This window comes from Stylophora pistillata, chromosome 2 (genome assembly GCF_964205215.1).
Source record: "Stylophora pistillata chromosome 2, jaStyPist1.2, whole genome shotgun sequence".
In the NCBI taxonomy this organism is placed as follows: domain Eukaryota; kingdom Metazoa; phylum Cnidaria; class Anthozoa; order Scleractinia; family Pocilloporidae; genus Stylophora; species Stylophora pistillata.
This window is the reverse complement of record NC_142520.1, coordinates 19316565-19387905: the sequence shown is the minus strand read 5'-3', so window position 1 is coordinate 19387905 and position 71341 is coordinate 19316565. Positions and strand designations below refer to the sequence as shown.

General features: G+C 38.0%; 3 protein-coding genes, 2 long non-coding RNA genes and 3 pseudogenes across 8 annotated transcripts in view; 5 read left to right on the top strand and 3 right to left on the bottom strand.

The window, feature by feature from the left end:
• LOC148737607 (uncharacterized) overlaps positions 1 to 123 on the top strand; it is a 2028-nt gene extending 1905 nt beyond the window's left edge. Inside the window, exon 2 of the long non-coding RNA XR_015996081.1 lies at positions 1 to 123. This exon is cut by the window's left edge and continues 1377 nt beyond it. This is a non-coding gene — a long non-coding RNA (uncharacterized LOC148737607).
• A 12274-nt stretch (positions 124 to 12397) lies between these two features.
• Positions 12398 to 26706, bottom strand: LOC148737604 (putative pre-mRNA-splicing factor ATP-dependent RNA helicase PRP1; annotated as a pseudogene). The gene is made up of 8 exons (XR_015996174.1): positions 25996 to 26706; positions 24288 to 24541; positions 23389 to 23652; positions 23019 to 23217; positions 22797 to 22919; positions 21597 to 22059; positions 20883 to 21006; positions 12398 to 14600 (listed from the first exon to the last, which is right to left on the bottom strand). The product of XR_015996174.1 is annotated as a putative pre-mRNA-splicing factor ATP-dependent RNA helicase PRP1 (transcript).
• On the top strand, positions 16911 to 18735 carry LOC148737606 (uncharacterized). Its single transcript, XM_088747428.1, has one exon. The coding sequence runs from the start codon at positions 16919 to 16921 to the stop codon at positions 18293 to 18295; it is 1377 nt and encodes a 458-aa protein (XP_088603554.1). The 5' UTR covers positions 16911 to 16918; the 3' UTR covers positions 18296 to 18735.
• LOC148737605 (uncharacterized) lies at positions 18471 to 20824 on the bottom strand. The gene is made up of 2 exons (XM_088747379.1): positions 20444 to 20824; positions 18471 to 20106 (listed from the first exon to the last, which is right to left on the bottom strand). Exons 1-2 carry the CDS (start codon positions 20508 to 20510, stop codon positions 18899 to 18901), a joined length of 1275 nt encoding a protein of 424 aa, XP_088603505.1. The 5' UTR covers positions 20511 to 20824; the 3' UTR covers positions 18471 to 18898.
• Positions 26707 to 34775: 8069 nt separating the features above from the next.
• Positions 34776 to 51462, top strand: LOC148737603 (DNA-directed primase/polymerase protein-like; annotated as a pseudogene). Its single transcript, XR_015996185.1, has 17 exons — positions 34776 to 34950; positions 35032 to 35121; positions 39980 to 40058; positions 40730 to 40821; positions 41393 to 41439; positions 42174 to 42265; positions 43341 to 43414; positions 44070 to 44143; positions 44451 to 44654; positions 45424 to 45495; positions 45609 to 45703; positions 45804 to 45886; positions 46012 to 46106; positions 46613 to 46735; positions 49777 to 49908; positions 50356 to 50435; positions 50570 to 51462. The product of XR_015996185.1 is annotated as a DNA-directed primase/polymerase protein-like (transcript).
• A 3646-nt stretch (positions 51463 to 55108) lies between these two features.
• Positions 55109 to 56959, top strand: LOC148737602 (uncharacterized). The gene is made up of 3 exons (XR_015996203.1): positions 55109 to 55403; positions 55782 to 55891; positions 56531 to 56959. It is a non-coding gene; the product is annotated as an uncharacterized LOC148737602 (long non-coding RNA).
• Positions 56960 to 58618: 1659 nt separating this feature from the next.
• Positions 58619 to 62180, top strand: LOC111345432 (leucine-rich repeat-containing protein 17). The gene is made up of 4 exons (XM_088747425.1): positions 58619 to 58901; positions 59209 to 59332; positions 59472 to 59543; positions 60896 to 62180. The coding sequence occupies exons 2-4, from the start codon at positions 59250 to 59252 to the stop codon at positions 60969 to 60971; spliced, it is 231 nt and encodes a 76-aa protein (XP_088603551.1). The 5' UTR covers positions 58619 to 58901; positions 59209 to 59249; the 3' UTR covers positions 60972 to 62180.
• A 6009-nt stretch (positions 62181 to 68189) lies between these two features.
• LOC148737600 (tetratricopeptide repeat protein 38-like) overlaps positions 68190 to 71341 on the bottom strand; it is a 15982-nt pseudogene continuing 12830 nt past the window's right edge. Inside the window, exons 11-15 of the transcript XR_015996188.1 lie at positions 71042 to 71124; positions 70261 to 70339; positions 70065 to 70143; positions 69909 to 69981; positions 68190 to 68734 (exon numbers count right to left, since the gene is read on the bottom strand). The product of XR_015996188.1 is annotated as a tetratricopeptide repeat protein 38-like (transcript). The remainder of the gene's footprint in view (positions 68735 to 69908; positions 69982 to 70064; positions 70144 to 70260; positions 70340 to 71041; positions 71125 to 71341) is intronic.

The following is a 71341-nucleotide window of genomic DNA, read 5'->3' as shown; positions in this document are numbered from 1 at the left end:
TGACGTAATACAGAAAGACAGGAAGACGAACATCAACTGAGTGATATATATCAGTCAAATCTGTGTTGGTAAACTGTCAACTATCCAGTGAAGTCACTGTATATTGTCAAGCATGTCTGCCTAAATAAAAAAAATTTTAAAAAAAATCGTGGTTTGTTCTAGATAACTATCCATTAACCCATAAACCCATTGACCCCTAAGAGTTACTAGCATCTAGTTTCTCCTTACCCCCTCCCCCCATGTTCCTCAACTCTTTGACCCCTAAGAGTTACTAGCATCTAATTTCTCCTTACCCCCTCCCCCCATGTTCCTCAACTCTTTGACCCCTAAGAGTTACTAGCATCTAGTTTCTCCTTACCCCCTTCCCCCATGTTCCTCAACTCTTTGACCCCTAAGAGTTCCTAGCATCTAATTTCTCCTTACCATATCACCCCTGTATCTAACAGTAAGGTCACCAGAATAAAGGAAATAATCGTCATATTCAGAAGCCCTCAATTGTTAAACAAATTCTTCTCAAGACAGTTTCGAGAATATGCATATTGATGTTAGATGTACCTCTATCAGCTTAGAGGCCATGAGGGAATTTTTTTTAATGAAAATTTCCAGTGCCTCAACAAACTGCCATAATAATCCTAAATTTTCTTATTTGCTCTAATCACCTGCCCCGAATTCAGGATATAAATGTAGTCACGACGAAGTAGTATTCTGGCGGATTGTACGGAGCTGATGGTGGATGTAGAAGTGTTACAGTCTGATAAAGTTCTATTCATCCGACAGTGAATTCGCGTGTGGGAGGATAGAAGGAAACGTTTGACTTGATTTGAAGCGGATCACCAAAACCCACATCCACAAGTTACTAATGAAAAGCGTCCTGATATGCCACAATGAAGAGATTATAAACTCTTTTATAATCACTTGGCCATGATAACATGCATGCTGGCAAACACTAAGTCTCTGTTAAATTTCCTCGTTTGCTGCGCTCACTCGTGAGATATTGAGTTGAACACAAGGAGAGAAATTAACAGACCACATCTACAAACAACCATGTATTATTTTGTTTATTACATAAACGCCATAGGCTTTTACTGACAAGGAAATACTGCGAATGACCTTTGATTGAGAATGGTGAATGCATTTCCTTTCGTTCATCATCCTGACAGATTGGTGTGAAAGGCGAGTGACATGTCAGCAGCTAATTGGAGGTATCAAACACATGTAAAAATTGTCATAGTTTTAGGAATATTATAAGGGCTTGAAATCCTTGCAAAACAATGCACTTTTGATAATGAATAATGTTACCGTAAGATGAATTGGAAATAGGTTTTCTGACTGAAAGACCAAGCATCAAACTTATTATTGGAGTGTAACTAGCGTTAACCGGTTGCTATGTAGTTGCTTTACCCTTTACGCCCTGACCTGACATCAGAATGCATGTTCTCCTTACTATTCTCTATACATTTCCTATGTTGCCGATAGGGAGAATTTGTGTAACAATCAAGAGCTTCTTGAGTTGGTGATCATTTCCTTCATTCTCCTGAACTTGAGGTGTGATTTAGGGGTGATATTGTAGGGAGAAATTAGATACTGGTCACTCTTAGAGTTTAAAGGGTTAATGTTTGCCGAAGAGTCTGCAAACATTCACACTGAAACAATACTAATGCTGGATTGTAAAGGGTTCATTGACAGTGACACTTCTCATAGTTAGTAGAGGGGGACTGGTTAGGAGACCCAGCGAACTTCCGAGGACCGGCCTTTTGTTTAGATTTTGATGTTGAAAGTTCACGCCTCGCTGAATGTGCACAACAAACTTTTTAATATAGCGTACAGTGACGAAGAAATATGCTTGTTTGGAGACGATTTTCTTGCAGTTTTAGTATAACTAGAAGACTTTCAAGACATTGGAGGAAGAATTTGCACCTAATAAAACTTATGTGAGTGATAAAATGTCGCATTTGGCTTGTTTTTGTAGTTTATTTAGTAAGATGTGCCTGAATCTCGCGTTAATCGTATCGTTAATCAATCTTATCGTTGGTTTCCAGTTCTTTTTATTGACTGTTTTTGTATATATATTCATTCCTTTGGTTCTATTCTCGTTATAATTGTTTTTAATCTGATTTGGCCGACCACTTTGATAAAATTGAGTAGAAACAAAGGCTTTGAGTACGGCAAACAGTCCAAAAAGATAAAATTATCATTTCAAATAGAGTTCTTGTTCTCGTTGAAATATAGTAGAGAAAATGAAGGAGGCTTTAAAGGAAAACAATTTTTATTCACCTAAGTGAATGTCGTGAAAAGTTTGCACGTGCTCATAATAAAGTTTTCCTGTTTCGGTATAATTAGTAGTTGATTAAGTGAGTTATTATTTCTTGTCGCCAACATTGATTGGTGGAATGTCAAAGGAAGTATTAACCGGCGTCGTATAATCGAGCCTTCAAAGCCAAAGATGTATTTAATCAAATAGTCGCTAGTAAAACTGCATGCATAGATTAACACTATGATTGTCGAGCAAGCCGATGTAACAGGAAATTAGTGGCCACGAATCCTTGAAGAATGTGTAAAACAAAACTGGAACTTTGTCAATTTAGCTTAAATTATCTTACCACTCCGGACTTACGTATCTGGGTGTGCATATCCGTAGCTTATAAAACAGCATTTTTGTAACTCAAGGAAGATGGGATTGAGATAGCTCGTAGAAAAGAACGTGTAATGTTGGATTGGGAAGAATAAAGTCAAGTTAACCGAAAAGATACAGTCCAAGTCTGTAGAACCAGCGTGCGCAGAGTTTCCTTCTAACGTAAGTGAGAATTTCTGCGAATGTGAAATACAAATATAAAATGATCTTTATAAGTTACACAAAACATATCAAAATTTGTGGAAATAGGTTTTATGAATTTTGATTAGATTATCAATATTATACTCAGAGTGCAAAGTAGTTGTGTGCTTCACTTGATGTGAGAAACACCATGTTATTTCAAACAACAAAAATGTGCAAACATTTAAATATATCATTGAGAAAACTATTTTTCAAATTGCATTTTCTTCAGTTTTAGAATCAACTTACAAGCCTATTGCTATTAGGTAGTCTAAACAAATTTTATTACAAACAAAAATTATTTTAAAATTTGATTTACTTGACAGCATATTAAAAAATTTGTCTTATCAAGAAATATTCATTACATGATACTGCTATACAATACTATATTTCTACACAGTCCTTCTTTTCTTTTGGCATGCCAATTTAGTATCTACAACCTCCACCCATGCTCCGGTTTCTTGTCCTTTCTACCCCTTGTGTTGCCACTCTGGCAAGAAACTGACCTCTGGATTCTGATTGTGTTGTTGTTGTACCCAAACATGCGGATGTCTGGGTTATCACTGCGTCGGCCAATTTTGCGTTGCTTGCCAAACTATTCCTCAACAGGGTCTTGGAAAAAACGCTCCGTAGCAACAAACTGCATCCCCTCTTGTTTCCAGCACACACACTGCTTCCCAGAACAGTGACATTAGTTGAACAGATGTGACACCAGAGGTAGCATAATATGAAAAACAAAACTTAAGTTCTGTGCGCATTCCTCTGGTGAAGAAAGCTAGAACATGTAGCAATCATGTTGGGTTTCTTTAGTGTGGCAAAGTTCAGTTCAGGATCTCCAAGGTCTACAAACCCAATGAGTTCTCCAGTGGTGTTATCAAAAACAAGGTTTGCCGTCACCTTCATTCGTCAAAGAGGAGAACTATGTATCGTTGAAAATCAATGTAATTATTTGTTTCACCTTCAGTTCCTCGATCACCTCCTTCTGGATGCCCCTTTTTGGCTTTATGGCATTGCGATAGCCTCTTTAGCGTCTTTGACTAGGAAGAACCAATACTCTACTGTTTCTCAATTCTTCGTAGCAAGAAGGGGACTTGGCTGCTAATGAAAAGCAAAATTTTATCATCATCGGGTGATATCGTACTCCTGTTGGTGTCTTAGAAAACAGTTTCTGCTGTTCTTGCCAAAATAAGTTCATAAAAAAAATAAAATTTTTTTTGAATCGTTTTCGGGATTTTCCGCGGTTAAAATATCTTTAAAACCGACGTTTCGATCAGTTTTAGTGGTCTTCTTCAGGTTGTTTAATGTTGTCAATATGGCGGTTTGTTTAGCCTTTTAGCTTGGTGACCGCACATGATGTTCTGTAATAATTACACGACTTTTAAACGATGTGAAATTGCGCGGGAAATGTGATCTGAGGTCTATCAAGTACTTCTACTTTTGCGATAATTCACTCACTACCTATTACAGTCTTTTTTCATGATCAAAGAATGAATTTAGGACTGGTTTCCATGCTTCAACGTGGTCAAAATTGTTATAAGGACTCTCATTCCGCGATGTTTTTCTCGCATGTAGCGACTCAATATATTCCTTCTAGGACTTTCCTTTGCTTTAATACCCTCTTTCTGGGTGATTGGACCTTCTCTTCACATTTATGTTTGTGTGAGTCTTCTTGTTATAGACGGAGTACATTATCTTCTTGATCACCCAGAAAGTATGAAAAGAGCCATTATAAAAGGTTTTTCTGACAGAGCGAGGGCTTTATGTGATGAAGAACACCGAGAAGACGAACTACACAACTTCGAAGACGTGTTTGTAGCCAGTGCATACCCCAGAGAAACAGTGAGAAGATTTATGGAACAAAAACTTCAACAGGTAGACAAAAGAGAAAAGGAAGAACAAGAAAATCGTGGAGTCGTGACCATACCATATTTAAAAGCGTTATCTGAGCAGTTCAGAAGAACTGCTTACCGACACTCTTTTCGAGTTGCTTTCAAGCCTGGAAGAAAAGTAAAAGAGTTTAAACGCACATGTCGAGAGCCGCTTGGTGAAAAGCAGAAATGCTTTGTATATAGGATCCCTTGCTGTAACCTTGAGAGGTTACCCTTGTGGAAAGCTCGACTGGTGTAACGTAAATAGAGTCGGAGCTGAATTCGAACGCACGTATAATGCCAAAGTCCAAGTTTAATCCAGCAGACGTAAATACAATCAACGTATGACTACTATGCCGATAGCTTGAAATTATGATGGTAAAGCTTTGTGACTGCGTGATTTGAACTGTAAACGAAATAGGACAACTACCGAAGTCTAATGAGCTACAAGAACGTAACGCTAAGAACAAAGAAACGACTATGTAGAAAACTAAAAGCCCAAAATAAAATGGACTGTGTGACGAAACTAAGATAAAACAAACCTAAAATAAATGTACAGGAACTTACTTTGGTCTAGCTCCTAGAGGAGACAACAGCGTGCACGATAGCAAGAAAACCTTTGGTAGATAGCCGTTAAGCTCGTAGCCAATCGCAAGAAAATCACTGAATACACTCGCGAATGAAAACCTCAAACCTCAAACCTAACACGTGTCGGAAAAAGGAAAGAGTCCTTACGTAGCGAGCTAAATTACGTAATGTATTGACCAGCGAACGAAACGTCCTATAAAACTTTTAGCAGGTACCATTAACACTAACGTAAACGAAATATACAAAAACCCGTTTGAACCTAACACTTGCAACTGCCAGAATACTGTGTATGTAGAAAAAACATGGCGCCGTTTCCAAACAAGAAAGAAAGAAAGAACGCATGGACAAAGTGAGACTAACAAATGAGGACCTTTATAAAGGAAACACTCTATCGGCCGAAAAATGGATGGGCAAAGAAGATGGAGGCCTAGCACGACACACCGTGGAGTGCCAAAGTGCGTGGTGTTGAGTGGGGAAACGCAGAGATCGTAGCAACAGAGAGAGGATTACGGTAAAGAAAAGTTCTTGAAGGAATGGAGTCACTACAACAAAAACATCGCGGAATGAGAGTCTTTAACAATTTTGACCCCGTTGTTTCGACGAGAGGAAATTGTGTTTTAAACGAAAAAAAGCGAGTCCACAACGAGAGAAAAACTCATAAGTCCGACATCTGCGAGCGCTTAACAAAAAAATAAAAATGACCCTATTTCTATCACGACCTATCTGAATATATTAGTAAAATCAAAAAATAAAAAGCGTGCGGCATTGTTCGGCCTTTCCAATGGACAGCGCCACGCCAATCAACAGGCGTTCTTCGGAACATCCGTTGAAGCATGGAAACCAGTCCTAAACTCATTCCTTGATCATGAAAAAAGACTGTACTAGGCAATGAATTATCGAAAGAGTAGAAATACTTGAGAGACCTCAGACTACATTTCCCGCGCAATTTGACATCGTTTAAACGTCGTATAATGATCAAGAAACATCATGTGCGGTCACCAAGCTAAAAGACTAAACAATCCGCTATAATGACAACCTTTGAAAGAACCTGAAGAAGACCCTTAAAACTGGTCGAAACGTTGGCTTTAAAGATATTTTAACCTCGGAAAATCCCGAAAACGATTCAAAAAAAATTTTAGTTTTTACAAAGATGAGAGGTGAAAGTTTCAGGAATACGATAAGTTCATAAAAGGTGTAATTTTGGCTCTTGAAGATTCCATGATTTTAATCAAGTCGTCATTTAATTTGCCATCAACCTCAATGTTTGATTTCAGTAGTTCTGTCCTCATTTCTTTAAGCTCATTTTCAAGCTGCGCACATTTTAATCTCTGGTTTTGCAATGTCAATTTTACTCTTTCAGGGTCTGTTTTGGATACAGGTTCTTTGACATGTGCAGGTGTCGCCTATTGTGTTTGGCCTTTATGGAATTATTTGCTGAAGTCTGGTATTTAGAGCAAGCAGTACTAACAGAGTCATCTATGTCGCATATTAAAAACGAACATCCATGGGATCTCCAACTTCCCTTCTGTGGAAACTGCTGTCCTCCCTCATCTTCCTTTGAAGAATCTATAGGTATAAATGGTGGTACAGTTTGATCGTAATTTCAGAAGCATGAACACCTTTACAGAAAGTGCAGTCGTTTAACTCTTTGACCAGGACTGACAAAGTTACGTTTCGTACGGTGCGACGAAATCTGAGGTACAGTGGATGGTCTTCAACCAAGTAACATCCCAACACTTTCACGGTGAAAACAAGGCTATCGTCCACAATGACTTCGAACTCAGGCGGAAGATAGGGCTCAATTTTGTTCTTGAATACCGCTTTATCGGGAAACATCTTAGAGGTCCACTCATTTAAAGATTTCAGACACGTATCCCGCTTACAAAATTCGGAAAATGTTTCATAGCAACTTGTGTTGATGTGTGCGTCTAGGTCTCTCATGATCGTTCTTGCTGGTCGCGGTGTCGGTGTCAACAATTTGTGACTTCTTTGAGGCATATTAAGAACAGGCAATGCACCAAATCTAGGCTTCTTTCTTGTCACTTTCGCCGATTGAACTATAAAAGAAGCAAAGATTATTATCAAAGACTCGAACATGAACGAATAAGACGCAGGACGCACGCGATCGAGCTCAACTTTTCGAATGTAGACAAACATTACTTAATTCAGCTGTTACTAAGGTAGATAACGCTTATACTCACATACTTGCACATCCTCGGGTTTGAAATGCTTCTCGCATGTATAAATCCTGTCGTACTTTGATTGTGCTCTGAAGGCTCTGATCCATTTCTCTCGCTTTAGTTATTTCGTAAAGCCAGGCTTCCCGCCATTTTCTGGACTCTTCGTCCTTTGCTGTAGGCAACTTCCATATGCTGATTCCTCTCGATCGTCTGGATAAACCGCATCCAAACACCGCACAGTTATCCCCTGGCATCACATGAAGTAAGCTGTCCTCAAAAATGACTTTTACGCCTTAAAAACTATAGAAACTTGCAAAGTATTCTGCAATGCTTCGAGTTTTTCAGTGAACGCTCTGTAGATGTTTCGATTCTGTGCACGTTCATCAGAGCGCGTGACTCGAATAAACTCTAACAAAGACATGCCCCTTTGAAGTTCGCTGGGTCTTCTACCCAGTCCCCTCTAATAACTATGAGCTTCTTGAATAATCACTTCAGATTCATCCAGAGCCCTGGGGTCACTTGTAAAGTTTATGGTTTTGTAAGTGACAACAGTTTGTTTGGTTTCTTTTAATTTCGCATCGAGGTCATGTGAACTTAATTATATATCGATTTTTGGGCGGTGGTTTGTTTTCATACTGGTAAGGCTATATTATTTATTTAACTTGCCTTTTTGTTTTGTTTTGCTTGTTTTGTTTGTTTGTTTGTTGGTTTTTTTTTGTCAAAAAAAGCGCTCTTGTTATTGTTTTTTGTCCAAAAAAAGCGCTCGTGTTCTTTTTTCAAGTTATTGCTCGTGTTCGTTGACAATTAAGAAGTTATGGAACATGACTTTAAAGGCGAACCGCCACTTTGCAAATCATAGTACACTCGCTACTCGCGAGTAAAAATTATTCCCTGCAAGCTAGTGTAATGCAGTGCTACAATTATTTACGATAACCTGATTACGCAGTTTATTTCATTTGAAACCGAAAACACTGTATCTTACAGTGTATCTTTCTTATCCCCTACAGTTGGACTCAATGCTTGTAGAATGGATGCAAGCTGTTGTGGATACTTAAAAACAGCTGAGACGGCTCTAGCCTGCGAACAGGCTCCCGGCTTGGAGGTGCACAACGGCGCGAAGCAGGGGAAGGGAAGCCTGCACGCGTCTTGCTAAATCGCGTTTGCCTCCTACAAGAACCCCGCAGAGAACTCATCTTGTTAACTGTCAAATGTCAACCAATCAGCGCGCGCCGGAAGTCAAAATCCAAAACAGAAAACAAACAAACCAACAGGCTCCCGGCGAGCGAGCGCCATGTCTCACGGAGGCATTTTTAACAGTAACTGTTTAATAATGACATTTTAAGTTTTTTCATCTGCAGTCGCCGTGATTGCAAGTATTGGCGTCCCTTAAAAAGATAAAACGAATAAGTTAAACGTAATCAAAGTAAAGAATGACTTCAGCGCCTTGGTCAGGAAATCAATTAATGCAATCGAAAGACTCCAAAAATAAGTAAACAGGCACGGCAACACAGACTTAAGCTTTTCGGTGAATGACTATAGAACTTGACTCTCCTTGTTTACAATAGGATCGGATCTGCGACAATTTCCCAAACGGCTCACGGAAAGCAACATTTGCACCGAGTTTTGCCTCAGACCTGTGAACGATCATTGAACAAGTGAGAAACAATTTAGTTAGAAGTATCCCCAATAGGATTTGTTAGAAACATAATACCTTTTTCCAGTCCACATCTCAACAGTATGGGACTCATCCACCACAACTGCGGCCAACTTTCTGTCAAGAGAAGAGCAGTTATCTTTCATAATGTCGAGGAATCGTTTCTCCATAACTGTCACAGCCGAACCGAAGATTAGCTGAAATTTTGCGGCACGCAACTCGTCTTCCGAGACATCCTCTGTGGAAGCCGCCGGGATACCCATACTCCCAGCCTCAGCAACTTGGTCTTGTATGATGCTTTTCAAAGGACAAATAATCAACACATTTGCCGCTCTTCCCTTTCAATCGATGCAGCAACAGCAAAGAGTTGGAAAATAAGACTTTTGCCGTATCCTGTCGGAAGAACCGCGAGCACATCTTATTTCTTAAGTAAATAGTCCACAGTATTACGCTGTTCGGGCTTCAATTGCAGCGTAAACTTCAAATTATTTGATAAACGGTCACAAGCCTCGCGAAGAACAGCATCGCTTCTTTCCGCCATTTTAATTTTTGTCTCTACCGGAACTGAAAACTAAGACTTACGTCATGAAAAATTAAAATCAACCAATCAGTGCTTTGCGTCCAAATTTTGGACGCAGACATTCGATATTCGGAGACTTGCGTGCAGGCTCCCCTTCCTGTGTCCCCACGTCTGATTGAACGGGGAGCCTGTGCGCAGGCTAAGACGGCTCGTGTGAGGGTAACTTGCCTCTATATGTCCATTCAAGGGAGAATTGACTGTAAAACTGATTCAAACCAACTTCCTAAACGTTCCAGATCTTTGCTTCTTGCAGAAGACACAGTTGTTAATTACTGACGTAGGAGTTTCACTTGCTCATTGATTTATGAAGAATAAATTCCTCTCATATTACAGGTGCACTAGAAAAGTACAGGGAAAATTTCTCTATGAGGCTAATCTCAGAGTTTAGGAAACGTTTACATTATCGTTTACGTACACGATGACAGAGGCTTGAAAACGAGAAAGACAGTCATCAGTTAATTTAATGTACAAAGTGTGATCACTTTTACTCCATCAAACTATGTTCTTTTAAATAGTTGCAATAATCAAAGAGGTTTACACCAGGCAATATACGATTCGAGACTTTGATAGAACTCGGCTCCTTCAAGGGGAGTACGGACAATATGTGAAAATAAGAATTAGCATCTATAAGTCCTTTTTTTCGCCTGGAGCACCTTGTGCTGATGAGGAGTATCTTGAGATCCGTGATGGTTATAATCAGTCTGCCAATCTACTGGGTGTATTTTGTGGAAGGGACACTCCTTATTTTACTCGGTGATCCAGTGGACATAACAAGTGGTTAAGATTTTCACCTCAGCATAGATACTGGTTTAAATGGGACTTAGATATGAGCGAAAAGTAAGGAATGAAACAGGTAAGAATTTTCAAGTTTAATTTTTTTCGTTTTCTTATTTGTATAATTAATTACAGGAGGAGTAGTTTATAATTTGTATATTTGTTGATACATATCCTGTATAAATGTTGTTGTTATTACATGTAAATCACTTTTTTCTGTGTTTTAGATTTTCTATGTGGTAATAAATTTCGCGCGATTAAATTCTGCGAGGATTTTCTATGCGCAGGTTTTTAACTCCTCAAATTTGAAAACTTTAATCCAACTTCTAGATAAAAAATGATGTTTGGGTGCTTATTCTCCTTCGTACAGAATAAGATATGTTACCCTAGTAACGATTTTGCGTAGATGTACTTAACTTTAGACACCGAGTCTTATACTCGATTTTCGTTGTAGGAAGATGAAGATATATAATTTTCGGTGTACAGATTTCGATGTCTCATTAGTTTTGTGTTTGTGCTTAGTTCCTACAAGCCTAAAAGAAGTCGCAAAGACTCAGTTTGTCCTGCTCAACCATTCTTCATCTTTATGGTGGCCAGCGGAAGGTGGACCGGCTCCTCGTATTGTCTGGAGAATGAATGGTACTGTTGTACAAAACAGCACTAGTGTGCGACTCCGAATCAAAGTTACTGAACAAAAAATAATACAAACTACAGTTGCGAGGTGAACGAACATGGTCAGTTGAAGAGGATTAACATCATTCATGTTGTCGAGAGTAAGTTTCATGTTAGATATTTACTTTAAGAGGAGCTCAGCTGTTGTTTATACTTATGGCAACCTTACGATATGTCTTGCGACTATTTTGGGTCTAATTTTGTTTTTGAGTGAAATTGTCTATGATTCCATGTGAGGGTAATCTCATAAATGATATTCATGAAGTAAGTCAATTTTAATTGCAGCAAAGTTTCATATCTCGAAAAAAGAGTAACTTGCTAGAATATTTTTGATGATTTTGCGTTTAATTACTGCCCAGTTTATAGGTTGCAGGTTGCTCAGAGCGTCGTTTATTCCTATCATTAACGAAAGAGAAGTAAATGTAAAATAAAACTATGTCCATAAGAGGCTTAGTGTGAAAAATGTGAAAAATTGTATTCCCTGTCGGCGCCCCAAAAGCGCTACTTTGTACTTCCGGCGGATGTTTTTCGCTTATTTAATGTGTTCTTCCGCTTCCGGGGCCCAAGCGCTAAAAAACCGTGTCTGCAATTTGCCACATTTAATTTCAGTGAAAAGTTACGGAACATTTTTGAAATAGGATTTAAAAAATGTGGAGTGATCTTACAAAAATCGCTCTTGAAGAAAAAAGTATTTAGAAATAAAATATTCAGAGACACGTTTTGTTGTTTATATGTAAAACTAGCTCCTGTCAAAATTTGAGAGCAATGAAACAAATTCCCTTTGACTTGTAGCTCTTAAAAAGTGATTCGGGCGCTCGCATTTAGAAGTCGTGAAAAATTCGACAATTCATTTTTTTTCAAAATTTTTGGTACAGTCTGATAGCCAGTCCTATAAGCTTTAATTTAATGTGGGGTTTAGATATCTGCAGTTTAAACCGGACGCGCTACATGCATCGCTTGCACGAGAGACACCCCTGAAGGTGCACGGTAACCTCAAGTGAAAAAATTCATAGTTGAGGGGGTTGGAAGATAGACTTTTTCTGTTTGCTTTTCCAGAACATTCTGAAACTTGCAACTATTTCATTTCAGGGTGTTCTATCGCGTGCCGTATTTTTCAGTCCATCAGGAGTAAACTTCACTTAAGATAATCTTTCTGGCATTAAAGGAGGGGATACAGTGAGAGTAAATAATTATTTTTTCATTTATAGCTATTCACATTCTCTCCTGCCCCCCAGTAACGAAATGGTGTCAACAAGGAACTTTCAACTATTAACCTTGTAGTGGTTTTATTTTACAGCTCATTGCTATTGATAAAACGACAGCAGATGCAATGAAGAATAGAACTTGGAAAGTGTACGCAGTTTTTGAAGAACCCAATGTTCAACGTCAGGCAAAATGTGTGGCGCAAAGCATTGATGATCAATAACCGTGAGCTGCTTAAATTACTTCAAGATATCTGCAGTTTTCCCAAAGTTAATCCTTTTAATAACAACACAATGAAAGTGTGTTCCTTGGATTTTATTAAGCAATTTTTCAATTGTTTCATCTAACAAGGAGTGGGAAAGGTTCCGTTCAAGATCCCTGACCAGCAAATCAAGCCTGTAGAAGCAAATCAAGTTTGTAGAACTGAGATGCAGCTGATTACTTCACCCATGAATGCCCAGAGGTAATGAACATGCAACTTTTTCTTGCCACATTACCTCCGCTACTATCAGAAAACAGGTAAAGGGAATAATTTAATTTAATTTAATAATAAGTTCTTATATAGCGCATTAAAATTGAACTCTATGCGCTTTACAATTACAAATTAATAAAATTTCAATAAAAATCCTATACATGCAATTCGCTACTCTATCTAAACTAATGAATTATTACGTGTTATACATATGTTTGACAACGTACGATATCGAAAAATCTGGTGGCTTAATTTTTGAAAAGATAAGTTTTCAATAAGCGTTTAAAGGAGTCAACAGATTCGGCGTTTTTTATGCATTCAGGTAATTGATTCCACAAATACGGTGCGGCGTAGGAGAATGCTCTTTGCCCATACGTTTTAGTTCGAATTGTTGGGACCTCAAGTAGATTCATATTTGATGAACGGAGGTTTCGTGCTGGAATATATCGACTAAGAAGTTCAACAAGATAGGTTGGAGCCATGTCATTTAGTGCTTTGAATGTTAACAACAGTATCTTGAATTGAATTCGTTTTGTGACCGGGAGCCAATGAAGTTTCATAAGTATAGGTGTTATACTGTCTCTTGATTTAGCACCGACTAACAAGCGGGCAGCTGTGTTTTGGATCCGTTGGAATTTTTCGATGTCACAAATCGGTAGACCGTACAATAGGCTATTACAGTAATCAAGTCTCGATGAGATGAAGGCATGTATCAATCTTTCATTTTGCTGCGTCGAGAGGTATTTACGAACGCGACCAATATTTCTGATTGCTAGAGACGACGATTTCCAGATGGAATTTATATGCGACCGTAAGTTCATCACAGAATCAAGCATGACGCCTAGGTCTCGGACAGTATTAGATAAATTAATGATATCATCTCCAATATTGATATTACAGAAAGGAGGATTTTTTGAGAAGCGTGAGAGGAAATGAATGATTTCTGTTTTTGAAGGGTTGCACTGCAATCTGTTTTTCTTGGCCCACTCCATGATTGCATTAACACATGATTTCAATCTTTCCATGCCTAGCATTCTGTCAGAGGAGTTAATCTTTATGTAAAGTTGCGAATCATCAGCATATATCATACAGTTTAGGCCATGTTCAGCAACGATGTCTTCTGTAGGCGAGGTATACATTAGAAACTGAGTAGTGGACCAAGTACTGATCCCTGGGGTACGCCGTAGGAGATATGTCGAGGCTTAGAGATGGAGTGTTTGATCTTCACTGACTTAACTAATGGATGAAAACACTTTACTGATTTACAAGAATATTTAAAGCAGCTGAAGGGGAGAAGTTAAATCAGTCTCTGGAGTTTCAAAGTTAACATAGCAAAGACATTGAAAGCGATTGAAAGCTATGTACAGCAACAAGTTACAAATCAGCAACTAAAGGATTCAAGGAGCAGCTTTTACTTGGAGCTGCAAACTGTTTAACACGCTTGGATGGCCTGAATCTTTGCCTGAATGTTACTGTTTCTATGTCGTTAGCTGAAAAAACTTCTGAGGAAAGATCTCAGGAAGCAAACAGAGGAAAAACAGAAGCATAATTATCTAGTTTTACTTTCAAGTTACATGTAGAAAGAACCAAATGCAGATGATGGCATGATTTTCTTAGCAATAAGGTTTTTTACAAGTTCTTTCTTTCACAAGTTTTATTATTATTTTTTTTTTTTACTGAGGTTGTCCACAGTTCATTTGAAGTTTTATCTGTTCTTCTGTAACCTCTCTATAATCCTTTCCATGACACGCTTGGCTTCACACACGGTCATAGTACTGGGGTGTAATTTTCACCAACCTGTACAAAAATCAAGCAGGAAGCTTTCTTAAAATGTCTTACAATAGTCATTCAAGAGGTTCAGAGGTTCTCCTGAGGTTTCCAAAAGGTCTCTTATGCATTCTAGGCTTAATTGATTCTATCCACTGTTCTAATGCACTCCTGTGTCAAGCCTACTGCAATAATGCTACATCTTGTTGTTCATGTAGTAAGCTGAACTATGATTGGTCTATTGGAGGGCAGACACATTCACTACAGCATAATTGAAAGTTTTTTACTTCATTACTATACAAAACAGACAGAATCCATGTTGCAGTGTGACTTTTCAATCATAGATCACAGAAGATGTAAAATTGTGGTAAGAACATTCAGTTACACTCAGCAGTGCCAAGTGCTCCTCTCTTTGCTGCTACCATTATTTTGACTTCATCTGTCACCTATAACAGAACAGATGCATGGCGATATGGAATCTAATTGTTAAACAGACTGACACCAAAGCAGAAGGTCTTCTTCATGGTGCAATAAGTGAGCCACCACAAAAAAAAGCTTGATGCGTGATTAATAAAGTCATCTTGCTTGATACTGTTGTAACACGTCTTGTACCTTATACAAAAATGACACCTGACCTAAAAAATGGGCAAAAAAGAAACTAGATCCTCCTAGTGGGTCTTGATGAAAACAAAGATAACATCATCAATTGCCGCAGATCACAGTTGACCAAGATTCAGTTGAATTTGTTTTTGTTGCACTCGTGACAACATTTCACAGATCAGTCACAAAGGTACGGTGGCCCACAACTGTCACGGCAAAACAAAAAGTCACGGCACTACAAACTTTACTCACGGCAAAACTAAATTAACTCACGGCAAAACAAAATTAACTCACGGCAAAACAAAATTAACTCACGGCAAAACAAAATTAACTCACGGCAAAACAAAATTAACTCACGGCAAAACAAAATTAACTCACGGCAAAATAAAGAAAACGAGTTGGTCAGCGGTTGGTCAGCGGTTGCTATTTGCATTTGAAATGGATTGTCGTGTAACAATAACACAATACTCGCCCGGAAACCGCCATTTTTCGAGTTCATCATGTTTTGCTCCGCGTGTGGTTCGGTAGTAGATGAAGATGCAAACTTTTGTAAAGGCTGTGGTAAAGGTACGTTTCTTAATTTAAAGTTTTCGTATTTGCATTTCTTTTAGTTCCAAACAACGATGGGCGCGAAGACACTGCTACAAATTAGCTGAGTAGCACGTGTACGTTTCTTAATTTAAAGTTAGTGGGGCGTCAGTGGTCCAGTGGTTAAGTGCGCTGGACTCTGGGTCGAAGGGCCCGGGTTCAAGTCCTACCAGGGACATGTCGCTGTATCCTTAAGCAAGATGCTTTACCCACTTTGCTTCGTCTCTCGGATAAGACGTAAAGCCGGAGGTCCCGTCTCTTAAGGGTAATGGGTAAGAGACGTTAATTTCCCACGCACGAGATTACTGTGTGCTGGATGTCCTCCCCTGGGGTGGGTTGGGTGGGAAAACAGCAGGTCCACATCAGCTTAATAGTTGCCAATAAATTCAACCTGCTTAAACAAATAAATCAAATAAAAATAAAAAATAAAAATAAATATAGTGCCCCTTTTCTAGGTACAGTGATATAACATGTAGTGTTGAAGGATCTTTTTTAAAATATATGAACCTTTCTTTTACTTAGCAATTCACTCAAGCATGGAGAAACAAGGAAGAAGTTCTGAAGATAGCGATTTTACTAGTACCAAAGTAAAGTCATTTGCAAGCTTCAGGAAAAGTAAGGGGAAAGAGTGGAAATCCCGAGTGACAAAGTTTAGTAAAGAAGAGAAAAAATATGAAGATGTTGTGGTTCACTTGGGTCTTATGGAGTGGAATGAGAAAGATCAAATTCTCAAATCAAAGAGAGGTAAAAGATTGCCATTACGAGTGTCACCTAATGCAAGTTATGCTACTCTACGACAACAAGCAGAAGAAAAATGGAAAACATTCCACAGCAATCTTTATGATGAAAGTCAGCCGTACCATTTACTATTGGAGGATGGGCAAAAGGCCCTCCTTTTACCCGGGTCAAAGAAAGAGCTCTTCACACTGAGCAGATATCAAGAGGAATTAGGGAAAGATTTTAAAAGAATCACTTTTTCTTGTGTCCCGATCGAGACTTTCAAATATCTGAAGGTAACTTTGATGAGCATGATTTGACTGACTTTGGTGATGATGACAGTGATGCCCCTAGTTCATGTAATAAACGCCAGAAATGTGAAATTGACCTAACCTGTAATTGCAAAACAAAATCAATGCAGTCAGTTTTATCAAGACCAGCTGATGGAGATGACTCCGAAGCTTGAATGTGAGTATCAGCTCGACCAAGATCAGAAGCACGAATGTGATCAGTCTAAACATGTTCAGCAGCTTCAGCAGCTTGAGGAAGATGAAAACTTAGCTTTTGATCTTCAAAGATGCTATGATGTGGAGGATATCATCACCCATGAGGAAGAAAACACGACAATCAGTGATTCATCTTCAGTGGTAACCCATTTGGGTAGGCAGGTAGATGAGTCAAGTAATTTTTTCATCGTAGTAAGAAGAGGTGCCCCATTAGACAGGACACTATCAATATGGAGCAGAGAAGTGAAAAAGAACACTGGTAGCACAAAGAAAATTGTAAGAGTCCACTTCAGTGGAGAAAAAGGAATTGATTCTGGAGCAATGGCAAAGGAGTTCTTTACCATCACTCTTCCTAACATTGGCACTGTCATCTTCCCAAATGGGCAGCCAGTGGATTCCACATACCATGTACATAATGGAAACTTCAAAGTCTGTGGAGAGATTGTGGCTGCTAGTATAGCCCAAGGTGGGCCAGCACCATGTTTCCTGGAGGAAAGTGTCTATGGCTTGATGGCAGATCCAAATGTTCCTCTCCAGCAACTTGACAGTGGAAAGCATCTGACGACATCTGACAGGGAATTACTGGATGCAATCAAAGAGGACATAATGGCACACACCGACACTATTATTGAGCATGGGTACACAGGGACTGTTGAGGCTTCTCACACTGAAGAGATCCTTAGTTCTGTAGCAATCAGTTTAGTGACCAAGAGGCTTGTTTACCTCAAGGAATTCCTGAATGGGTTAGATTCCTATGGTTTGAAAGACATTATCCAAACCCACCCCGAAGCTTGTAAGCCACTCTTTGTGAAAAATGCAGGTGACATTGGTGCAGTTGATGCAAACTACTTGTTTTCATCACTGCACCCAGAACATGCTAAGGAAGGAAGCTCACGAAGGAAAGTTGAAGAGGCGACAATGGACCTTCTTCAAGATTTCCTCTTTCACCTTGAAGATGATCCAAATATTAATTGTTCTGGGTATGCAGAGGCAATGGCAAGTTGTGAGGACACAGGCAAGGAAGCTGCAGGATCACAGGAAGAGTTGCTCCTTCCTGACCTAACACCAGCAGGTGTTTTGGGCTGGTTGACTGGGCAGAAACACAAGCCTATCAGTGGAGAACAAATATCAATAACTGTCAAATTTGATCATGATTGTCTTATCAGGAATCCAAAACACCAAATTTGTTTTCCAGTAGTTAGAGCATGTGCAAAAGAAGTCACTTTCCCCATAGCACACATGAAAACACAGGAAACTTTCAATGAAATCTTAATGTTAGCACTATCCAAGGGACAATCGTTTGGTATGGCTTAACGCTATTTAAGACTTTTAGGTAAAAATGGTTTTCCATTAGGGACCACTGCAAAGAGATTTACAGGACAAACAGATGTTGCTTTCACAATCGTTATGGCATTGTTATAGAGTTTAAAAAAAAAACCACAAGTTAATGTTAAAGTTATTTCTGAGGCATACAAATGCAGCTATCATATCAACTTTGAAAATTGATAAGGTTTTTGAGATTCCTAATCATACATGTTCATATGACCTTATGTCTGTTACAACAATGTTCTTCAGTGCATTTCTTTCATTAACAAGAGTAGCCTCATCTTCTGGTTAATGATAACACAAATACAGTTTTCATAAAGTCTTGGAGATCAATTTGATCAATAAAATACTTAAGTTAATGTTATATTTTGACCATGAAGACTTCTTGAGTCGCTTTTCTTTGATAATATATATATTTTTTTAACCAAGCAGTAACCTTTACTGATTGACTCAATGGCTGATATACTGTACAGTAATGTTAACACCAAGTGACAGTTGGTGTGGTTTTGGGACAAAAAAACAAGACATAACTTGCTTAAAATGAGAAACGTCTAACAATATCTTAAGCAATCTTAGACTGAATTTTGGCAATTATGCACCATTTACAGCTACGGTTAAAAGTTTGCGATAAAGTCTCTCTGCCTCTTGCCAGTCGTTTGGAAGGCTGATTCCAAGGGCAATTCTAGCGTAATCAAAGTAATCTTGATATTCATTACCACTTCTCCTCTGAATTATGTGCTGAGATACATAGTCAATTTCAAACTGAGGAACGTTGAGCAGAAGGTTTCCAACAGCCCCATGAAACTCAGGCAAATAGAATAGTGAATCAGGTCTACCAGGGACTGTGTTGTGCCTACTTTTCCTAATTCTGTGGCTGTTCCAGTGTTCTTTAACAATGTCTAGGTCTTTCTGGATAACTGGCGCAAAACAGTTCCACAAACATTCCATACTTAATTCAGAAGAAGAGTCTAAGACACCCTTAAATTCTAAATCTTGAAAAAAATTGCGCCACCATGTTGACCTGCTCCGTGAATAAAATGACCACCACCCTTCAATTCTTTGGTTTCTAGGTGACGAGACATAACGGTGGGCATCAGCATCATCATGAAAATAAGACTGCATTGATGCTGCCAATCCGTTTTCAGTGCCAAGATCTGTAATTAGCTGTCTAGGGCACCCCTTCAATTCTTTTACAGTACTTAAGAAGTAAGTGGCAATGTTGTCTGGTGAGTTGTTGGACCTGGTAACCTCAAGCCATAATATTTTCCGGCTGAAGCCATCTATGGCTCCATGTATGGAAAACCCAAAGGGCTTCAGTTTGTCATAACCATCCATGTGCCAAGTATCATTTGGCCCAAGACAATGATAAGTCCTCCTCTTCAACCGGTGAGCTTTCCTCAACTGACAACCTTCTGGATCTACCTCTTTTAATATATCTTGAACTATTATACGAGGAACATGCAAACCTTCCATCTTTAAGGTGTGCCATACCGTCCTGTATCCGCCACATGATCCAGGTCCATGGATAATCTCAAGGATACGTTTTCTAACTGCCTCTAAAACCTCACCAGAATCATTCGCCTTGAAAAAACTCCTTCTCTTGAGTCCATATGTCTTCAATCGCCTTAAAAGTGTGCTCTTACTTATTTCATGGTCATGACGCTTAGCAAGGAAATGAATGATTTCTTCATAACTAAAACCGCGTTGAAAATAATATTTGATAATGGTCTCCTCGTCAATCTCCACCTCAACTTCATTGCTAGAGTCTTCTTCTTCACTTGAATCTTCTAGCCTTAGGTCTAAAACGTCAATGTAAAAAAAATATAGGGATGAACACAGACCACTTTTTCTACCTCTTAACATGTACAATACAACACAATACAATACAAAGAGAAACAAAGAGAAAAAATATAATTGACAGACACTTTGCAGGCGTACAGTATTTTCCACCTGTTGAAAAATCCTTAATTCACCAAGGCACATACATAATAAATGTTTCTTTTTACACACAGGCTACATGCACAATCTCATTCCAGACACGTGCTACTCAGCTAATTTGTAGCAGTGTCTTCGCGCCCATCGTTGTTTGGAACTAAAAGAAATGCAAATACGAAAACTTTAAATTAAGAAACGTACCTTTACCACAGCTTTTACAAAAGTTTGCATCTTCATCTACTACCGAACCACACGCGGAGCAAAACATGATGAACTCGAAAAATGGCGGTTTCCGAGCGAGTATTGTGTTATTGTTACACGACAATCCATTTCAAATGCAAATAGCAACCGCTGACCAACCGCTGACCAACTCGTTTTCTTTATTTTGCCGTGAGTTAATTTTGTTTTGCCGTGAGTTAATTTTGTTTTGCCGTGAGTTAATTTTGTTTTGCCGTGAGTTAATTTTGTTTTGCCGTGAGTTAATTTTGTTTTGCCGTGAGTTAATTTAGTTTTGCCGTGAGTAAAGTTTGTAGTGCCGTGACTTTTTGTTTTGCCGTGACAGTTGTGGGCCACCGTACAAAGGGTTATTGTGTAAACACCCCAAAACAATACACTCAAGAAACCCTTGAGTACCACTAACCTTACTGGTCAACCTTTCTGTCTGTGCAGGTCTGAATGTAGCTCTTGGTGGTCAAAACAAACTAATTGTACTACACTCACTCAAGCTTGTGATCGAAACAAGTTGATAGATGGAGTTGTACAACCTAATGGTTGGTAAAATAATAATTATAGTGAAGTAAATTTCAATTGACCTGCGGATAAAAATCAAGCAAGGGTATAATCCTTGCAGTTGTATTGGAGTTTTAAGAATTGCTGAAAAGAGGCCTGGAAAAACCTCAGACTGATGGGATTTAATCCCATGGCTCCCAAGTACTATTTGGCCCTACTGACAACTGAGCTATGAAGCCACACATTTGGAGGGTTCCTTCCCATGGAATTATCTGCTTTCAGTATGATGCTTCGGTGATCCTACACATGACAAGTTCTTTTTTTGCTGTCAGTGATGTCAGTAGTTTAGCTTGTTACCAGTCCTCTAGTTGCTTAGCTTCAGTACCCCCCCATCACAAAGAAAAATGGCATACCCAAGAATCTGGCAAAGACATCCATCAATCTCCTAATAATTATATTTGCAAAATCTGGGACAGTTGGGAAACAGTGAAATTGCTGATTGGCTTGGATTTTCCCAGCATAATTATGAAAACAGGGCTTAATCAACGTTGTGCTATTACTATATAACCTATAGATACGAAAATTTTGTGCTGTAAGTAAAGGGAATAGGTAGGTAATGTCTCACCTGGTTGTCTTTGACAGTCAGGTAGTGTCCAGACCTCTCCAAATGAGCCACCTACTCATCAGAACAGTAACATGGGAGGGAGGGATGGGTGGGTGGGTAGGTAGGATTTACAGATTTAATGGTCAGTGTCTGGAGTACTTCAAATTAGATCACTGCATTAGTTTGGGGAAAAAAAAATGCCATTCTCACCACTCTTCATTTTGATAGGACATTCTGTACTTAAAGTACTTGTACACGAGTTGGCAGCATCAAAAGAGAACCTGCTTGTGGCCAAACATAATTTTACACTGTCCAAATTGCTGATGTAATTTTCAAACACACATGAATCTGTTGAAGTCAGTGCTACGTCGTGCAAAGTTGAACCTGTCCATGATCCTGGTAAGTTGCTGTCTCACATTATCAGCCGATTTGAGAGAACGATGTTGGATAAAATTATCATAACCCCACTGTGTATCTTCATGGTCTAAAAATAAGGATAAAAAAGTTTTGTTTGAAATAGCTTGGGACATCTTTGGGCTTTGACTGTGTCAAGCCAGCCCCCAAAATAGCAAAGTACCCTTCCCAAGGCTGGCAAATCTCACCACCAAAAATGAGCCCACTGGCCCTGTTTTATATTTAATACTATACAAAAATGAGTCCCCTTTCTTGGTCCTTGTAAACCCTGATTAGATCATCAGGAGGAAAAGAAGAGATTGTAGCTAAACTTGTCTAAGACTACCACAAAATCCCTGGAGACTGCAGAAAGAAAACTGCTCCAACTTCTGTACTAGAACTCAAACAAAGAGTTACCGGTACATTATACTGGTAAATGCAATGTTAGTCATGAACCTGAATTGTCAGATTATCTGCAAATAAGTTTAATCCTTTGACTCCCACGAGTGACCAAGACAGAATTTCTCGGCTTACAACTTCAATACAATACCAAGCAGACAAGTGATGAGAATAGAGAATCTAATGAGTTGATCCAATACCCAATTCTCCAAACTAACATTACAAGAATTGTGTGGCAGAAAAATTGTGTGGCAGACAAATTGTGTGGCAGAAATCTTCCCCAAGGAGAAAAAAAAACAAGGTTCCATCATGTTCAGAAAGGACTAAGAGGACAAGATTAGTAGGTGGTTTTTTTAGTTAACAATGCACACACAATAACATCAGAAAGCTTGGCATACAATATAAGTACAGGTTACAAGTCACACTCACTTTGTTTGTATGCATGGTAAACATTGGGTAAGGTCAGGTGATCTCCATCAATGTGAGCAAACTTCATCTTTGCTTCATCAGCTGCCTTTTTAGCTTCATTTGGTCTCATAAACACCTGAGGAACTAACAGACAGAGGCAGGATCATTAATAAATTATAGTGATAAAAATTTATCAAAAGGTATTTTTAAGTAAATCAACAGGTTGACTTGATATCTGTATACCTGATAACATGGCAGTAACGGAGAGAATTTCATTCGAGCAGTTATGGTCACAACTGGCATTATCACCATCTTCAGTTAGCAAGTTGAGGGTAGAGTGGAAACTCTGCCATCATGGAGCCCAGTGATGTGAGGTCTCCATTGTCATCAAGGGCACCAAGATGGTTCAGCAGTTCAAGTGCTCTCATCAAAGTTTCTGGTGCTATCAAACTGACAAAAAAAGAATGAAATCTTAGCTTTCTTTGTTTGGTTTGTACGCAACCTTTTACTTGTAAGACTTTGAGCCATTCCTTAGGAAATGACACTTCTGGGAATCACCACAAATCAAGGGCTAATACACATTTAACAGCTCGCTCACAAGCACTGAACCTACCAGGAGGATCCATGAAGTCAAAATGCACCAAGTCGTCGATGCCCAACTTTTTCAGCCGTAGCACCACAGTACCAAGGTTGGACCTCAGGATTTCAGGGTAGGTATTGTCTTGCATTTCAGTTTCAGTTGATAAGCTTTCTCTGCGTACAATCTGAAACACTTGCCAGGATGTGTACGACCAGCACGGCCAGCTCTCTGCTGTGAACTGGCTTTTGATATGGCAGAAACTAACAGTGACTCTACACGGAAATGGGGAATGTACACCTATTATAGACAAACCAAAGACAAAATGACTTTACACTCAGTCAACCTTGATAAGGAACAATATAATATATGCAGAATTAGAAAGATGTAGATTTTTGAGCTTTGTAAGAAAAAGCAGGTAAGTTTAAGTTTAAGGTCAGTTTAAGTGTAAGTTTAAGGTCATAACTTTTACCTACTTAATGATTAAGGATAAGGCTGATCATATTTGTAAGATCAATGCTTAGTTCTTCATTAGGATTTTTGTCATTATTGTAGGCCATTGTTTTTCATGTTAATAATCTTATATACTCATATATTGCTGGTCACCGATTATTACCAGTCCATCAACCTTTGTTCACTGACTGACCGGTTTTTTTCTACTACCAGGATAAATAAAGTTGTTGTTGTTGTTATTATTATTATTATTATATTATTATTATTATATATTTTTTGATCTTGTCACAAACATGGGACAGAGAAAAAGTTCTGAGACCCCATGAGGAACTGAACCTGCACACTGAATCCAATGGTCTGGGGTTGGATTCCTTAAGGAAACTCAGAACGTTTACTTTGTCCCATGCTTGTTAAGAGACAAGAAAAATGGTAAAATACTTTGTGAAAAGTAGACAGTGATCAAATACTGAAGTAAGACAGACCTTCTGCTTGGAAAATCCAGGATCTATAACAAACACCACACCATCAATGGTAAGAGATGTTTCAGCAAGTTGGTGGACACCACGCGCTTGCGCCCAATGGCACCATTAGGGCGTTTTGCTGGAGGAGCGTCAAAGATGCGCTGCTGCTGCTGAGGAGGAAGAGTTGAATACAGAGGGATGCAGCAGAGCTCGCCTACTTCAGGTCTCAGGTTATCAATTTCCTTCTTCAGTCTCTTACATGCTTCTTCAATTTCCTGAATGGAGAGAATAAAGTATAATGTTGAAAGGCTACTTTTAACTTAGTTTAACTTTGTTTAAAATATATACAAACTGCAAAAAATTAATACAATACTCGTATTTGTTGCAAAATGTCATTCAGGAATGAATGGTCCTTCGAAGCTAAGGTTAAATAGCACTTTAAGTTCTAGTTTAAAATAGTGGCAACTAAAAGTCATCTACTTGCACCACTTTTGCCAATTACACACCAAAAGCTGATAAAGGATTTTTTTTCTTTATTTCAGGCCTAATATTAATCAACTCTGCAGTCATTCTAATCAAAGAATTTTTGAAAGTAAATGCAATTTAGATGTTGAAATTTGAGCACCTTTAACCCACTACCTCCTTACATCGGCATTGTTTTTCTCTTATACATTTCCTAAGGTGCTGACATGGAGAATTTTTTCTGAACAATCAAGAGCTTTCTAAGTTGTGGTCATTTTAAATATTCTCGTGACCTTAAATGTTTGATTCAGGGGTGACGCTGTTGGGAGAATTGGATGCTTATCACTCTTAGGAGTTTAATTAACTCTTTAACTCCCATGAGTGACCAAGACAGAATTTCTCCTTACAATGACAATACAATATCAAGAAGACAAGTGATGAGAATAAAGAAAATATATCAATCAGGGGATTATTACCGTAATTTCCTGACGCTTACCCACGGGTAATCTGTTGATTTTTTCTTTAACACATGCCACTGCAGGTAATGAGGAGGTGCGGGTTATGTGATAATTTTGAAATCTACTAGCGGTTGAATTGAAGAAAATTCTCACCTACCTGCATTTCCACCTCTCAGGTGAATTTTATTGTATTAAAAGTGCCACAAAGCAGCATGAAAATATGATGCCCAATCAAGTTTATTTCATGCACAATTACATTAGTTGCGCGACAAACAAGTTACTATCTGCATGCGTGTAAACAAAACCATGATGGTGACAAAAATAAACCAAGGATAACCGGCGCATCAGTGACAAATTTCCAGTCAACACTAGCTTGAGCTGAAGAGAATTTTCCTGCTTTAGGGACTTGTTAAGCCCAGTAGAACCAGAGATATCGATTTTTTTGAGAAATCAACAAATCAACATGGCGCTGAATGATCGTTCAAACAAAATGTGTCCATGAATTTGCATTCTGTCAAGTAGTTTTGTACAAATTTCCTTAGCTTTTAAGGTGTAGGTTATCCACCAGTGCGGGTAATCTGTTGACTTTTTTTTTCATTGTATGCAATAATTGGCCATGCAGATAAACGGCTGGAAATTGCGGTAATTGATCAGATACCAAATTCTCCTAAATGACATCATAAGAATTGTATGACAGACAGTAGAGAGAGTTACGAATGATATCTTGGGAGTCAAAGGGTTTTAAAGGATTAAACAAAACATGCCAATTTAATAAACTCAACAGTGCATCAAGAACTTTGAACACACACCTCTTGCCCAGTAAGAAACAACAAAATGTCACCCTCCACTTCCTCACACATGTGAGTCTGTACCACTGTTCTAATGGTTGCCTCCAAGTTTGCTTTGTGCGGCAGTGTTTTGCAAAATAAAGAAATATCCTTATTTGAAAATGCGGCCGCCAACAAGAAAAAAATTTGCATAGTATGAAAACTTCAGTGAAAGCTGTCATATTTCCAATCTTGCTCGCTTTGCAAATACCTCGTCACTAGTTTATATAGAAAAGAAAAAGGAATTGTTTGTTCTGAGAAAAGAAACCCACATTCAATACTAGATCGAATAGCGTTTAGAACGTCAAAGTATGCTTTAAATATTAGTTTGTATTTTATGAATCTCGCTCGCTCGTTCGCTTTTCAGTTATCGCCGATGTAAGCTATCATATTTCCAATCTTGCTCGCTTCACAAATGACTCGTCGCTTGTTTATAAGGAAAAAGGAATTGTCTGTTCTGGATAAAGAAACCCAGACTTAATACTGAACCAAACAGCGTTTCAAACGTCCAAGTATTCTTTAATATTACTTAGAATTTATGAATCTCGCTCGCTCTTTCGCTTAAGGCGCTCGTTTCTCAGTTACCTCCGATGTAAACAATGTGTGACTTCTCACGTGAAAACCTTCCGAACGGTTAGCCGTTTTTAAACGGATAGCCGTTCATAAGCCGTTCAAGCGGATTGACACGCCTCAAGCTTATCCGTTCTAAAATATTCATAATCCGTTCGAACGGCTCGAGCTATCCGTTCAAGAAAATTCATCATCCGTTCGAACGGCTAGTGCTTGCCATTAATAAAAAAAATTCATCATCCGTTCGAACGCCTCGAGCTTGTTTACCTTTACAATACCTTCAGTATTGTAAAGGTAAACAATAGATTGATAAAATCACACCTCTTTTGACCTCTTTTGAATTTCCCGAACGGAATTCCATTCACTAGCCGTTTATCATCCGTTCTGGAAAAAAAAATGCATCCGTTCGAACGGCTTGGAAAATACATTCAGAAAAAAATCAACCCGCGTTCGAACGGCTTGTGCTATCCATTCAGAGGAAACTTGCATGCGTTCCATCGGCTTAGGTAATCCGTTCAGAAAAATTGTCGATCCGTTCAGAAAAAGAATCGTAATCTCTTCGAACGGCTTTTGTATAAATCCGTATCACTTCTGCGCTGAAAGAGACCTGATAAAAACATTTTTTCGAGTTCACGTGTTCAACAAATTAGCATACGTTCGAACATAAATCTGATCTTGTCACATGGCGAGACATTATGATGCCGAATGAAATCATCATGTCACACAACATTCCACGCAAGACTATTTCTCGCGATTAGACTGTTTTGAAGATTGTGGGAGGGTTTTTCTTAAATTTAGCACTTCCTTGGAAACGAGCCAGTTCGGCAAATGGTTACTCCAAATAAATAAGAAGCAAGGACCGCGAACGAAAATCCTGCTGGTTTTCGTAGGATCCAGAGATGATCTAGTAGTCAGCCAAGGGAAAAATATTCAATCCAAACCCCGCACGTAATGTTCTGCAACGGTTACGAAACTCGAAAAAGCTTCGCGGCATTAACTTCATGTGTGATGATTACAACGCGTAACCTTTTCACTCTGTTTATAATCTTATTCTACATGTAAGTTCAGTTTGGAAGCTTAATTTTTTCAGATTTTTGTTTGGTATCGAGAGTACGGTGCCATTCGATGTTTGTTTTATTAATCTAAATTTTCATTCTGGGAAAGGTTTTGAGATTTCAAACCGGACTGTCAGCGTCGCGGCAAGCAAAATTTTATCTTCGGTTCTACAAGCTGTAAAGAGATAATTCAGAAACAGCAACAAATTGTTTTATCAAACCCGTTTACTGTTGACATAAGACTGGCTAATAGTTTACTATTTGTTTGACAGATCAACGAATTTAGGGCTTATACTATTTTGCGAAACGAAACGAAACGAAACGAAACGAAATTGTACTATTTTGCGAAACGAAACGAAACGAAACGAAATTTTGCGAAATGGCGTTTTTTCGCCTTTATTTAGTAAATATGTCTTCTTCGTCCGAAACAATATGTGTCCACTAATAAAAGAATCAATATTTCTAAGAGCCTGGTCACCTCTCATTTTATCAACCATAATAGTACTCGTTTCGCAAAATAGTAATTTTGACAGAATTACTATTTTGCGAAATGGCGTTTTTTCACCTTTATTTAGCAAATATGTCCTCTTCGTCCGAAACAAAATGTGTCCACTAATAAAATGATCAATATTTCTAAGAGCCTGGTCACCTCTCATTTTATTGACCATAATAGAACTCGTTTCGCAAAGTAGTAATTTTGACAGAATTACTATTTTGCGAAATGGGGTTTTTTCACCTTTATTTAGCAAATATGTCCTCTTCGTCCGAAACAAAATGTGTCCACTAATAAAATGATCAATATTTCTAAGAGCCCGGTCACCTCTCATTTTATTGACCATAATAGAACTCGTTTCGCAAAGTAGTAATTTTGACAGAATTACTATTTTGCGAAATGGCGTTTTTTCACCTTTATTTAGCAAATATGTCCTCTTCGTCCGAAACAAAATGTGTCCACTAATAAAATGATCAATATTTCTTAGAGCCCGGTCACCTCTCATTTTATTGACCATAATAGAACTCGTTTCGCAAAGTAGTAATTTTGACAGAATTACTATTTTGCGAAATGGCGTTTTTCGCCTTTATTTAGCAAATATGCCCTCCTCGTCCGAAACAAAATGTTTCCACTAATAAAATAATCAATATTTCTAAGAGCCTGGTCACCTCTCATTTTATTGACCATAACAGAACTCGTTTCGCAAAGTAGTAATTTTGACAGAATTACTATTTTGCGAAATGGGGTTTTTTCACCTTTATTTAGCAAATATGTCCTCTTCGTCCCAAACAAAATGTGTACACTGATAAAATGATTAATATTTCTAAGAGCCTGGTCACCTCTCATTTTATTGACCAAAATAGAACTCGTTTCGCAAAGTAGTAATTTTGAGAGAATTACTATTTTGCGAAATGGCGTTTTTCGCCTTTATTTAGCAAATAAATCCTCTTCTTCCGAAACAAAATGTGTGTCTACTAATAAAATGATCAATGTTTCTAAGAGCCTGGTGACCTCTCATTTTATTGACTATAACAGAACTCGTTTCGCAAAGTAGTAAATTTGACAGAATTACTATTTTGCGAAATGGCATTTTTTGACCTTTATTTAGCAAATATGTCCTCTTCGTCCGAAACAAAATGTTTCTACTAATAAAATGATCAATATTTCTAAGAGCCTGGTCACCTCTTTTTTATTGACCAAAATAGAACTCGTTTCGCAAAGTAGTTATTTTGACAGAATTACTATTTGCGAAATGGCGTTTTTTCACCTTTATTTAGCAAATATGTCCTCTTCGTCCGAAACAAAATGTTTCCACTAATAAAATGATCAATATTTCTAAGAGCCTGGTCACCTCTGGTCACCTTATAACGTATTTTCCTAGCAGTTTGACCAAACATCAAGTGTTCATTGAGTTTGGCTGGAATTAAGATCGGCGTTTGAATCAATTGAGTCCTTCTAAATAATTTGGGTTGGCCTTAATTAAAATTTGGTTTGGCTCACGAAACGATCGACGTTTGAACTGGGCCTAACTTTCGAATGCACGCGAAGTTTAAAATTATAATTTTAGATATTTCACGAGTTATTTTTGGCATCAGCAATGTTATTTTTCCTCTTAATGTTTTACTTAACTGCAATGGACGGTCATTCCAAACGTGAAGCGTTAGAAATAATTAGAACACTGGCCACCAACTCTGCAATAATTTACGACTTCTAGTTAAATTAATGACATACGTCGTGACTTATTAACTAAATATTTACAATTTAAAATCTTAAGTACGATGAGTTCTTTATGGTGCCAAATTTTGATTCAGCGGCAGCATGTGTGACAAATTTATAGCCAATAATTAATTTCCCACAGGAATAACACTTTGTTCCAGGCCTAAAACTAACCACTTAACAAGGCGTGAAATGTGCGAGTCAGCGATATCAATAGCACGACTATTAAATTAACTTCAGGGATTGTGTTGCGCATTTTATTAGTGAACATATTTTGTTTCGGACGAAGAGGACATATTTGCTAAATAAAGGCGAAAACACGCCATTTCGCAAAATAGTAATTCTGTCAAAATTACTACTTTGCGAAACGAGTTCTATTTTGGTCAATAAAATGAGAGGCGACCAGGCTCTTGGAAATATTGATCATTTTATTAGTAGAAACATTTTGTTTCGGACGAGGAGGGCATATTTGCTAAATAAAGGCGAAAAAACGCCATTTCGCAAAATAGTAATTCTGTCAAAATTACTACTTTGCGAAACGAGTTCTGTTATGGTCAATAAAATGAGAGGTGACCAGGCTCTTAGAAATATTGATCATTTTATTGGTGGAAACATTTTGTTTCGGACGAAGAGGACATATTTGCTGAATAAAGGTGAAAAAACGCCATTTCGCAAAATAGTAATTCTGTCAAAATTACTACTTTGCGAAACGAGTTCTATTATGGTCAATAAAATGAGAGGTGACCAGGCTCTTAGAAATATTGATCATTTTATTAGTGGACACATTTTGTTTCGGACGAGGAGGGCATATTTGCTGAATAAAGGTGAAAAAACGCCATTTCGCAAAATAGTAATTCTGTCAAAATTACTACTTTGCGAAACGAGTTCTATTTTGGTCAATAAAATGAAAGGTGACCAGGCTCTTAGAAATATTGATCATTTTATTAGTGGACACATTTTGTTTCGGACGAGGAGGGCATATTTGCTAAATAAAGGCGAAAAAACGCCATTTCGCAAAATAGTAATTCTGTCAAAATTACTACTTTGCGAAACGAGTTCTGTTATGGTCAATAAAATGAGAGGTGACCAGGCTCTTAGAAATATTGATCATTTTATTAGTGGACACATTTTGTTTCGGACGAGGAGGACATATATGCTAAATAAAAGCGAAAAAACGCCATTTCGCAAAATAGTAATTCTGTCAAAATTACTACTTTGCGAAACGAGTTCTGTTATGGTCAATGAAATGAGAGGTGACCAGGCTCTTAGAAACATTGATCATTTTATTGGTGGAAACATTTTGTTTCGGACGAAGAGGACATATTTGCTGAATAAAGGTGAAAAAACGCCATTTCGCAAAATAGTAATTCTGTCAAAATTACTACTTTGCGAAACGAGTTCTATTATGGTCAATAAATTGAGAGGTGACCAGGCTCTTAGAAATATTGATCATTTTATTAGTGGACACATTTTGTTTCGGACGAGGAGGGCATATTTGCTGAATAAAGGTGAAAAAACGCCATTTCGCAAAATAGTAATTCTGTCAAAATTACTACTTTGCGAAACGAGTTCTATTTTGGTCAATAAAATGAAAGGTGACCAGGCTCTTAGAAATATTGATCATTTTATTAGTGGACACATTTTGTTTCGGACGAGGAGGGCATATTTGCTAAATAAAGGCGAAAAAACGCCATTTCGCAAAATAGTAATTCTGTCAGAATTACTACTTTGCGAAACGAGTTCTGTTATGGTCAATAAAATGAGAGGTGACCAGGCTCTTAGAAATATTGATCATTTTATTAGTGGACACATTTTGTTTCGGACGAGGAGGACATATATGCTAAATAAAAGCGAAAAAACGCCATTTCGCAAAATAGTAATTCTGTCAAAATTACTACTTTGCGAAACGAGTTCTGTTATGGTCAATAAAATAAGAGGTGACCAGGCTCTTAGAAACATTGATCATTTTATTGGTGGAAACATTTTGTTTCGGACGAAGAGGACATATTTGCTGAATAAAGGTGAAAAAACGCCATTTCGCAAAATAGTAATTCTGTCAAAATTACTACTTTGCGAAACGAGTTCTATTTTGGTCAATAAAATGAAAGGTGACCAGGCTCTTAGAAATATTGATCATTTTATTAGTGGACACATTTTGTTTCGGACGAGGAGGGCATATTTGCTAAATAAAGGCGAAAAAACGCCATTTCGCAAAATAGTAATTCTGTCAAAATTACTACTTTGCGAAACGAGTTCTGTTATGGTCAATGAAATGAGAGGTGACCAGGCTCTTAGAAACATTGATCATTTTATTGGTGGAAACATTTTGTTTCGGACGAAGAGGACATATTTGCTGAATAAAGGTGAAAAAACGCCATTTCGCAAAATAGTAATTCTGTCAAAATTACTACTTTGCGAAACGAGTTCTATTATGGTCAATAAATTGAGAGGTGACCAGGCTCTTAGAAATATTGATCATTTTATTAGTGGACACATTTTGTTTCGGACGAGGAGGGCATATTTGCTAAATAAAGGCGAAAAAACGCCATTTCGCAAAATAGTAATTCTGTCAAAATTACTACTTTGCGAAACGAGTTCTATTTTGGTCAATAAAATGAAAGGTGACCAGGCTCTTAGAAATATTGATCATTTTATTAGTGGACACATTTTGTTTCGGACGAGGAGGACATATATGCTAAATAAAAGCGAAAAAACGCCATTTCGCAAAATAGTAATTCTGTCAAAATTACTACTTTGCGAAACGAGTTCTGTTATGGTCAATAAAATGAGAGGTGACCAGGCTCTTAGAAATATTGATCATTTTATTAGTGGACACATTTTGTTTCGGACGAGGAGGGCATATTTGCTAAATAAAGGCGAAAAAACGCCATTTCGCAAAATAGTAATTCTGTCAAAATTACTACTTTGCGAAACGAGTTCTGTTATGGTCAATAAAATGAGAGGTGACCAGGCTCTTAGAAATATTGATCATTTTATTAGTGGACACATTTTGTTTCGGACGAGGAGGACATATATGCTAAATAAAAGCGAAAAAACGCCATTTCGCAAAATAGTAATTCTGTCAAAATTACTACTTTGCGAAACGAGTTCTGTTATGGTCAATAAAATAAGAGGTGACCAGGCTCTTAGAAACATTGATCATTTTATTGGTGGAAACATTTTGTTTCGGACGAAGAGGACATATTTGCTGAATAAAGGCGAAAAAACGCCATTTCGCAAAATTTCGTTTCGTTTCGTTTCGTTTCGCAAAATAGTACAATTTCGTTTCGTTTCGTTTCGTTTCGTTTCGCAAAATAGTATAAGCCCGAATTTAGCAGTTCGCGTCCGCCACATGCCGATGCGCCACGTTAATTTGATCTTTCAACTAAATTTAGAATGCCAGGCCATTAAAAAAAACAGTAAGATATAAACAATAGAAAAAAGAATGAGCCAGCTCATACATACTGATGACTTTGCTCTATACGCATCCTTGATGCATATGCGTATAGACGCAGACGCGTTTATGCGTTTGGTGCTGACGCGTTTTTCGCGTATGTTTTGGTTCGCATTACTCTGACCTGCACTGTATGTTTAACGCACTATGCTGGTTGCCTAACACTTTGGTTTGTAAATACTGTAACTATGAATAAATGAAAATCATACATATGAACTAAGGAATAATTTAAGGATAAGAGAAAGAACTTCACAGTGATGAACACTACTTATAGGGCAATAGAAAAGTAAATTTAAGCAAACGTAATTCCAGGCTACCAGATGCAGCAAGTGACTGTGAAAACCAAATGAGTGACATCCACCTCTACAACATCCTACCAATAAAACAGCTGAAGACCAAGTAAATTGACACAAAACGATTGCCACAAGAAGAAAGGGAAGGGTAGCAGCAACTTACAAGTATGTGTTACACAAAGCCACGGAGACAATTACCCATCCAAGGCAAGTAAAAAGCTCCAACAGCACTTGCATAGGCATGTAATTTCTCCGTGTCTCACCTAACTATCGCCTGAATTACTGGAAGTTTCTTCTGACATTCTGACTGTAAAATAATTCCTTATCTACATGTGTTGATTTTTTTTTTTTTATAATTTTTGTTTTTGTCCTTTTCATTATTTGTTTGTCTTAAAGCAAAGAATCTTATCCTGTTAATCCAGTGAAAGACGTATGAATTTAATCGACCTAACGTGAGTTTTCAGACTAGAGTTAATAAAACCACGAGAGGGGAATTCGATGTCTTAGGTGTTCTCTATCGCGCGAATAGTAATCAATTCGGAAACAAATTTAGACAGCAATTCAAGAAAATCGTTTCCAATATTTCCTAGCCTTAAGTATATATAACACAAGGGAATCTCCTGTGAAATCAATTATGATTTCGAGATTTGGAAAATACCGTCTTGCATAATAATTTCACAGCTGTGCAGATTCGAGATACGGCCACAATTAAACCAGATAAGCTGTGATTCAAATATTTCCACAGCACTGCCTTCCTGAGGAAGATTGTGATCGAAGAGATAGATTTATTTAAGTCTCTGTACCAAAACCAGCTGCAGATTAATTTAAGCTCGGCGATATTCAAACCTGAAAAGCTGTCCTTTACATATGTATCACAGCCTACCTCAACTCCTCCTTAATCCTTTTCGCGGTAGTTAACGAGTTGGATGAGTTCTTATCGACATCTAACCTCCTTTTCGACATCTTGCACGGACATCAAAGTCAAATATTCCAATAAACGTTCTCTAACTGTTATATTACTACAAGCGCCACTGAGATTTCCATCGAATTTTGCCGGCTAAGGAAATGCAAAAGACATGCGTTTTGATCTCTTTATCCCACAAGTCTCCGCGATCATAAAAGAGACTAAATATGGTAAAATTTCCCATAACTTCTGGCGAGCGGTGTACCGCGCGAAATATTGAAAAACATGGCAGACAGAGGCAGACGACAATTCAAGTTTGGTTCGCGTTTTCGTGTGGTAGATTGATAGTTTTAGCATCTATGAGTAGAAACACGATCGTGATGGATACATACTTATAAGATGGCAGAAAGTACAGTCACAACGAGGGCATTTTATGGGGACAATTCAAAGAGGTACCTGCACGTCACTTCATCAGCTGTTGTGTTGATTTTCATTTACAACTACTACTAGTTTGTTTAATTTTCTGGCTGTAGAACGAATGAAGCTTGGCAACAAAAGATGAGTAAATTGGAGAGATGTGCCAGGGAATTCGGAGATCACCCGATTTTACTTAAACGTCGAAGGTACGCCCAACTTTTTAGTATATTTGACAGAAATCATTACCACGTTTGAAATTATTATGCAAATGTTATTCATCGGTAAGAATCAAACATCTTGGGGAATGAAAATTTTTAACCCCCCTTCAAATTTTGCATGCAGTTAGGCACTCAGAGGGGATGCACAAAAATGCCCTTGTTAAAGGTTGCAGCACTCCTGTTGCCATGGTAACAATGGCTGCTTGTTCGAGGCCTGGAGCCTCATTTTCATATAAAAAATATCGCAAAAGAAGTGTAAATGTTTATTTGTCTATCTCAAGCTACATGCAACATTACAGATTGGTACTGCTACCATACATAGTGACATCATTCATCTTTACTTTGATGCTTTCTATTTTCCCTTGGAGTGGATGTGAACACACCAATAGATTATTTATTTTGGTACAGTTTTGGTCACTTCTGCTGTAGGGTAAAATAGGGAAACGTTTGTCTAAATTTCTCCAAAAGTACACCAATTCTGGAACTGAAACTATGCAGGTAGTTCATGGTTATAATGTGCTAGTTTTTAAATGTGTAAAAATCTCTATGGGCCAGCCTCTACTTTTCATAGTGGCAATTCGCGAACGAAGCTCAAAAATCAGATATTGCATAAATTGGCAATGTTTACATCTAATGTTCTCAACAACAAATGTTTCACACAAATAAAAAGTGCAAGACTTTGAAAGAATGTTATCTTCTGAGCAATATCCTGAAGAGAGATCTTGCCTCTAGTTTTAATATTTATAAACAATTGATCAACCCTGATGGAGGACTACCCGACGTAACGACAATCATGTGCGTATCATCCAGATTCTGAGTACTGTATCTTCTTTCATGGGAATTTGTGCAATCCGAAATCCTCTAATGATACACTGATATACTTGTCTGTCATTTGAAACATGTTAAAGTTGGCTGATCTACACGAAACTATCTTAAGACCAATCATTTAACATAAACATGTACATTATCATGATGGCGTGACGCTGGATTTCTCCATGAAGTTTCCAGTTTCCATCAGGTCGCTCCAAGAAAGACGAGAAATGGTCATTCATTGTTTCGATATTTCAGCAGATTTCCGCGCATTCTGAAGTAAAACCAACCAAAAAAAAAGAGAAGAAAACCTTATTTAACGTTTGTAAACACTGAGAGTGAGAGTATAAATCACAACTTGTCAGTGGTAGTACTGCATGTAAAATCAAAATCAACCACTCATGTAAAAACTATCACAAAGTGGAGATTTTGAAGTAAGTAAACCTTTATTTACACAGGGTAGCCCATTCAGCACAAGGCTGGTTTCCATAGGGGCCCTGTTTCTTAAAAATAAATTACATCAAAATTCTCAATTATTTATATATATGACTAGGATTTTAAAACTACATTAACAGCCTAAGACCGCAAAGCCAAAACTTAGTTTGGACCTAAAATAGTAGATAAAAGATCAAGTTAAGATAACAAGTAATGTCTTGCTCAGTGGCAGAATGTTTGAATGTTTTCACTCTTCACAATGTTTAAAGGAAGTTTATTAAACATTTCTGTGCCAGGAAAAAGAAAGGCCCTTTTCCCAAAATTTTGCTTTACTTTTGGTAGGTATAGCCTCATACTTTGCCTTGTGGAATAGTTATGAATATTCGAAAATCTGGTGAAATATGATGAAAAGTAACTAGGAAATAATGAGTGAAGACAGAGAAAAACGAGTTTAGCCTTGTGGTAATAGCGTCTACTGGAAAGATTCAGCCATTGCAGCTGCTCTATTGCTTAAGATGAGCGAGAGCAATGTGTAATAATCCATGCAGATCTATTTTGTAAGCTCTGTAGTCGATCTATATCTTGCTGTAGAAGGTTGAAGTTCATTTATTTATTTAAGCAGGTTGATTAATTTGGCAGCTGTAATAGCTGATGTGGACCTGCTGTCCTAACCCACCCATCCCACCCCATGGGAGGACATCCATTACACAGTAATCTCGTGTGTGGGAAATTAACGTCTCCTGCCCCAACCCTTCAAGAGACGGGACCTCCATTTATTCGTCCCTATCCGAGAAGACTAGAATATCTAATCATTTCTTGATGTTATAGAAAGGTAGCAAATTCTTCTCAATTATTTTAAGACCTTGAGTGTTGGTCCGGCCGGGGCTCGAACCCTCGACCTCCCGCACTACAGTCCAGCGCTCTATCCATTGAGCTAACCAGGAGGTGGTTACTCCAGGCAATGTCACAGTAATCAAATAAGGGAAGAATTAAAGCATTATGAACAAGTGTTGCTGCCTCCTTTGTGACGAAACTTCTAATACGGCCCAGAATACTAACCCTTGATGCCACGTTTTTACACACACAGTCCACGTGAGCCTTGAACAACTCAGTATCGCCTTATTACAACAAATGGAACAGGGATTTTATCACAATAATTTTCTACAAATTTAGCTTTGCGTGTACATAGTGAGTAGTTTGAAAGGTGGAATTACGACATGATTTCATTGAATCTTTCATTTTGAACTTTGTTTTGATTTTTTATTGATCAAGACATGGAAGGAAACATTGACTGACTCAATTGCACTGCGGCGGTGACAAGTCTCTCGTTATCATATCTTGTGCAAATTTTCTGACAGTTTTCTAACAGTTTTCAGATGATTTGAAATGTCTCAGATTCGAAACATCTCAGTTCCTGTCACCCGGAAATGACAACTGCTTGAACCTGCTCTTTGTAAAAAGAAGCAATATGTTTTACAAATTGATATTGTGGTAACTGGGTTTTATGTGTAGTACTACCACTGACAAGTTGCAATTTACATGTATACTCTCACTCTCAGTGTTTATGAAAGTTCAATCAAGGTTTTCCTCCCTTTTCTTTTTTTGGTTGTTTTACTTCAGAATGCATGGCAATCTGCTGAAATATTGAAAAATGTCAATTTTTCCTCTTCTTTGGAGCGACCTGATATAAACTTCATGGAAAAAGCCATTGTCACGCCATTGTGATAATGTACATGTTTATGACAAATGACGGGTGTTACAATAGTTTCGTGTAGATCAGCCAGCTTCAACTTGACTCTGTTTCAAATCACAGACAAGTATATTGGTGTATCGTCAAAGGATTTCAGATTGCTCAAATTCTCGTGAAAGAAGGTACAGTACTCGGAATCTGGATGATATGTACACGATTTAAGTTACATGATTGTAGTTACGTTGGTTAGTCCTCCATGTAATATTTTTTTTAAAATATTACAGCTAGAAGTGAGATTTCTCTTCAGGATATTGCTCAGAAGATAACATTCTTTCAAAGTTTTGCACTTTTCATTTTTGTGAAATGTTTATTGTTGACAACATTATAGATATAAACATTGCCAATTTAGGCAATATCTGATTTTTAAGCTTCGTTTGCGAAATGCAACTATGAAAAGTAGAGGCCGGCCCGCAGAGATTTTTACACATTTAAAAACTAGAATATTATAACCAACTAAGTGCATAGTTTCAGTTCCAGAATCAGTGTACCTTTGTTTAGCTTTAGTTATTTATTTTTGGCAAATGTTTCAACCACTTTTAGTATCTAATAGCTGAATAATTTTGACTGGATAATGACGTTACTGCCATGTCCGAAATGTCCCTGTGTAGCATGTCAAACGTATTCTAATGTTTTAATAAGAAATGTTTTATTGCAATTTTCTATTAGTTTAAAAACGTTTTCCTGAAGGCAATTTGCTTTTTTGTCATTGCTTTTTTTTATCCATGAACTGTGTACATAATACACAATACATAAGTATGGGGCTGTGCAGTGCGGAAATCCTACCATCGTGTCATCTTTAGTTACAAATGGTCCCTACACAATTCCAATTTACACCTTTGGCTTAAAAAAATTTAATATGTCACCAAATTAAGATGTTCGATTATGCTATAATTAGTCAGTGAACCAAACAATTTAGATAAAGATAAAAATGATCATATAAACCAGGAATTTAATGGGAAATTTTTTTTATTAACTTAATTCATTAGGAAAGGGATAATAATGATTAGAAAATAACCTAGCGTGCTCTGAATCTCACTAAAATGCCAGCATGGACTTCTAAATTTTCCTTCCTATTTACTTCCTTCTCCTCAAAATACATCGCTCCAAGACCATGAGGTTGTATGCAGGTAGAACCGATGTTACATCGGGGTATTGGGGTCTATTAGAGACTGCAAAAAAAAAAAGAAAGAAAAAAAAGTAGATCACAGCTGAAAACCATGTGTAAAACCATCAAAATGATTTAAATTTCCACATCCCTGTTATCAAAACCCTAATGCAGTGAGACAAGAGAAATGGAAACCCAATAGGAAAACCTGAAAACCATATCTGATACCAAATGCGAAACCCATTGGAATTTTTTGATAAAAACCCAAAACCATGTTAAAAGAAATGGAAAATCTGCAAACTGGAATGAGCACCAAAACCGAAAAGCAGATCTTTTTTCTGCTAAAAGCTGAAAACCAGTCTAAAAAATAGCCAAAACTACAAGACCAGAAATCCCAATGCCCCTCCTCATTGTGATGTGAACTTTTTAAATCTCTTAGTTGCGGTTGAAGTTAGGCCTGTCCTCTGAGGTTTTATAGCTGCTGAATGTTTAATGTGTCTCTAGTGGGTGTAATGGGTGCTTTAGAAAAGACTGAATGTCTAATGAGTTTCTAGTGGGTGTAATGGGTGCTATAGAAAAGACTGAATGTCTAATGTGTTTCTAGTGGGTGTAATGGGTGCTTTAGAAAAGACTTACTCTGTAACTTCCACTACGCTGCATGTTCAGCTTTACTCTTATCTTTGCTGGTAATTAAAATTACAACTCAGTTGTAAAGTGACGTCCCTAACATTGATGATGTTTTTTAGGATAGATGACCCTCCACCTATCTTTGAAACTTTCCCACGACAACAGATGGCCTTTGATTACCTCGAGACTTGTCAAGAGGTAGGTGAGCTAAAGGTTTAGAAGTTTCTTTTAATTTCTTCTCATTTCTGGGAGTTGAGACATACTTTTTAGCAAACGTAATATCATATATATATTTTTTTTGTCAGTCAAAATTATCATTTTCTTAAAGCTTCCTTCAACTATTTAATTCACTGTGATTGGCAGGTCAAGGCCTAGTATCACTCAGAAAGGCAATTCTAATCCTCAAAGAAAAACATACCTGCAGTTTATGGAATCTCAATGGTTAACAAAACATCAGCTTCTCAAGATTTTAGAATAAGAATTCTCCTTTGACAAAATTAATTTGACGTAGCTGTTCCTAACACACACCAAGGCAGACAATCATTAGTGAGGGTTTACAGTTTACCTCTCATCTTAGAACATTAATTTTTCTCTGTGCCTCAACCATTCCATAATTTATTCAGCAGAGTTACTTCACCTAAATTTTTATTTGTTTCTGAAAGAATGTCTTGCAATGCAAGTGAAGTAACTGGGTTTTTACCTTTTAATTAGGAATAGCAGTTTTTTGGATTTGTTTTTCTCTTTCTACAGTCGCTGTACTTTTGGATTCATTCTCACCATAAAGCAAAACTAGTTCAAGGATAGGAAGTAATGAAATACTGTAACTAATAGCACATTTTATAGTGAAATTTAATTTTTTTACTGGATAGGATGTTCATGTGTTTGCCAAAGAGAAAGACTGTGATGGAAAACGTGGCTATATTGTGGCAACTTTGCCATATTTTTGGCACAAATACACAAGGTCAGGTATCACATTTATTTTACAGCAGTTCTCAGCAATCTTCAAAAAAAGCACAAATGGGTGGATCCAGGGTTTTTCTCAAGACACAGTGGGACGAGTAACAAATGACCCAGCTGATGTCTGCACTGACAAAAAGAAGGGCTACTGCTTGAAACAGCCATGCTAAACTACCATTCTCAAGGCATCAGACAGACATTTTTCAATCCTGTCTCATGTTTTTCTCCAACACAAACAAACTGTTGAGTTTTCTTATACAAGTGTAAGAAAACTGCAGGTCATCTCAGAGGGATGGGGTGCACATCTCCTGCATCCCTGCCCTGGATCTCTCCCCTACAAGGCATGGTATATTTAAAACTTCTGGCAGTGCAAAAGCTTGGTGGGAAGCGCAGGTGAAGCTGACCAAAGAAGAGTTCAACTGACCTTTATACAGATCCTAAATTCAAAATGACCAAATAGCTTGAAATGAAGAAAGTTGAGGCAAGTGCTAAAAAACAAACACACAAATGAACAGACAAACAAAAACCCTATTTTTTCCTTGTCATTCCTGATATTTCTTTTTTGAACTTGGTAGGATATGTTCACCAGAGGACAGAAATTATTATGAAGTTATACCAGAAGGTACTCTTAAATCTGTGTATAATTTAATTGTTTAATACATATTTTTAAAATAGCCATTCACAGACTTTGTGCTTTCACTCCCAAGATCTTATTAGTAAGCCTCCTAACTGTACTCTTTACAATTCTTGTGATGTTAGTTTGGAGAATTTGTTGTTGGATTGACTATTCTCATCAGTTGTCTGCTTGATATTGAATTGATGTTGTAGAGAGGTATTCTGTTATGGTCACTCAGTTGGGAGTTAAGGAGTTAATTGGGAGTGAAACTGTTGAAAACTGATACGGCAAATTATTCTAGATTGGTAAAATAGTGTTGAGATGAAGGAGGTGGCCATTGTAGTTGTTGATAATAAGATAGAGGTCTGGGCCCAGTTGTTCAAAGGCTGATTAGCGCTAACCCAGGGTTAAATTTTAATCAAGATTCTTTGTTCCTTTGTTCAAAAGCCTTTCTCACCACAAATAATTTTCTCCATTCTTTGAAGGATGTTCAGTCATCAAATTGTAGACAAAAAGAATTGTACTGAAGTTTTTTTTAAAAGCTTTCAGATCTTAAATCTGATTTGATTCACACTAACCCTGGGTTATCTTAACCCAGTTTTGAACAACCTGGCCCTGATGGAGTGAATGATTGTTGTCTTTAAAATGAGGAAGTCTGGTAGCAACTATATTGTTAAGTTGGTTTGATATCTTACACTTAAGATTCTGTTGCAATATCATGGACCTTTGAATAATCATAGGGGCTGCTTGTCGACTGTATTTTGACCTGGAATTCAAAACCAAATTTAATCCACAAAAGGATGGAGCCAGTATGGTAGACATTTTCATCAAGGTGAGTAAAAGACAGTTCATTAAAGACAAGAGAATAAGTGCAGACAAACATGAGAATATTTTGCATTGCTGAGTAAATGTGTGTGGGAGGAGGTCTGCATAATAAAGGGAAAAACTGTGTTGGAGGTCTAGAGCACCACCCAAGGCTAAAGGCCTCAGCTCATACTCAAGACTTATGGTACAGTTTTTCTCCTATTGCTTTTATCTGCTATAGAGCAAATTAGATAACATAGAACAAATACTGGACTGTTGTCTGTCTTGTAAAAAGCTGTACTGGAAAATTCTATGAGTTGTTTGCTCAGTGAAAACCTCCAAGCCTGATCTGTCATTCCTGGGAGCATTAAACCATAGCCTGATCTGTCATTCCTGGGGAGCATTAAACCCTAGCCTGATCTGTCATTCCTGAGAACCATTAAACTCTAGCCTGATCAGTCATTCCTGTGGAGTATTAAACCCTAGCCTCATCTGTCATTCCTGGGGAGCATTAAACCCTTGCCTGATCTGTCATTCCTGAGGAGCATTAAACCCTAGCCTGATCTGTCATTCCTGGGGAGCATTAAACCCTAGCCTGATCTGTCATTCCTGTGGAGTATTAAACCCTAGCCTGATCTGTCATTCCTGGGGAGCATTAAACCCTGGCCTGATCTATCATTCCTGAGAAGCATTAAACTCTAGCCTGATCTGTCATTCCTGTGGAGTATTAAACCCTAGCCTGATCTGTCATTCCTGGAGAGCATTAAACCCTAGCCTGATCTGTCATTCCTGAGGAGCATTAAACCCTAGCCTGATCTGTCATTCCTGGGGAGCATTAAACCCTAGCCTACTCTGTCATTCCTGGGGAGTATTAAACCCTAGCCTGATCTGTCATTCCTGGGGAGCATTAAACCATAGCCTGATCTGTCATTCCAGGGGAGCATTAAACCCTAGCCTGAACTATCTGTCCTGGGGAGCATTAAACCCTAGCCTGCTCTGTCATTCCTGTGGAGTATTAAACCCTAGCCTGATCTATCATTCCTGGGGAGCATTAAAAGGAGGACATATTATGGAATGAATATGAATGATTTTTTCTTCTTCAGTATGTTTGTCACCACCTGAAAAACATATATGGTGTTGATTGTAACAGGAAATATATTATAGATTTGGATTCAAGGTTAGTGTCTAGTAATGAATGGTTATTTCCATGCAAATGCATGATTCAGATAAGATTTCTTATTATCCTTGTGAAGTACTATTACTATTTTCTAGGATATACTGGTGATTAAAAAATGGTAATTGATCAACTTAGTTGCTCTCTTCAGTGCAAGTGAAAGTATTCCTGAGGTCTAACAACTTGGGATTCCAACAATTTTAATGATAATCATCACTTTAAAAATATAGAGATACTTTATTCCAGAGCCTGGTTTGGTCTTTTCAGATGTTTCAAAGAGAAATGCTCCTCTTTCATTCAGTGCGTCATGCTGAAGTACAACCATGTTGTTCATGTATCAACAGTTTTTTCCTCTTTGTTTTAAGGTTTTGGCCTCCTTTTGTTGTTTCAATAGCTTCTCTCATTTTCCTCTTTGACTTTGGCCACTGCTGTTGTTCAGCTAAGATGATAAAGTAACATTGTCAGAGGAAATTTAGGTCACAATGACCCAACCAAACCCTGACCTTAACATGGTATCTCTTTACCTATAATTTATTCACATTGCCAAAATCGCAAGAGAACTTCATTTCTAAATAATAATTTTGATCTGTTGATCTATATAATTACTCTGTAATCCCCTGAGTTATTAACAAGTAAATTGTTGTTGATTTGTTTGCAGTACTTCCTCTAAGTTTTCGAGACATCTGATCTTCCACTTACCTGGTGCTGTATTTAAAGATAACATTCATGCTGGTAAAATGCTGTTGTTTGTGGCACAGAAAATATTTACTCTATTATGCTACTTTAAATAACTCAGAGTCTGCAATTCTGCAAATAATTTAAAGGACTGAGGATTTCTTGCTGTTGTCTTGTTTTGTAGTGGAACAATTTGAAGGTCTTCATTAGCCTTCAGAAAATGGATTTTCTCTGACTGCCTAATTCTTCTGCTTAATTTTTGTGGCCTTAGCTATGTTTAATCCAGACATGAAGTTGTTGTGTATAATACTGTATTACTCAATTGAGACAATTTTTGATTTTGATCAAGAACTCTGATTTTCAGGAGACTTTGTCCGACACATTTGCAAATTACTGGAAAGGAAGCTCAGAGTTGGTTCTGAGTTTTCTGCAAACAAAGATGTGGGTTCTGACTCTTATCAACCAACATGGCCAAAGAGTGAGGTCTTGACTGGAAATGGCTGTGTCCTCACATCTGAAATTAATGCAAAAATACAAGAAGAGACACAACATGAAACCTTTACCTCAGGTGCAGTTTTGGACTGATTGTGTAGTGTTTGCAAAGTCAGCTTTTTTATATTATTGATGTTCGGTATAAAGTATGGTTTAAATTCATTACACTGAAACAGAGAATTTGCATTGTGACCATTATGGCCCCTCATTACCAGAGCTTTTCCAGGTTTCTGTAGCTAGTCCTTGGAAGGTAAAGCACTGCTGTCAAATGGCAAGTGTGTGCACTGGGATTAATTTTTCGCTGCTTGATCACCAATTTTCTGCCCATACTTCAAAGGAAAATATGGGAAACAACTAGTGTCTCCCAAAATAAGCAAATGGAATTTAAAGCATTTTCAGAAATTTTTTAAAGGAAACAAAAGTAAGGAAAAGAAAACACTTTCAAGAGACTTTTTCAAACACAAAGATTAGTTAGGTGAGGGTTTTCTTTACATTTAATATCCTATTTTGAGGTTTACCGAACAAAAAAAATTAATTATACATTAAATTTTGTAAAATACAGTGACTTATTGGCTTTTGTGGTTTTTTCTAATCAGTGCCGTGAGATAACTTGGCTCTGATTAAGCCTTAAAGTATGTCACCTGGTCATTACAATGTTGGTATAGATATTTGACTCATGTGTTGGCAGGTAACCTTCATCACTTGGCTGAGTTTCCTGATGACCTCTTCTACCCTAAAGTGGAGAGAGTCGCTGTTCTCGTCTGGAGCACATGCACAAAAAAAATCAATTTTGTTGTGAAGCTATATTCACAAAGTAATTGTAGCACTTTCATTTGCCTTTGTAGTTAACCTGCAAGAACTAAGAGAACTTATTGTGAAGGATGGAAAAGGTGAATTGGGGATTTTCTGTGACCAAGGTGTGTTTAATAATAAGAAAGTAAAATCAGACGCCAATACATGTAAATGTTGCATTGATCTTGTGCAGACGAGAAAATTGTCACTTGCTGACTTCACTAGTTTTAACTTTCAGGGGTTTATACAAGAAATAGAAACTTTCGAATTTTCAAGTCAACAAAGATAGGAAAAGATTCTCATCTGGTTCTCTCCAGACAGAACACCTATAAGGTATTTAATGAAGGAATTCTCTGTTGTGCCTTTATTATTAACACATGTCAGATGGAGAGAGTTTGACCACATTTTTCGTGTCTTGTTTGTCACGTAACAGCCTAGCTTCAAAAATGTGAAAGGAAGTTTCTCCAAAGATTCTGAGTACTTGCTATTTCTTGATTCACTAGTATCCAATGTCAGGTGAGCACAGAACTTGTTTGACAAGTGTGATGACAAATTTGAGTCCTCAACCGGTGTAACTTTTTTAAAAATTAATTCAATCTATAATTAATGCTTCTTTCTGTTTTGTAATCCTATTCAAACAGTATGCAAGTGGGAGGAAAAGATGTCAGAGTATTAACATGTGGCAGCTGTGAGAAATCTTGCAAAAGATCCTCTCGAATGGATGCACGCGATTCAAGTATGTTTTGTAGTTACTTGCCTATCAAGAATATTTGTAAAGACGTAACGTTGAGTAAATACGGCCCTGTAGTAATTTTCTGGCCATGGGAAGATTTAAGACAAGTCAGGGAGAGGTTTGCCAGGGTTCTGGCTCTCAGTATTGGTACTTAACCCCCTCGCAGACCGATCGCTATCTCGCGTTGCTCAAGTCCTTATTTTCCTGCAGGCAAAGAAACCCTGGCACTGAAGCGTTTGACGAAGGCTTTCTTGCAGGTCATTTAGCCCATTTGGACTGACAGTTAAGTGACGATCAAAGGACATTTAGCCGAAAGTGATCAGACTGTTAGCCGACAATCAAAGAACAGTTAGCTGAAAGTTGACGGACTGTTAGCCCATTGTTGACCTATGTGTTAGTTGGAGCAGATTCTATACCTCTCCTGTGGTCTCTTTTTTTCAGTGATGTTAAAGAAAGTTGATCACAAGAAGGAAGTTTGTCTTTACCTAAATTCTTCTCCTTGTTGCTAGGTTCTCTTTCTCAGCATGGATACGAACACTCCCCTTATCCTGAAATTGACAACTTTATCTCAAGTGTTCTCACCAAGGGTGGAGTACAGGGTCAAATCAGGAGATGGGTTTATTTTCCACAAGGTACCGTCTTAGACAAAAGCTTTTACACATAAAAAATATTTATATATAGATATGATTATACGTTTACAGGTAAAAACGAGCGATATAATGTCCTGACGTTTCTACATTTTGTCTAAACCGAGCCTTCAAAAAAGCCTCTAAGTCTCAGAGACAGTTCCTCTCTTTCATATTTTTGAGTTATTTTTTTAAAAAAAAATAACTATATGTTAGCGTGTAGATTGGTGTATTGTGGTGTAGTGTAATCTGATCAACGCAATTTGGTGTATCTCTAAGCAATCTGATTGGCGCATCTTTTTTTTGGTGTATCTCAACGCAATGTGATTGGCCCAATTTTTTGGTGTATCACAAACCAATAAGATTGTAGTATTTTTCGATGACGCTCCAATCAGAGCGTTCTTGCTAATTTGTGGTTTGACAGGTCTTCAAATTTCAGCGAATCAACGCTTGAGTCGGAGAGAGCGGTTCGCGAATTAAGGAAATGTATCAGTCGTGTTGGGAAAGTGGTGGAGTTGTGATCGTTGTACGACTATGCTTATTCTTCCTTCTGAAGGAGACTGAGTGGAACATAAGAAAAATTTTGAATCAAATATTACTTCAGATGTTGATCAGAGCAACTTGAGGATATTTCATTGCTATATATGAGTTAATCAGCGATTGCAATTTTGAATTTCGCTCAAGGAACGAGGTAAGATGACATCTACAAGAGTTTTAAAAGCATCTATTCAGTGTAATGGCTCATGTCCTTCGTGAGGATTTTATCGCAATGATCTGTCTGGATTTGAAAGGTCGTCAGGGAACTTTTTCTACCGATTAGCGAGTTAAAACGTGCATTTTTTTTTTTTTTTTTTTTGTACCGCTCCTTCACTTACGACGTACACACCGTCAGCTGGAGGCCTAACAGAAATGTAGCGCTATAGCGTGTTGTTTCGGAAAGGCTAGTTTTAATGACTCTGGTAAATCTTGCGCAAGATATTTGCGTAATTCATATTTGATTGATAATCTTTTTTTTTGCCATATGGTTGTTCTTTTAGCAGCGGTTGAAACGACCACCAAGTTACATTTACTTTCTGCGTCGACTGCCTTGTTACATATCCGTTTCTTTACTTCTGAAAGTCCTCCATGAATTAAATATTGTTTAAACGATACTTTCCCGTTACAATTGCGTGTTACTTTTTACTCGCCAGTATGGATTAGATTTTCTTAGATGAAAAGCCATTTTCCAGTAAACAACGCAAATTTTATGACATAAATCTACTTCAATGAAAAATATTTCACAAGGGACAGAATGATACGGTCGGTTAATTTTCCACGCAACTATCACGAGCTTAGACGTTTTCTACCAATAAAATTCGCTTATAGCTAACCTGGACTTTACCCCATTGCGTGTCAATTTCCTGTAAACAACCTGCATTTTATCACGTAGTTCGCACTCAAAGGGCAAAGTCCAGATAGGCAACAACCAATCAAGTAGCCCACCTTATTATCCTTTGAAGAATGATACTTTCTCTTGGTTCAATCTACTTTCAATAGTTCGAAGAATGGAGACCGGAAAGTATCTTTGTCCAGAGGCTGCAAGAGATAAAATAGAGCTTTCCACTGCAAAATTATAAAGAAGAGTGTTTTGAGGCAACCATCTGTTACTGAACAGGAAGCTACACTGAGCCTATATTTGGGCCGGATTTGTGGATCAGCGGATTGAATTGAATTGGTTCGAATTGAGGGATTTGCTGTTTTAGCAAAATCGCTGTCGAGTGCTTTTCATGGTTTGTTAACGTGGAGAGTTATGGAGACTAAGATTTCGGAACAAGTTAATGCCATCCATGACAATTTGGAATTACTAAAATCGCCGGAGGAAAGGCGGGATCACTCAATAAAATTTGCATTTGAACGCGATGACTTTATTTACAAGGATTTCTCTTGTTTACATCTAATAACAAACCTTTGAAGTTTTTTTTGCCTCGGAACGATGTGTCACAGAAGGCATTTTATAGACCTCAAGTTTTTTGACTGATTGAAATTAAAGGTATGTGGCAGTGACTTCCACAAGTTTTTTTTTAGTCAGAGAAGTACAATTGTTTTGTTCGCAATATTTATTTACGGATGGTTTCAATCGCCACTGTTTGCATAAGATGGTTGTTTTAATTGATCGAATTAAACAATCGGCCAAAAATTTTACTGTTCCCAAGGGTTGTTTTCATCAGTACGTTAACAATTGTAGTGATTCACAGTATTAGGTTTGTACTTTAAATAAATATATTTAAGTTCACTCGAAAGATGAGTATAAACTGTAACAAGGTTATCGTTGATGCGCGGCCAGTACTTCCAATCTGACTGACACTCGATGCTAAAACTGAACCTCGTTCCCTGGATATGCCACCACATTACTTTACGCCAATTAAAAACTGCACGCTATTGTACATTTTCTTGCACAGGAAAAACCAAACAGAATTTCTGATTCTGGCCCTTAATGGTCAGAATAATAACTAGGACTTTGTCTCTGACGAAGGAACGGCAATAAGCCCAATTTTAACCTACGAGCAGGTCGTTGTTTGGTCTCATCATGCAATTTTGGAGAGAGAGAGAGAGAGTGTTGCGTGACAAGTTCAAATTAGGGCTGTGCAGGGGACTGTAGGAAGCGTTGTACCGATGCAGTTTATTTTTGCCCACAATTATTCAGACACCAGCATCAGTTATATAGTGTCCTATTTCAACCTACGTATCTCAAAAAAAATAACTCATGCATGCGTAGCATGCCTATGTTTCTTTTTGTCTTTAAGTATTGACTGGTACTGTTTATTTTTAGCTTGATATGGGATGATGCTACTGGATCACTGATCTCTAAAGCATTAGAACATATAGGAACATTATATGAATATTTATGTTGTGCATACATTCAGTTCAGTCTGAGGCGTGCCTCTGGACAAGGAATGTAATGAACAGGAGATCAGATGTTCCTTCAAATTCAGTGAATCAGGCTGTGATGAGTGCAGAGAATTTCTAGAGATAAGGTCTAAACAAACAAATTTCTTTTTATTCAACAGGAAAGTTAATCACTTATGATGTTATTAATAACCGTTGGTGTGAAAACATCGGAAGAGCGCACAAGAGTAATAACGTGATGTAAGCCATTAAGTCACTCTTTCAGTAATGATTAACAGGCAGATTCTGTTTCCGTGCATCTGTTCAGTAATAGATCACAGGTAACGTCAAAATGTGGTAAGAACATAGAGTCTTTCCACATTTGAACGTCTTCTGTGAGCAATAACTGTACAGACCTTCTGCAACACGAAATATATTTGTTTTATATTGTTAGAGAGCAAATAATGTAAATGGTGACGTCATCTATGCGTCTGTCCTCTAATAGATCATAAGTAAGAACCAATTTTCTAGACTTCGCAAAAGTATGGAAATGAAGATGCAGCCTTAAAAAATAATCGGGGAGAAGTCTGGAGTCTATTCCTAACGGCGAGAAGGGCCTAACTAAATTTCACATTCATCCATTAATTACCCAAACATTGGGAAAGCTTTATCGGTTGCGCTATTTGTGGAAGCATTGAGGGGATAAAAGACTTTTTACCATATAAACTAGTCATAGCCTATTGTCGTATGTTCAAAAAAAGCAATTTGCAAACCATTTATCGTGTGGTTACTTTCAGAAAAGCCTATACCACAGGAAATCAATCCGTTGTCAAGTTTTGAGGTAATTGAATAATCACTCTCCTGTGTAAAAAATTTGAATACGATTCATGAAGGGTAGTTTACGCTGATTAATCTCATAGCTCTTTTGTTAATTCATTTAAAAATTTTTCTAAACCGTTTATTTTCATTTTTCAGTTTTACGAGTTTTCAAGTAATGATTTTGATGACCAAGAGCTTTGTAAGTTGTTATCTGAATGCGAGCAGAGGCTAAATGATTCTAGGAATGATGAAATGGAAGAAATACTAAATACAAACGAGAACAACATGAACGAAGATGGTGTCCCAAGAAATAAACAAGATGTAATGCAATTTGACAATAGTGGTTGTGTTACGCAACCTAAAGTTGGTGATTGTGACTTCGGTAATGACTTGGACGATGCATTACTGCTTGAGCTTCAGATTCCACACCACAGTTGGGATAGCGAGGGTGCAGTTTCACATACAAGAAGCCTTAGGGATCACAACAACCATACGTTACAATCTTGTCATGATAATGAGAATTACACGAACGAAATATGGAAGTTATCAGACGAGAGAAGCAACAAAACCAAAATAAATAAAACGGCTGGAATTGACCTCTCACCAAATTATGCGATTTGTCAGGATGAAACAGAAGCCAGGATGAGTGGAAAATATATGTGTGGTGGGGTATTACTTGAGGATTATTGCGTTGATGATGCGAGGGAAAAATTTTTATCAAAAGAGGAAGTTTCTGAGTGGTTGGATGAAGAATCTCTTGGTGATTTAGAGTTGTCCATGGCTGCGGATGAGGCCGAAAGTACGGCTTTACCTAAGTTAACCTACTAGTTTAGCACACTTTTTTTTTGATGTGATAACTCTCTTTACCAGGAAAAGCTTCAAAGATAGTGTAAGTTATTTGTTAAGTTCAATTCGATGTTGTCCTGTAGAGCCCTGATTTCAAAGACAGTTTCGAGAAGTGTTTTCTAACTACATAAATGAGTGGTAAACGATGTAGCGCTGAGATATCTCAGTTCTCAAATATGTGATCAGCTGGTTTTAACGGAAAAGAAAGCTCGGAAAAAGAGAGGCTTTCAAAAGAAGCTGTAAGAACCCAAATAAAAAACTTTAAAAGAGAAGTTTAAAAATCACTCGCCTTCGTCTCTTCTTACATTCCCAGTTATTTGATCATGTTTTAGAGCCCGGAAAAAGGTTTTTCATTGCTCTTATGACATAACTAGTTGTCACCGATCAAATGCGGGCCCCTTTAAAAAAGCATCCGCTTGGAAACTGAATTGACCAATCAGAAGATACGTACTATGTTCATTTATTTTAGAAAGCCTTATATGAAAAATATGGCCGGTTCAAGGTCTTCAGTTGGTTAAAGGAAACGTGATATTAAACTGTGCGACAGCAGTAGGGGAGTACAAAAACAAGGAAGGATTGGGTTGCTGTCGCTGATCTTACCTTTAATCTCCCTCCCCTCCTCCCGAAAAAAAAATGACCATGATATCCGGCAGTTGGGTCGGCCATTAGTACATATTTTGGCTACAAGAGGCGATGTTGAAGCTTTGAATTGATCGAGGCATAACATCTGTTCTCCAAGTGTGATTTCAAAGACCTTTTAAGTGTAAATCATGTTTTTGTTATTGTAGTTGTTAGCAATGAGATGTAAACTGTGTTATCATTTTCTCTTTCGTGATCACTGTGTCGCATCTTGCCTAATAATGGTAATGGAAGTGGAGTGCAAATTGGTCCCAAATCATACATGGGATTTCAAAATCTGTGTTAAATATGTTTGGACGCAAGGCAAGAAAACTGGGTCTAGTTCATAAACTCGGCTAACTTCTTCAGTATTGACCACTTTCAAACATAGGCATGCTACGTATGTAGGAGTTATTTTTTTGGATACGTAGGTTGAAATGGGACACTATATAACTGATGCTGGTGTCTGAATAATTTTTGGAAAAAATAAACTGCATTGGTACAACGCTTCCTGCAGTCCCCTCCACAGTCCTAATTTGAACTTGTCACGCAACGCTATCTCTCTCTCCAACATTGCATGACGAGACTAAACAGCAACCTGCTCGTAGGTTAAAATTGTGCTTATTGACGTTCCTTCGTCAGAGACAAAGTCCTAGTTATTTTCCTGACTATTAAGGGCCAGAATCAGAAATTCTGTTTGGTGTTTCCTGTGCAAGAAAACGCACAATAGCGTGCAGTTTTTAATCGGCGTAAAGTAATGTGGTGGCATATCCAGGGAACGAGGTTGAGTTTTGGCATCGAGTGTCAGTCAGATTTGAAGTACTGGCCGCGCATCAACGATAAGCTTGTTACAGTTTATACTCATCTTTCAAGTGAACTTAAATATATTTATTTAAAGTACAAACCTAATACTGTGAATCACTACTATTGGTAACGTACTGATGAAAACAACAACCCTTGGGAACAGTAATACAACCATTTTATGTAAACGTTGGCGATTGAAACCATCCGTAAATAAATATTGCGAACAAAACAATTGTACTTTTCTGACCAAAAACAAAAAACTTGTGGAAGTCACTGCCACATACCGTTAATTTCAATCAGTCAAAAAACTTGAGGGTTATAAAATGCCTTCTGTGATATATCGTTCCGAGGCAAAAAAACTTGAAAGGTTTGTTATTAGATGTAAGCAAGAGAAATCCTTGTAAATAAAGTCATCGCGTTCAAATACAACTTTTTATTGAGTGATCCCGCCTTTCCTCCGGCGATTTTAGTAATTCCAAATTGTCCTGGATGGCATCAACTTGTTCCGAAGTCTTAGTCTCCATAACTCTCCATGTTAACAAACCATGAAAAGCACTCGACAACGATTTTGCTAAAACAGCAAAGCCCTCAATTCGAACCAATTCAATTCAATCCGCTGATCCACAAATCCGGCCCAAATATAGGCACCGTGTAGCTTCTTGTTCAGTAACAGATGGTTGCCTCAAAATACTCTTCCATATAATTTTGCAGTGGAAAGGTCAATTTTATCTCTTACAGCCTCTGGACAAAGATATTTTCGGGTCTCCGTTCTTCGAACAAGTGAAAGTAGATTGAACCAAGAGAAAGTATCATTCTTCAAAGGAAAATAAGGTGGGCTACTTGATTGGTTGTTGCCTATCTGGACTTTGCCCTTTGCGTGCGAAATACGTGATAAAATGCAGGTTGTTTACAGGAAATTGACACGCAATGGGGTAAAGTCCAGGTTAGCTATAAGCGGATTTTATTGGTAGAAAATGTCTAACCACGTGAGAGTTGCGTGGAAAATTAACCGACCGTACCATTCTGTCCCTTGTGAAATATTTTTCATTGAGGTAAATTTATGTGCGTTGTTTACTGGAAAATGGCATTTCATCTAAAAAAATCTAATCCATACTGGCGAGTAAAAAGTAACACGCAATTGTAACGGGAAAGTATCGTTTAAACAATATTTAATTCATGGAGGACTTTTAGAAGCAAAGAAACGGATATGTAACATGGCAGTCGACGCAGAAAGTAAATGTAACTTGGTGGTCGTTTCAACCGCTGTTAAAAGAACAACCATATGGCAAAAAAAAAGATTATCAATCAAATATGATTTACGAAAATATCTTGCGCAAGATTTACCAGAGTCAGTAAGACTAGCTTTTCCGAAACAACACGCTACAGCGCTAAATTCGTGTTAGGCCTCCAGCTGACGATGTATGCGTCGTAAGTGAAGGAGCGGTACACAAAACATGCACGTTTTAACTCGCTAATCGGTAGAAAAAGTTCCCTGACGACCTTTCAAATCCAGACAGATCATAGCGATAAAATCCTCACGAAGGACATGAGCCATTGCACTGAATAGATGATCTTACAACTCTTGTAGATGTCATCTTACCTCGTTCCTTAAGCGAAATTCAAAATGGGAATCGCTGATTAACTGCTCCTATCAACATCTGAAGTAATATTTGATTCAAAATTTTTCTCATGTTCCACTCAGTCTCCTTCAGAAGGAAGAATAAGCATAGTCGTACAACCATCACAACTCCACCACTTTCCCAACACGACTAATACATTTCCTTAATTCGCGAACCGCTCTCTCCGACTCAAGCGTTGATTCGCTGAAATTTGAAGACCTGTCAAACCACAAATTAGCAAGAACGCTCTGATTGGTGCGACAGCGAAAAATGCTACAATCTGATTGGTTTGAGACACACCAAAAAATTGGGCCAATCACATTGTGTTGAGATACACCAAAAAAAAGATGCGCCAATCAGATTGCTTAGAGATACACCAAATTGCGCTGATCAGATTACACTACACCACACTACACCAATCTATACGCTAACATATAGTTATTTTTTTTTTTAAAAAAAAACTCAAAAATGACTGCCGGATTAATATTCTTTTGTTTAAATTTAAATTAGCCTTTCTGGCCTCGCTTGAGATGATGTATTCTTTTGAACTTTGTACTGGAAAACGAGGCCAGAAAGGCTAATTTAAATTTAAACAAAAGAATATTAATCCGGCAGCCATTTATGAAAGTGGTTAATAATTTAGAATAAAAGACTTAAAGTCTATCTCCATGGCGACATCATACCTCAAAATGATCAATTCAATTTTCCTAAGTTTGCTGGTTTTACTGTATCGTCTCTGTTGATATGTTTTCTAAATTACTGTAAAAACCCTTAAGATGCCTCTCTTCGATAAATGTTAATGGTTTTTTTTCGTTGTCAAACTGTAATAAGCTGGTGACTCACACCATGTAAAATTGACAAAACCTTTTATATTTATAGAAATGCAAAACTAGCTAAAGGCACAATTGCTGACGTTATGACAGATGTTTGAGGATGTCGTCCATAGTGACTTCAAATGAATGGAAAACTCACTCATAAGACTGTATTTTTAAGATAATGATCTGGAAAAGCCTTATGCAGCCTGCTTTTAGTGTATGACGTCATTGCTGTTTTAAAGCACTCGATCTGAATCGAAGTGAGGGAGCAGCGAAAATATATCTCAGGTATTCATTTCTCTTTGATATTTAAAATGTGCAAAGAAAGATAAGATTAAATGACAGTGAATTATGATATCTAAAAAACCGAGTGAAGGATGATATTTCAATTCCACAGGAGAAAAAAACATTTTTTGCGTCCTTGGAATTCAAACATGGCAATTATTTATTCAGAATACCTCTCCATTTTTTCGTTTAAAGGGCTGATAGAGATATTCGTAGTTACTCAGGCCTGTCATCAAAAACTTCGCCCAATCCCCAGAAAAGGAATCGAAGTTCAGAAATTTTAAAACTTATTAACGCTGTTTCCCATACTACGTTTTTGGTGGTTATTTAGAATTTGTTCGCAGGAATGATGACAACAATATGTCCACATTTTTTATACAGTGAACTGTTTACCGTGACACGTTCTTTCTGGCGCTCGAACAAAGCAGAAATACCGTAGAAGAATAAGACAACTTTGAAGATTTCATCACTGGAGAAAATGTAATTGCAAGGTAGGGGAGAAATTACTGTTTTCAAGAATTTCTTTACCAACCTTCTTTTCCGGTTTAGGGACAATTTCATAATATTGTGACAATATAAATCGTTCTTATTCAGTTGTCAAATGTACTGAAATATGGTTCAGAGAAGTTCCCGTTAAAGCTTCAGTTATGCACAGCAGTGTCTTGAAAAATTTTTATAATAAAGGACGACTATGATATGGCTACATTTTATCATTTGTAACTTCTTTATGAGGAAGACAGACTCGGCATCTGAGACCTGTCGTGTATTATGAGATTCCACAAACATACAGTGCGCTTCTCCTGGATAAAAATGCATTATCCATTACTTTACTTTATTATCCAAAAGTTCTTCTTGAGTACAAATAACACACGAGACGAGTAGAAATATCACGCGATATTTGTACTCCAGAAGTACAGGCGAAATTCGCTCGCACTGAAATAACAATTTGGCGTGTTGGATAGTAACTCTCTTATCAAACGTTTTGTTGTGTAGTGTCGTTGAGTATTTGTACTCGTTGTACGGCACAATTCGTAAAAACACTCATCAATACTACACAACAAAACTTCTAATAAGATATATTTATTTGAGTATATTCTGAAACTCTACTCGATCTTCAAACTTTCCCTCAGCCCATCAGCAGAAAACAGGAAGATGTTGTCCAAAAGGACCTTCTGGGCTTTCATTATTGCTTTCTGTAAGCACTGTTCTCTTCATCTAATGGAGTAATTAAGTTAAGAGACTAAATGTGTATTTAAACCTATTCAATAGGATTGGAAATAGTTAATTTTAGACACTCGGTTTTTGTTCTTACGAAAATAGCCCGCATTTTAATTCCTTAAATATCCAGGCCTGCATTAAATAACTCGCGAGAAAGTAAGTGACATGCGCACGGGAGACACACTGTGGATAACCCCGGCTGGAGAGCATTAAGAAAATAGAGTTACTGCTCCTTGGGAAATTACGAGAAAATACAGCACTCAAGTTGATATCCACTTCTCTCTCGAGTCTGTTTGGTTATATTAGCAGCAGATTACGACCATGTCTGTGTCGTAATTTATGCGACGCCTGAAGTCAACAAAAAAAAAAAAATGCATTAGCGGTTTTTTTTGTTTCAATTTTTGACTGCATTGTACTGAAAAACGATCAGTTCCAAAACTGTACAAAAAAGAAAAAGGGCCCCAATCACTGCGCTCAGAATCTTTTGACTTTTGTTGTTTGGCATCAAACGCGCGCTCGCGTAGTTATGTCATCTACATTTTATACGAGAACAGTCTGTCCAAAAGGCGCTGAATTAAAAATTTCCTTAATCAAATTTTGATAGCAAACTGAAACAATAAAAGAAATAAAGTGTGTATCTTATGAATTGAGATATCTTAAATATCTTAACAACGATAGACAAGAGCTTCGGATGCCGGCTACGATATCTTCTCGCTTTTAATTTTTTTCTTTTTTTTGTGCACTCAGCAAGAATCTGAAATATACTTTGGGTGCTTAATTTCAAAACCAGGTGGTTTAAGACATCTAGATTTATCTGAATATTTACCAGTTAGATTTCAGTGAGTAGTCCGTCTGAGTTACGTTGGTCAATTTCTCAATCGTTTAATGTAATTGTCTCCGAATGTTGACCGTGGACTTCTCCAAAGCCATTTAAAATTATTTTCTAACCGCAGCAAAGTTCGAAATTTCGAAATTTGCAAAGATTACTTTAAAATCTGAGCAGGCAAACTCCTAATTTGTGGAAAACAACAAAAAGGAAGTATTTGTGCGGTCAGCAGTCTTTTCGAGGAAGGAGAGCGGTTGATAATCGACCCACGCATTGCGTCAGTGCCAGTCTAAGTCACGCGTCCCTTTAAGTTAGGTCACGGTGACTGCAATGCAAATGAAAAATTTTTGGTCGAGCAACCCTTAATGCTTCCTGAGAGCTCCACATCAATGCGACCAAAGTTCTCTCGTATGTGATGTCATTTCCCTATGTTTTTCTCAGCAGTGTTCATACACATAACCAAACATATATAGCTTAGCTTTTAATAACCCCTCACATCAGTATACATATTCTCCATGTTCTTCTCCATACAGTTCTTAAGGTGGTGACAGGGAGAATTTGTTTAACAATCAAAGGTGTACATGTCTTTAGCTGGTGATCATTTCCTTTATTCTCGTGACCTTCATGTTTGATTCAGGGCTGACAGTGTAAGGAGAAATTAGGGTTCATCAAAAAGTCATATTGAGCATTCCCTGAAACGACTCTAACAAAAGCTTCCTCCCTCATTTTTCTATCTTTTTCTCTTGATTTTATAAGCTGCTGGGTTAATGGCGGAAGTATGCCTTGAGAGAGTCGTCCCACGGTTTCGCTCAAGCCTACTTTTGCAAGCTCCAAAAGGGCATTATGTAGAACTGAATTTCACCTTGAAGACTTCAAATGAAATACCGTGCTTTGATGATAATTTGTACCTTGAGTTTCATGATGGATACGACGAGTCTGCCAATCTTCTTGGAAGATTTTGTGGAAGAAACATTTCCGGTATTGTGCGATCTAGCGGACAGAACTTGTGGTTGAGAAGATCAGATAACTCCAATTACCTTTTCAGAGGTTTATACAGAAACAAGACTACTAATACAAAAGGCAAGTATTGAGATACTGAAATCATCCCCTGACAGCCATTTTACATATATTGAGAGTGGTCATTACCTATGCTCCTCCGACTCAAATACTTCTGTGATGGCTCAGTATTACTTTTTCTTATCCTTCAGTGAAACCCAACTTGGATAAAGTGCTCAAGACTCAGTATGTGCTTTTCAACCGCCATCAATCCCTCTGGTGTCCAGCACAGGGTGCACCGGCTCCAGTCATTGTTTGGAGAAAGAACGGCACAGTGGTACAGAACAGTACAAGTGTACTGTATCGGCTGACCATCACTGGAGAAAACAGCGACAAGTACAGCTGTGAAGTGAACACACAGGATGGTTTGGACAAAAAAGAAATCCGTCTTGTCATCGAAAGTAAGTTTTAATAATGAAAATTTGATTCTTAACTGAATCAGGTCAGGGGAAAATATAGTGAACATTTGCAAGTTTCTATACCTCTAACCTTTAAGACTGTAACCATAGTTTTATTGACCTATCAAAATTTTTTCTTGCCTTGCTCTGGATTAATATTGAGTTTTCGCGAGATGACTTGAGGGTACCAACCTTATTAAAGGACTCAAATACACTCTTTAGCAACTCCAACCAAATAAACTAAAATCCCTTCGATAACTTGCATCAAACAATACGATAGTAAGAGTATATCTTATTTTTTATATTCTAGGGTGCCCAGATCGCTGCCAATGTACCACTGCCGTTGGCATTATGCGCTCAGTTACACGCGTTGAATGTAGGGGAGAATATTTACAGTCAGTTCCACAGCACTTGCCCTTTTCTACAGCGAAATTGTAAGCATTTCAACTCTTCGTTTTACGAGGAGGTGATGAAGGAGGGGTGGGGGTTGGGGGGCGGACAGAGAGGAAATGTACAACAACAGGACAAGATGTGAAACACTCGACCTTACTCAATGATACATCCTCCTTTCAGGGACTTGAGTTACAACCAGATAGAGGAGCTACCACCTGGAGTCTTCGATAACAACCCAGAATTGACCATATTGTATGTAGATGATAGTTATGCATACCTGTATGTTGATATTGACGCGCAGTGAGTTACGAATTATCTAATTTCTCACGCGTTGTGGGTGTAGTCAGCTATGAGCTAAGGCAATGGAACAAGGTGCGGTGGTTAATTGATTGGTAGTGATAAACAGATGGGAGTAACCTCGCCTCATTAAATTATCTGAAAATTTTTAAAAACAAGGCTACCACCGGATGTTGGTGGCCTTCGCTCTAACAATTTCATTTTCTATCTGTACCTAGTTCTTTGTTTTCGTATTTGTTTTATTTTCATGTGTCAGATACCCTGCGCAGATATTGTGATAGAATAAGAGAGGAAACAAACGAAAGTTGATCGTCCTTGCAGGCTTTCTCTCTATAACTGTTTGCTTTGCCCCCCCCCCCCTTCCCCCTCCCACTCTACTTATTCTAAGTAGATGATAGTTATGCATACCTGTATGTTGATATTGACAAACAGTGAGTTACGAATTACCTAATTTCTCACGCGTTGAGGGTGTAGTCAGCTAGGAGCTAAGGCAATGGAACAAGATGCGATGGTTAATTGATTGCTAGTGATAAACAGATGGGGGTAACCTGGCCTCATTAAATCATCTGAACATTTGTGAGAAAAAGGCTACCACCGGACTTTGGTGGCCTTGGCTCTAAAAATTTCATTTTCTATCTTTACTTAGTTCTTTTGCGTTCGTATTTGTTTTATTTTCATGCGTCAGATACCCTGCGCAGATAAATGTGATAAAATAAGAGAAGGAAAAAACGAGAGTTGATCGTCCTTGCAGGCTTGCTCTTTAACTGTTTGCTTTGCTAGTAAAACTTCCAACGGATGACTGACAGAATACAAGCAAGCTGCAAGGATCACAGCAAATATGTTGATGTGAACAATTACATTTAACAATTATTCCACAAGCGCGCGTTGGATATCAGATGATAGATAGCGAGGCGCGTGGCGCCGAGTTGGCTATAATCATCTCATATCCAACAAGCGAGAGTGGAATAATTGTTTTATTAAAAAAACGCCCCCAAGACATAAGACAAATCTTCTCGACTTTATTTTGTGAGAAGAAACCGGATTTAACACTGTACAGAAATTAGATTATGGTATATTGGCTCATATACCATAATGGCTGAGCCAATAAAAAGTGTTGAATTGCATTATCCAATGATCCAGTTTTTAATAATAGTAATTATCTCATCCCCGCATAGAACACACTATTGATTGAGTTTCTATTGCATGACTAACCTAGACCACCTTCTCAGTATTTTCAACACAAGTTGACTCTGATTGGTTCACAAACTTAGGTAAAACCTGTAACTCTTGGTATATTCTTTAAATAGGTACTTATATGAGAATCAGATAGCACAGCTACCACCTGGAGTCTTCAGCTACAACACCAAGTTGATTCGACTGTAAGTAAAAACATGCATTGCTTATTCCAAGACACATTTTTAAGCGACTCTTACAGACCCAATCACACGTATAAAATATCTCAGCTCGCGTATTTATAAAATCTTGGTTCCAAACTTTAAGTGCCCAAGAGCTCATGAAACATGCCATGGCCGTTCCTTAAAGTTGAGGGTTGAAGCTTAAAACTGACTAATCGTTCTTATGTACTTGAAATATTGCTGGTTACCGGAAGCCTTACTAAGTTACCCGGAAGTAAGTTTGCATTATTTACCTTCTAGTTAGATAATGAAAGTATGATGTGGTCTCTAAATTTTATCAGGGTTTAAAAAGCCTAGTTTTAATAACCCAGAAAAAACTTTAGATCAACGATATATCCTTTTCGTAGTGACTTGGATGACAACCAAATAAAGGAGCTACCACCTGGAGCCTTCGCTAACAACACCGAGTTAACTGTATTGTGAGTAATACACTTATCCGTTTATATTTCACACTATTGTTCGCCTTTAAAAGAGACGCCTTTAAAGGGACGTTGCAGGGTTCAAAACGCAGCCATTCAAGCGGAAATTTCAGTGTATTTGTATGATACAATGGATAAGTTCTAAAGTCCTCCTCCTTCCTCCCCTCTTTGACTCTTAAATATCTGCGTGGCACACAAAATCCAATGGAACCGTCGCAAAATCTGATGACTTGAACCTGTAGAGCGAGTGCAAACCCCCGCGCGAACAAAACCGTTATGCAATACCATTAGCCAGTGTTTTGCTTATAAAGACGGCTTGGAACTAGTAGCCTGATAGTCAAAATAGTCATGGTGCTGTAAACATCACACAAATTGCTAAACATTGACTGGCTCTGGAAATGTATCGAGTGTCCAAAACGTTTTTACAGAAAATTGTCGCAAAAATGGACATTTTCTTTGGCCAGATAGAAAATGAGACAACAAAAGACATGAATGATAAAATGCTTCACCTAAATCCAGGATATGCCCTCGATCTACAGACTTGAGACAACCATATACAGGAGTTACCATCTGAAGTCTTCCAAAACACAGCGATTATCGTTCATTTATCGTAATTATATGTACAATAGCTTCCGTCTGGCCTGAAGAATGCTCCGATATTTGTCTGTTAAAAAAAAAAAAAAAAACCAAAAGAGAGCGAGGCTCGAGGGAAACTACGAGCTTCAAGGAACAACTTATGTTAATAAAAAAAAGACAAATATCCAGGCATATTGTTTGGTCAAAGGGGAATATTGCGTTCATCATCCTTCAAATATTTTTAGAAGTACGGATAATAAATCATTTAAAAACAGTTCATCGTCGAAAAAGCGGGTTAATTTTTCTGCACGACATTAATCTATGAATTCCTAATGAAATATTTTCTTTTGATCTGCGGATTGAAAATCAAATTTAACAAATGGTAAACACCATAGCGCACACTATCGAGTTTTGGATGCACGCGGGAGGTTGCTAAGAACAAAACTGAGAAGCGTAGGAGGCGCGCAAGGCGATAGCCGAGAGTAACGCTAGCTTCTTGAGTGCCTTGCAAACCACTCAAGAACATTGACTGGCTCTCGAAATATTTTGGGGATCCAAAACATTTTTCGGAAAGTTATTGCGAAATTTAAATCTACGTTTGCCAAAAGAAAATATGACACAATAAAAATATACGATATGGATAAAATGTTTAACCTAAGTCCAGGATATGTCCTCCATCAACAGACTTTAGTAACCTGATAGAGAAGCTATTACAGCAATTATCAGTCATTTATCATTATTACATGAAGAATAATTTTTATTCGGCTTGAAAGGAACGCTCTGATATTTGTTCATTATCTTAAACACGAAGGCTGGGAAGACCTAGGCTCATTTGTCACTCACCGTTAACGTGTGCGGGTCAAATTCAAATGCTGGTAGACGAACAAAAGGAACAAATGAGATATCTATTGTTTACATCCACCAGCATGGTGGCATGAGGTAACGTGCGAACCACCTATTTCAATCTCACATTTACCGCCACAAATAAAGACAGAAATGATATATAAATCTCAAAAATTCTCGTTTTGTGATGAAGGCATAAAACGGTTTTGAGGAATGCGCCCGCTGTTCACTGCTTTGGAGTAGCTGTAGCTCAAGCTGACTTGACTCTAAGAGTTCTACATCACGCGACGGTTGATTGACAAATGGTCCAGTGGGAGCTAAGGCTCCTTTTATAGCCCACCTTTCGTATTTAAGCCTGGATGAACTCAGGCTTGAACGGGACTCGAAGCTATGCCTCCCACATACTAATTCAGCCCTTCTAAGGGCTATAAAGCAAAGGGCTGTAAAGCAGTTGAAACGACTTGACAACATCGTCGTCACAAAGCCAGAGAAAGGTACTGGTGTAGTCATCATCAACAAATCTGATTATATTAACCTGCTGAGCCAGGCATCTATCAATGATACATCGAAGTCCACACCTTTCAGCCTGCAGAGACCAAAAACGAGAGGCCGCCCAGTAAAGCATTACCACCCCCTATTGGAGAAGGAGAAGCACCTTGCATCTGTTGTACGCAAGATCTTACCAAAGCAGATTGCCGACTGTGTTTGCCAGGCTGGCTCACGCCTTGCCCATCTTTATGGACTCCCTAAGACACACAAAGAGAATCTATCGATGAGACCTATCCTGTCTGCCACCGGCACTTACAACTATACCCTCGCCAAGTGGCTTGATGACAAACTGAAGCCCCTGTCAAGCAATTGCTACACAATATCAGATACCTTCTCCTTTGCCGATGAGATTTAAAACCTAGTCATCGACGAGAATGACATTCTGGTATCCTATAACGTCACGTCACTATTCACTAATGTGCCGCTCCATAAAACGATCGAAATCATCGCTAAGAAGGCGTTCGCTGACAACTGGTTTAATGCTACACACGACCTCAGCATTACAAAGCCTGAACTGGTTCAACTTCTGGAAATTGCAACTATGAATCAACTATTCCAATTTGATGGCAATCTTTACGAGCAGATCGACGGTGTGGCCATGGGTTCTCCATTGGGCCCACTTATGGCAAACGCATTTCTCTGTTCTATCAAAGAGAAACTAGATGAAGACAACAAGCTCCCTGAATTTTACAGAAGGTACGTGGATGACCCGTTTGCTATTGTCACAAGTGTACCAGCAGCAGAAGATTTATTATCAACGCTAAATAACCGCCATCAGTCCATACACTTTACCATGGAGCTAGCAAGTTACCTTTTGTAAAACAAGTTACCTTTTGTCGGTATGGAAGTGCTCAAGAAAGGCTGTAAACTAGAACTAGTGTTTATCGGAAACCAAGAAACACAGGCCTCCTGCTTCATCACCAGAGCCACGTCGATAAAAGGTACAAGAAATCACTACTCAAGACCATGTTGAATCGTGCATTCCGCCTGTCGTCCACATGGGAGTCCTTCAAATCTGAATGTGATCATCTAAAGATGATGTTTACAAACCTCAAGTATCCCGACCACCTCATCAATTCCACCATTTCTCACTTTGTCATCTCAGTTAGGTCGGAAAACCCTGGAGTGCAAGCTCAATTATCCATCAACGAAAATGCTGTTCACCGAGTGGTTTTGCCTTTTAAAGATCAAAAGTCAGCTGACGCAGTGAAAAGGCAATTATCAGATCTAAGCAACAAAATCGATCACACCCTTCAACCCGTGTTAGAGAGTCGCAAAATCTGTGAAGATCTCAGAATGCGTGAGCCTAAACCTCCTATAGTTAGCCAACAATGCGTTGTATATAGTTATAAATGTGATCTGTGCGATGCAGAGTACGTCGGGTACACCAGCCGGCATTTACATCAACGTATTGATAAGCACCGTAGTTTGGCCATCGACAAACATCTAAAGAACGACCACGGCCTACAAACCATCGGCGACCTGACCAAGCATTTCAAAGTACTTAAAAAGTGCACCGGGAAACTGGACCGTTTAGTTCATGAGATGCTTTTCAGAAAGAAGATGAAGCCCTCTTTGAACAAACAATCGGATTCCATACGCGCGAAACTATTTATTTAATAGTTTACATTTATAAACTCAACACGCGCAATTATTTATTTGAATTTCTAAAAATTTTTAACTTTTTACGTTTGTCACCTTCGTACGGTATAAATTAATTATTCATTTTTATTCTCTTCTCACTTGAGAATGATGACATGGAGTCATCGAAACGTTGTGTGTTTTTCTCGCTAATGTTTATTCTTAAATGTCTAACAAAATCTAATGTCATTCAAATAGTAATTGACACAAAGAAATACACGAATGATAAACTGTTAAACCGAAATCCAGGATATTCCCTCCAACTACAGACTTGAGCCAACCATATGCAGGAGTTACCATCTGAAGTCTTCCAAAGCACAGCGACCATCAGTCATATATTATAGTTATATGTACAATAACTTCCATTAGGCCTGAAGAATGCTCCGGTATTTGTGTGTTTAAAAAAAAGAAAAAAAATCAACAGAGAGCAATGCTCGAAGGGAACTGCGAGCTTCAAGGAACAACTTATGTTATTAAAAAAAACAAATTTCCAGGCATATTGTCAAGTCAAACGGGAATATTGTGTCCATCATCCTTGGAATATTTTTAACAGTGCAGACAATAAATAATTAACACAGGTTATCGTCGAAAAAACGGGTTAATTTTTCTGCACGTCATTAATCTATGAATTCGCAATGAAATATTTTCTTTTAACCCGCAGATTGAAAATCAAATTTAACAAATGGTGAACACCATAGCGGACACTATTGAGTTTTGGATGCACGCGGGAGGTTGCTAAGCACAAAACTGAGAAGCTTTGGAGTCGCGCAAGGCGATAGCCGAGAGTAACGCTAGCTTCTTGAGTGCCTTGCAAACCACTCAAGAACATTGACTGGCTCTCGAAATATGTTGGCTGTCCAAAACATTTTACGGAAAATGATCGAAAAATTGAAATTTACGATGTCCGGAATGTTTAACCTAAACTGGGATATGTCCTCCATACACAGACTTTAGCAACCTGATAGAGAAGCTATTATAGTAATTATCAGTCATTTCTCATAATTACATAAAGAATAGATTTTATTCAGCTTGAAAGAATTGCTCTTATATTTGTCCATTATCTGAGGCCTGGATATACTTAAGGCTTAAACGGGATTCGAACTCGTGCCTCCCAGCGCTACTATCAACTGAGCTATAGAGCCACACGTTGAAAGCGAGATACAGTTGAGGGGGTTCTTCTTTCTCGTGGAGGGGATTCATATAATTTGTAATTAGGTAAAATTTCATTTGATGGGCGGTATTGACAATCAAATGAAGGTTTATGACCAGCAGGTGAGCTAAAACTTTTAGCAATTGCCGAAATAAGCCTGAAAAGAGGAAATTCATTCTTCAACCCGCACATTTTCCAAAGCCTGGTTCCAAATTTTAATAAAAACTCCATTCTCTTAGTTATCAATTGCACTACTTTCAGCCCTTATTTCACCCAGTTCAAGGTAACAGTGTCAATCCAGGAGTTTATAACCAATAAACTGTTTATATCCTCTTGATCAAAAGGACATATTTAACTTTATATTCAAATTACGGTTCTTTCTTTTTATGACAGTCTGATTTCAGTCATTATTAATCTCTGTAGGTTTCAAAACAGGTCCGAGGAACATCCTTCATGGGCCTTTTTCCCCTAACGCAAGCAATGTAAAAAAATTATCGAATTGGACCTCTTACATTCGGAAACTCGGCCATTCTAAAAGACGGTGTCAGAATTATACTTCTCTGAACTTAAGCTCCATCTAGACCTCAGTTGCTCTCAAGGACTTAAAATATATTTTTTTCATGATGCTTAGACTTATTACACTACTCTTTTGTCGGTTCCACACCAGGAACTAACTCTGTTCTCTTGTTTTGTGACGGGTTTCTTACTTTTTTGCCGTGCAAAAATGAAACCTGATTGACTAACTTGTAAAATCATGTGCGCTGCGCGTGAAAACAAAAATAATACAACAGGGAAGACGAAGATTGTAATTTAAAATTCAAAAAAGGAAAGCCGTTTTCTCCAATCTGATTGTTACCCAATCCCCACAGGAAGATTTTCTCTGGATTTAAGAATAAAGTCGTACATCTTAAGCATTGTTGCTATGACGTAACATTCTCTCGTATTTACAATTTTTCTCCGCACTTTTGGAAAGGGACGCTAACTCGCTGAGGACCTAACAAATAACAATAACTTGAACTCCTTACGCAAAACTTTCCAGGAAAAATATATAGGCACTGGGTCGAGGGGGCTGAGATTTTCCCACCGGAAAAGAGCAAAGCCACGAAATGGGGAGAACAGCTACCCCTGGTGTCGGACTGAGAAAAGGATACCGTAGCATGTCTACGCATCCTTTGAAAGGGTTCATAAAGTCGCTCGGAGTTCGAAGAAAAAGTTCTTAAAGCATATTGTCGAATAGTCCATTTTCTTCCAATTCAGGATATGTATTCATTGTATGCAAAAAGTCCAAATCGATCATTATCTCTCATGATTACTTGTCTTAGGGGAAACACCCCATAAAAGGTGTTCCTTTGACTTGTTTTGAAACTTAGTGGGATTATTAGGATTGAAATCACATTTCTGTTAAAGCATCCTATGTATCCTAAAGAATCCATAAAGTGTTAACTTATGAATGTCTCACTTACAGTTCAGTCAACTCGGAGTTGTTATTGAAGACTCCAGCTCCTAATGAAAACATCGCAGAAGCACTGCGATGTTTTCATTAGGACTTCAGTGATTCTATGTCTCTTACTAAGTAACCTAATTAAATCAGCTACGGCGGCGACCAGTTCACAAAACTGCATTTCAGCAAAATTTTCCCACGCGATGCTAATTAAATGCGGAACTTGAATTCACCTTAACATTTTACTTTTAGCATGAAAACATGGTTTTGCTGTCAGAGTTACACAAAACCAAAATAATGGTAAGGAAATTACTCCTCTAATAAGGTGTAAAATCCTTGTTACAAGGTCTCAATGAAACCATAGCAATGCAAGTCAAGTTTTAGACTTTGGCCGCAGACCTCCAATTAACAGGGGTTCAAAACATCTTTTAACACCACGCTCCAAGGGGCGCATAGGAACGTTCGGGTTCAATTCTCTTATTTACTAAACCATTTATCGTATGTGGAAAGAGATAAAGGTATTATTTCCTTTTAGTTTAATAATCCTTTATACGACGAGTTCACTGATTTCTCAACCAAAATAAAATTTTACTTTGTCTCAGGAAACTGTACAAAGTGTTGGATGGTTGTGGTTATGCCACAAAGTTTGAACTACGACGTAAGAGTACTTTTCGACTGAATGTTGAGAAATCAAATCCAAAAGCAAACTTGTTACCAGGGTTATCTGGTAAGAGAGAGTATCCTAAGAACGAAGGTGATCACGAGAAAACCATTGACAACCAATGAGGGGAAAACATTGAGTAGAGAATCGTAGGAACCAATCTCAGCTCTGGACCACTTTCGACTTACTGAATCGAAAGTTCCTACACACAGATGAACGTAGAGTGAAATTACAGCCCAGCTGATGAATTGCTATCGTGAATTGAATTCCTTAAACGAATATTATGGAGCCATTATTTTGACGCGGACTGTGTTGGCGTTATCTATCCGATTTTGAATTTTTAAGAGTCTGTTTCCGACCTTACTCCCTATGTAAAGCAAGGGCCTGCCCCATGAGTCGGTCTGTCATTGGAGCGATTTCTTTCATTGCCTTTCTCTCCGTCAATATGCTCCTGAAAGAAGACACACCTTTTCGTTAAAAGTTAATCTTTCAGGGTTTTATTTAGAAAAGTCGTATTTTTGGAGTTTTGGGATGTTCCGTGACCATGGATACATCAACTCAAGGGACCGATAACAACAAAAAAAACTGTTTCTTGAATACACAAGTGAGAAGGTGGACCTTTGACCACGTTAACAAAAGGTCCCAAACATATACTGTGGCTGCCCTCTGCGTTCTCGGACGTTCTTTTTCTTATTTTGGATGATAGGCGATAACGCTTCAAAATGTATGCGTTCTCAATCGCAAATCCAGTAATGAGAGCCGTTTGGAGCAAAACAAAAACGCCAGCGTGCGTGAAAAAAATTTTTGTTGGAATTGTTTGAGATGAAAAAGTACACTTTAGAAAATGCATTAGCAAGGTCAGGAACTGAGACACAAATGGTGCCCCACCCTCCCCCCCCCCCCCCGTGACCCCGTGCCATAAATTCCCCCGTCTTTCTGACTTATTTATAGAGACGTACAAAATCACACTCTCAGCTTGGGCCAAAGAATTTGAACTGGGAGCTGGGTAGTGTTCGTCTGAATGGCCACACTTAATCCCTGAATCTTTTTCAAAGAGTTGTTTCTAGCCTCAAGGGTCTCAACAATAACGAAAAGTTTGACGTTTGTGTCAACAAAAATCATCTCACTTTGCTTAATAGTATTCAGTTGAATTCCGTTATGGGTTATATTTCACGAATTAGATCTGAATTAAAGAAGTGATAACTTTTGAATATCACGCCTGCGTGTCGACCTCGTTCTACCTGGTTCCAATGGCAGGGCTGTACACTGACGGTAGCCCAATAGCCACAGACTAGTAGAAATTTAGTTTTGGCCTGTGGTTTTCGATTTCCAGACCAGTTGAGCTAGTAAACGAACTGAAATTGTTTTAACATGTAGTTGTCACTAGCCACTTGGCTAGTGTCAAGCTTTGGGTGGGGTGTTTTACAATTTAAAGGCCTTGGCTCAAACAGGTTTGGGGGAGAATAACAGGCTACCGGAATATGTTGCCATAATTTGAATCTTTGAGACCAAATTCTTCAGAAAAAAAAAACACAAAAAAACGTATTAACATATGCCAGGATAAACAGATATCTAATTTAGATATGAAAAGAATATGGGTTCGTACAAAAGAAACTGCCCTTTACCTTGCCAAGTGATGGTGCTCTTTCCGCGATGAATGCAGAGCAGCGTGAACCAGGAATAAGTTGATGACCCGCTCTGTCAAAGAAAAGAAACCAAAGAGACGTTGCCACAAGTTGCACTAATTTAATGACAATGAATTGCAATCAAAATACACGAACCTGCGCGTTACTACCCCCCATTGTTGACAACGTCATAACGGAGGGGTTTTAAAATGTCTACAGCTCTGTCAAAGTTTCCCTTTGAAAAAAAACAAAAGACACAAAATTAAACCTCAAGAATTTCATTGTTCCAGTCATAAGTCCGTTAAGTGTTTAGTGAAGTCAAGCTGGGAGACCGTAAAAGAGGTGAATGTACCTTGTCTGCCTGTTCAAATGCTTCACAAAGGGCCAAACCAACCTCTCTAGATACTTCGCAATTTGTTCCTGAGCCATCCCTGAAAACGAAACAAAACCAAAAAAAAAAACAAAACAAAACCAAAAACAAAAAAAATAGGCATTATTATGCAAGGCTGTCATAATAACGATCGAGCTAACATGAGCAGCAGAACATGAGCCATTAATGACAAAAATAATCGAGATGAGAAATAACTTAGCGCTTGATTCCTCCGTTCTAAAGGTCCCTTCCTCCCTTGAAAACGTCTCATGTAGAGACGAAGAATTTCAGGATAATTATATTAGTAGAGACGAAAGTCACCCGCTTAAATACGTGAACAAACCTTAACCTAAGGTTAACGACACGTGCTTCTTGTACGATAGTTCATGAATATTTCTACTATTTGAATATATCGCCGCTTTCAGTTAATTTCTTTTTTATGAGGTCCTCTCACTGAAAACCAGTCACTTGAAATAATTTTTCGACCACGGGCTGGAACAGTCAAATCTCGTTTGCAGATAGTGATAATAAAATTGCCGCTCGCTTCTCGTGGTCTCTTTTTCAGTTCCTGGGAAAGTGCTTGGTGATGTGGTCGGTTACAAATAACTATAACTGAAGTCTACTGGTATTTAACAGCAAAGGAAGTGTAGTAAGTTAATCAGAATGCCAAAAATCCATCCACGCTTGAGAGATGACTATACACTCTTCTACTGAATGACAGATTGTTGATTTGAGCGTTCTTCTACACTTTTTTCCATATTACCTAACAAAGTCTCTAAGTGACATCATTAGAGTTAGTGTTTCATCTTCCTTCTTAGCTCCCAGTGTACACATCAACACATGAAACTGAGTTGAAAAAATTAATAGTTAAACATTTTATATAACAAAAAAAATCTATTAAACAATAGCTAATGAGAGGTCTGGGTGAAAGCAATGGCTTGTATTTTTCATTGTGCAAGACCACCCAGGAAAAGAGAGCGATTCTCTCTTGGGTATCCTCAACGAAAACCAAAGTAATCACATCAGCCTATCATAAGGAAAGGAACTATCACTTAGAACTAAC

What these genes read in the sequence shown, in the direction of transcription:
- LOC148737606 (XM_088747428.1), top strand. Translation starts at nt 16,919, where the DNA reads ATGGAGATGACTCCGAAGCTTGAATGTGAGTATCAGCTCGACCAAGAT.
- LOC111345432 (XM_088747425.1), top strand. Translation starts at nt 59,250, where the DNA reads ATGCGCTCAGTTACACGCGTTGAATGTAGGGGAGAATATTTACAGTCA. An exon ending in CCCTTTTCTACAGCGAAATT is followed by an intron (nt 59,333 to 59,471) that starts GTAAGCATTTCA and finishes TCCTCCTTTCAG; the next exon opens with GGACTTGAGTTACAACCAGA. An exon ending in AACCCAGAATTGACCATATT is followed by an intron (nt 59,544 to 60,895) that starts GTATGTAGATGA and finishes TTCTTTAAATAG; the next exon opens with GTACTTATATGAGAATCAGA.
- LOC148737605 (XM_088747379.1), bottom strand. Translation starts at nt 20,510, where the DNA reads ATGTTTTGCTCCGCGTGTGGTTCGGTAGTAGATGAAGATGCAAACTTT. An exon ending in TTGTAAAAGCTGTGGTAAAG is followed by an intron (nt 20,107 to 20,443) that starts GTACGTTTCTTA and finishes TTGACGTTTTAG; the next exon opens with ACCTAAGGCTAGAAGATTCA.